Here is a 72,089-nt window from a genome sequence, read left to right as displayed (position 1 = left end):
AAATTCAAGAAGAAGTCTCTAAGCAGCTAGAGGCCGGGTTTATTCGAGAAGCCAAGTATCCAGAATGGATTGCAAATGTCTTCCCAGTTCCAAAGAAAGACGACAAAGTAAGAATGTGCATTGATTACAGGGATCTTAACAGGGCTAGCCCTAAAGAAGATTTTCCACTGCATCACATCATCTTGGTCGACAAACACAGCAAACCATGCCTTACTCTCTTTTATTGACGGGTACGCAGGCTACAATCAGATTCACATGGCAGAGGAGGGTATGTAGAAGACAACCTTCATCACTCAGTGGGGTATATATTGCTATACAGTTATGCCGTTCGGACTGAAGAACGCGGGGGCTACATATCAAAGAACAACCACATCCATTATGAGAGGCATGATTCACAGAGAAATCGAGGTATATGTCGACGATATGATCGTCAAATCCAGAGAGCGACATGAGCATACAATAGTACTTCGAAAATTCTTCAACAGGTTCATGCAATACAATATGAGGCTTAATCCTCAAAAATGTGCATTCGGGGTAACGCCAGGCAAGTTACTCGGGTATGTCATCAGTTCTCGGGGCATCGAGGCTGATCCTTCAAAAATCAAGGCCATCTTAGATATGAAACCGCCAGCGAATGAGAAAGAAATTCGGGGGTTCCTTGGGAAGTTACAATACATCAGTAGATTTATTCCAAAACTCATCATGATTTGTGAGCCAGTATTTCGAAAACTCCGTAAGAGTGAGCCCAAGGTATGGGACGAAGACTGTCAACATGCATTTGACACCATGAAGGACTATCTTTCAAATCCGCCAATGTTAAAGCCAGTAATACCGGGGGCTCCCCTCAGGCTTTACCTTACAACAACTGACTCGGCAGTAGGGGCCATGCTCGCCCAAGAGACCGAAGGCAAAGAAAATGTCGTATACTATCTAAGCAAGAAGCTACTCGAGTACGAAACCAGATATACTCAACTCGAAAGACTTAGTATCGCCTTGGTTTGGGCCACAAAGAAACTCCGCCATTACATGCTCTCCCACACAGTACATGTAGTTTGCAAAGCAGATCCTCTCAAGTACCTATTCGAAAAGCCGGCTCTCAACGGACAGTTGTCCAGATGGTTGGTTATGTTAGCAGAATTCGATCTCAAGTACATCCCTCAAAACTCTATCAAGGGTTCAGCGGTCTCAAACATCCTGCCGACTGTCCCATCGAGGCAGAAGCGGAGGATTACGACCTACCCGATGAGTGAATTCTAATGACAAGCGCTGATAGTTGGTCGCTGCACTTTGACGGTGCCTCAAATAAAAACGGATGTGGTATCATGGTGATCCTGGTAGCTCCAGACGACACTCACATTTCAATATCAACAAATTTACAATTCAATGTTACCAACAATGCGGCCGAATATGAAGCATGCATTATGGGTCTGGAAGCCGCCTTAGCATTGGGTGTCCAGAAACTTCGAGTATACTGGGATTCCTCCCTAATCATCAATAAGATTTCCGGCAAATGGAAAGTGTAGACACCTAAAACGTGTCTCCCCATTGAGATGATGACGATACCATTATCCTTGCTAGGTGGTTGGAATAACTCCGTGCGGAAGTCCCAATTGCTAGAATATATTCCAAAATCCAAGAGCCAAAGTCCAATCCCCGAGACCGTTCCCATTCCGGAACTCGGTACAAAATTCAATTTCCGAAAACCAATTTCAAAAACCAAGTACAATCTCACCCAATGGACCACTCCGTTGGTTTTACAAGGCCATTTCCAGTCAATATGACACTAAGCAATCCAAATTCGGGCGCCGCCCCACAAAACCGAGCAAGCCGGGCCTCGTCCAGTAAAACTGAATTCAAAAACCGGAAACGGCTAGTTTTTAGTCGCAAACTTCCTTAATCCCCAAGCAAGACTACGTGTTAAAAAACGTATAATTCGTACAAAGGTACGCCCACTACAAGCCAAGCACAAGGACGACATCTTCGTCCTTGTTTGGTAGCTTCTGTGCCACGTTAGCTGCGCTGGACGCTGGTGTCAGCTGGCGTTTAGCCCTTCATTTTCCTATTTAAACCCCTAATTTTCAGCATTTTAGGGGAGGCAATAGACAATCAGAACTCCGTAATACAAAAATTTCTTCTCAAAATCCAAACTACAAACTCGTCAAAAACTTCATACAAATGTCAAATTTCTAAGCAATTGGGAGCTCCAAGAGGAATTTTAGCCTAAACCTAACTAGTTATTTCCGAATCCTAATCCTAATCTACAATGTTTCTATAATTTCTATTTCAAAATGATTAGTAGGGTTGGCATTTTTATTCTTAAATGTGTCACTTACAACAATCACATACTCTTACAAAATCAACACTTTCTATGATACAAATACAAAGTTTCAAGATTCAATGATGTTTAAGGTTGTTTGTAATCACTTCCTTAAACTAGAATCATTTTCAAACCATGGAGTAATCAAAGGTGAGGCCTTTTCAATGTTAAAAGGTCTAATCTTTGAGATTCAAGACTCCATTTTTCAATATACAAGTTCAAGTTTCCAAATTTCAAGGTTCAATGATGTTTAAGGTTGTTTGTAATCACTTCCTTAAACTAGAATTATTTCAATACATGGAGCATATCAAAGATGAAATCTTTTCAACATTAAAAGATCTAATCTTTGAGATTCAAGACTCCTTATTTCAATATACAAGTTCAATGTTCAAGATTCAATATTTCAAATTCAATTTCTATGTTCAAAATCTAAGACACTTTGGGTTGAGCAAGTTGACCTAAAGTCGAGATTTTTAGACTTGAATCCGTGTAGTACGCACTTATTCTTAAGAAGTTGTTTGGCGTTCGGATCTCAAATTCAATAGTACAATTTCAATATCGCATCTTTCGATTATGCACTTTAATATTGCAATTTCAATAATTCCTTTAAATATTGCACCTTTCAACTCCGCACTTTCTGTTCATGCAATTTTACTTGCCTAGTCCCTCTAGGCAATGTGGTTTCCCACCTAGTCCCTTTCTAGGTGGTGATGTATTTTACTAATTACGCATCTATTTTCCATTGTGATGTTGCTTTACTTGTTTATCGCTTTCATCACCTCGCATGCTAAATACAAAATACAAGTTACACCACGCTTAACAAAGATAATCTTTGGACAAACCGACCTTAGGTTCTCTTGAATTAACTGTAAAGTGAAGTGGTCACAATGCAAAAGTAGAAATTCTATTTGTGCAAGTTCTAAATTCAAACCCACATAGTGTCATGACTAGGGTATTTTCGAAAAGGTTTTATGCCATGCATTTGAATATATTTCTAAGGTTCGCGGAATAAGCATCTCTTTCCCTTGCCCGGATCTCACCCATCCGTTTCTAAGATTCAATGCCTTATCCAAATAGAGTCATATTTGGTCTTTCCAAACGGGACCCTTAAAAATGTTTGGTGGCGACTCCTTTGAAATCTTAAATTACAAAAGCCTTCCGTAGGGGAAATACCAAAGCGGAAGGAAAACCCCCCTACAATTCTGGAGACTCCACTGGGGAGTTCCTGATTTCAACTACGAAAATACGAGCATACTTTGAGCAGCAAGCCACTGATCTGCTTAAGTTTTGGATGCCAGCTATTGCGCCAGGCGCAGACCCCTGCGCCAAACGCCACCATCTGCATCCATCACAATGGCTCACAGTGGCTCGTTTCCCATGTTGCTCAAGTTTTCAAGTGGGAGGCAGTCTGTTTTTGAATTTCGAAGGACACTCCGAAACCTTGAGAACGAATATCGAAAAACGAGCCCTTCAAATACAATATTCAAATGCGATTTTCAATTTTCAATTTCTACGCATTTCATGCATATTTCGAAAACCATATTTGTGCAAAACGAATTTCTACCTTGCCCAATACGGATGTGTTCTACATTCGGGCTAGCCCCGGGGGCAACGAAATGGTGATTCTCCATACGGTTCCTAACCAAAGTGTGTGGCCATTTCCGCGCCTACCGAAACTTGGCATTTTCTTGACATTCCCGATGTCAAGTATGGAGGTTGTCTTCCGACACACACATCCCTTAGGTGGATGTGCAAGTTGTTGCCGGATCCACCTCTTAGTCAAGTACCCTTTTGACACCTAAAGTCGACCACTTGCATCATACAAAACTTAGACCGACCTTAGGTTGAGAACTTTTCATGTCGCATTTCATATCCATGCTAGTGTGACAATGTGCTATTTGTTCATTGTGTGGGTGTCTTTGCACGCGTTAATGGCTAACCTCGAGTTCTAGCTTTGCCAAAACCATTAGTCTCCAACTAGGAAACCAAACCCCTAGGATCATCATTCAAACCTCATGCATCCAAATTCCCCGATTTAAGGTCTTTTAGGAGTGCCACTCCATTTGATTCAAACCCCTTAAACACTCCTCACGCACAAATGCCAAATTCAAAATTCAAATCCAACGGCGTCATAATGCCGAATTTTCTAGTCCGGTTTTCAAACTCCAAATTAAAAATTCAAATCCAACGGCGTCATAATGCTGGATTTTTTAGTCCAAATTTCAAATGCCAAATTCAAATTTCAAATCCAACGGTGTCATACTGCCGGATTTTCTAGTCCAAATTTCTAATTCCAAATTCAAAATTCAATCCAACGGCGTCATAATGCCGGATTTTCTAGTCCAAATTTCATATGCCAAATTCAAAATTCAAATCCAACGACGTCATAATGCCGGACTTTCTAGTCCAAATTTCAAATTCCAGATTCAAAATTCAATCCACCGACGTCATAATGCCGGATTTTCTAGTCCAAATTTCAAATTCCAAATTCAAAATTCAAATCCAACGGCGTCATAATGCCGAATTTTCTAGTCCAAATTTCAAATTCCAAATTCAAAACTTAATTCAACGGTATCGTGCCGGATTTTCTAGTTCAAGCATTCAAATATTCAATTCCATCCTTCAAACCTCAAATTCAAGTTACCAATTTCAATCTTAAATCCTCAAGTTCAAATGTCCAAACTCATGCCGTCGTAATGCCGACTTTTCCATTCCATATTTCAAACCTCAAGTGCGAAGTTCTAAATTCAATCTTTCAAATTTCAAATCCTATATTCGAAAACTTCAAATTCCAAATCCCATGATGGCGTAATGCCGAATCTTCCTCATTCAACTTCAAATTCAAAATTCCATGACCAAACACTTCAAAATTCCAAGTCCACAGCGACGTGATGCCGGGCTTTCAAAATTCCAAATCCAATGCCTCAAATCCATGGCGGCGTAATGCCAGATTTTCAAGTTCACATTTCAAAATTCAAAGCCTCATATTCTATACAAAAATGCATCTTTTCCACTTCCGAGTTCAAATTCCGACTCAAATTTCAAATTTATTCTCAAACTGCAAGAATTCTTGCTTTCCATCGCTCCCAAATACAAAATTCGAAAATATTTCTAATGGGTTGAAAATCCCTTGAAATAGTACAAATTCAAATTCCACATTCTATAATGGGTTGAAAATCCCTAGAAATAATACAAAATCCGACGGGTTGAAATCCCCCTAAAATACTTCGAAATTCAACGGGTTGAAATACCCCTAAAATAATTTGAAATTCAACGGTTGAAACTCCCCTAAAATACTCCAAACTCTACTTCGGGTTGAAATTCCCTTGAAACATTCCAAAATCCAATGGGTTGAAATCCCCCTAAAATATTGACGGGTTGAAATCCTCTTGAAATAATACAAAATTCAATTCCCTTCCGATCACGTTGAAACTCCCTTGAAATACTACAAAGTCCAATCTCCTAAAATATTTCCAATGGGTTGAGAATCCCTTGAAATAATACAAGCCCAATTTCCAAATGGTGTGAAATTCCCCTAAAATATTCCAAGTTCCAATAGGTCGAAATCTTCTCTTTCGATATTTCAAGTTCTAGTACAAGGAGAAAACCTCCACAAATGAATGAAGTTCCTCTCAAATATTTTCAATGTGTCGTAAATCCCGAATACAAATACAAAATCCAAAATCCCGAATCCTCGGAGTGGCACTTAGAGTCAAGTCTAGGTCTAATTCATTGCATGCATATCATATCATGTGTCGGAAAGTCCAATTTCTAAATTCAAATCATGTGGTAACTAGGTGCTCGGACTCATTCTCTCAGAATCCTATTCAAGATGACTTCACTAGCAACGGCTGTAGCAGAGCTCTATGAATGTGTTGAAGAAGACGAGGCTCGCATAAGGGCTCTCGAAGAATCATTTGATCAAGCAATTGAAGTGCACAAAGGCAGAGGTTAACATTTGGACACTCATGGCTTCCTCCGTGGAACATCGCACTTCTCTAATCAATGCTCTTGTCAAGTTGAATGTCACCCCAGAAGTCACTCCCGACGAGCTAATCAGGTTACTAACAAATCTGGAAGAAGGAATTACCTTTACAAATGAAGACCTCCGATCTGAGGGGGCAAGCCATCACAAGGATCTCTATCTGACCGTTGAATACAAAGACAAAATCATCCCCATGACGCTAGTGGATAATGGGCCAGCCATCAATGTGTATCCTCTTCGCACTGCTGAAAATTTGGGTTTTTCTCCTAGTGACTTTTCTAGTTCCTCCCAAGGTGTTCGTGCCTTTGACAACACTCGTCGGGAAGCAATGGGAACTCTCACCCTACTACTCTGAACAGGCCCAATTGAGCGCAAAGTGAGCTTTCAAGTGCTCAATAGCAAAGCAAGTTTCAATCTCCTTCTGGAGAGACCTTCAATCCATGACCTCAAAGCTGTGCCATCTCACTCCACCAGAAAGTCCGAATGGAGGTCCAAGGAAATGTCATTACTCTGAATGCATCCCATCCAAGAACCAAGATAGCTGACAAGTGTAGAGGGGGTTTTTGAGTTCGCATCGCAAGTATGTTCTTTCCCTAAAAGGGCCGGTTTTTTAGAAAACCATTGTATTTTTGTACCTCGAAGGAGTCGCCACCAAACGTTATTTAAAGTCTCGTTTGGAAAGACCGCAAGTGACTCTATTTTGGATAAGGCTTTGAATCCTCGAAACGGATGGGTGAGATCCGGGCACGGGAATGAGATGCTTATTCCGCGAGCTTTAGAAATTATTCGAGTACGTGACATAGGATTTTCGAAAATATACCCTAGATTAGACTATGTGGGTTTGAAATTTACAGCAAATAGAATTTCTAATTGTATGGTGGTCACTTTGCTTTAAAGGCAATTTAAAGGAACCTAAGGCCGGTTTGTCCAAGAAATTATCTTTGTTAAGAGTGATGTAACCTTGCATTTTGTTGTATTTAGCATGTATGGTGATGAAAGCAAATAAAGCAACATCACAATTGTAAATGAGTGCGGAATTAGTAAATTCAAGACCCCTAGAAAAGGAATAGGGAGTAGGTCCACATTGCCTAGAAGGACTAGGCAAGTAAAGATGCGGAATTGAAAGTAAGATATTGAAATTGCGGAACTGAAAGTGCGATATTGAAATTGCGGTATTGAAAGGTGCATAATTGAAATTGCAATATTGAAAGGTGCATAATCAAAATTGCGATATTGAAATTTGTACTTGGGCACATGAGATTCGAACGCCAAGCGGCTCCTTAAAAATAAGTGCGCCAGACACGTATGCAAAGCCAAAAATCTCAACTTGGGAGAAGTTGCTCATCCCAAAGTATCTTAGATTTTGCATATAGAACTTGAACTTGAAAGTTTGAATCTTGAAATATTGGACTTGAAATAATTGAACTTGAACTTGAAATATTGAACTTGTACTTGAAATATTGAAACTTAAGAGACTTGAATCTCAAAGATCGGGCCTTTTAATGTTGAAAAGGTTAGATCTTTGATGTGCTCTTACTTTGAAGGGATCCTAGTTTAGGGAAGTAGTCATGAGCAACCCCAAACATTGTGGGATCTTAAAATTTGAAAACTTGAACTTGTATATTGAAAAATGGAGTCTTGAATCTCAAAACACTAAACTTTTAAAAGCTAGAAAGGTGTCATCTTTGATTACTCCATACTTGAAAGTGATTCTAGTTCAAAGAATTAGTGATTCCAAACAACTTTGAACATCCTTGAATCTTGAAAGTTTGCATTTTTGTATTTTGAAAAGTTTGGGTTTTGAAAAGATGTATGATTGTTGCAAGTGACATTTTTAGTAATAAAAATGCCAACTTGCTAATCATTTTTGAAATAGGAAAATCAAAGAAAAATGATTGGATATTGTGGGATTCGGAATTACTTATTTAGGTTTCGGCAAGAATTCCTTTTAGAGCTCCCAATTGCTTAGAACTTGAAGTTTGTATGTGTTTTTGAAGGATTTTTGGACTTGAATTTGAGGCGTAATTTTTTTATTACGACGTTTTATATTGAAGATGCCTCCGATAATGCTGGGAATTAGGGGATTTTTATAGGAAAAGAGGCTTCTAAACGCCATCCATCGCCAGCGCAGCACGCAGATGGCGGCGCTGGTGACGTGGCATGAATGCCGCCAAAAAGGACGGAAAGATGCCGTCCTTGATTATTTTTGTATGGGTGTACCTTCGTACGAATAGTACGATGCCTGGCATGTAGTTCTTTCTTGTAGGTTAAGACTTGATTTTGCGTAAAAAAACAAGCCGTTGCGGGTTTTGAATTCCGGTTGTACGGGACGGGGCCCGACTTGCTCGGTTTTGTGGGTCGGCGCCCGAATTTGACTTGCCTTATATGATTTTGAGTGGAAAAGGCCTAGTAAGACTAATGGAATGGTATACTAGATGAGATTATACTTGGATTTTGAAATTGGTTTTTTGAGAATTGTATTTTGTACCGAGTTCCGGGAGGGGAACGGTCTCGGGGATTGGATTTTGGACCTTGTATTTTGGAGATGTTCTTAGCAATTGGGATTTCCGCACGGAGTTATTCCAACCGCCTAGCAAGGATAATGGTATCGTCATCATCCAGAGGGGAGACACGAATTAGGTGTCTACAGGAGGCCCCACTTTGACTGAGTGTTCAGTTAGGAAAGAGCAAGTCAAAGTATTTCGAAAGGGACGGAGAATGGTCAAGATGTTTTGCAATCAAGACCATTCTTTGTACGCCGGTACCTGCACAAAACAGGCGTTAGAAAAAAAGGATAGAGTCTACCTCTGTTCGGCTGTGACGACTCCGGTTTGTACTTGTACTATTCTTCCGCCATCGGTTCGGACGGAGCTTGGCATCGAAAATTTTGAATCTTGAATTTTGAATTTTTGAATCTTGAATTTTTTGAATTTTGAATACCCGGAGTTGATCCGTTGGGGATGTGCTTTGCTGGGGATAAGAGCTTTTTACTGGCTCTTGAGATTTTGAAATTTCGGCTGACTTTCCTGGAGCTTGGGTCCGTTGGGAGTCGAACCCCTGAGTCGTTGTATTTTTTGGACTTTGTATTCTTGAAATATTCATCTGTTTGTACTGGGATATACGGGTGTATACCCGTATTTTCGATGGATGGCCTGATGCGACGTTTGATGCTTGGTGCGGAAGACCGTAGCAGTAAAGGACGTGCAATCAGCACGGGAGATCGCGCGCGGCAGAATCTGCGCATGCAGCAGGCTGCGCCCAGCGTGGGCCTCGGCGCCTGGCGCAAGGCTGTGCTATAAAAGCACCCCTCGTCGTGCCTATTTTGAGGCACATTCACTTGAAATTCTTTACTTTTCTCTCTCAAAGGTCAATTAGCCTCTCCCCTTGATCTTGTTCTTGCCTTGTCCATGTAAGTATTTCATGTTTTTTGCTTATGAAATAACTCTAGGATTGCATGTAGTTTTGATTTTCTTGTACTTTGAAATGATGATTGCATGATAGTAGGCTTCTTGAATCTTGTAGAAAATTGTTTGATAGCCATTCGAGCTTGAACTGTTGGAACTTGTAGACTTGAACTTTTTTGAAAAATTTCTTGATTGTTGTACCTGGTGTTTGTAGATAGTGGTCTCACAGGTGACCTTGCGAGGTCTTAGGTAGAGAATAGGCTAGGATACCTGAATATTGTTTGTAGAGTTTTGGAACGCGGGCTTCGGCATGAGTAGCCTAGGCGTTGATGTTGAACTTGTATACCTGCTTCGGCGTGGATAGCCTAGGAGTTGGTGTAGAACTTATATACCTGCTTCGGCGTGGGGAGCCTAACCGTTGGTGTAGAACTCGTATTTTGAACTAGAGGTCCCTGCCTGGATTAGCGCTGGGGATTTTTGAATTTTTGACTTTCTATAGGGTAGTATAGGATAGCCTTTTGAATTTCGATTCTGCATGGGCTAGTATAGGATAGCCCCCAGTTTAGAATTTTGACACTTTGTACTCCACTTGATTTAGTATGCCTCGTCACACTCGGAGGAAGCTTGCCGAATGTTCGGTGGTTCGAGCTGCTGAGGAGGATGCTTCGGATGATGAAGCGGCTGCGATAAATGCGCCGGACGGGGGTATGATTCCCCGGGGAACACCTGTTTTTGTTGGTATTGGGTGGAGTCCTTCCGACCTGGTATTTCGACCGGAGTTCCACTTGTCTCAGCGGCCTCGCGCTGGCTTGGTGAGTCTTGTACATATGTTTTGAATTTGTATTTTGTACTTGTATAGGTTTTGAGCTGACTTGTTCACCTGTAGGACGATTGAAAGTCGTTTCACACTTTCTGGTCCTTGACGGAGGTTCAGAAGGCCTTTAAACCCTTCGTGCTGATGAGGAGGCCATGGAGATTTGGTCACAGACGGGCCTGGCTGATTTCTGGCGTGCAATGGGAGGCACTTCGAGGAGAACGAGGATCAAACCCCGGCTGTGGGCTTTGTTGGAGCGGTGGTGGGATACCACCAACACCTTCCACATGACCTGGGGGGAGTTCACCATTACCCCCTTTGAGTTTGCTATGATTACGGGTCTTCCTTTTTCTGAAAGGAATGTGACCTTTGATTCGGAGCTGACGTGGCGCTCGGCCGCTGCCAGGGCCTTGCGTGGCCCTGTTGTTGACTTGTCAGAAAACGACACCCATGCTTCCGTGACGGTGATTGTGGATGCTATTTGTGGTGGGGGTGTGTCCACAGAGCAGAGGGTTAGGCTCTTCCTTCTAGCTTTGGTGAGCAAAGTTGTGGCTCCGAGCAGGAATAGTCGGGTGCATATTAGATTCCTGTCAGTTCTGCAGGACTTGAGGGTTGTATCGAGCTACAACTGGGGTGGTTTGGCATATGGCCACCTCTTGTACGAAATAAAGTGGGCTTCCCGGACTGCGCCGGAGTGTGAGCCGAGCATGGCTGCCCTGTGGAGTGTGCTGGAGGTATTGAAAACTCCTTGTACTTTGTGTCTTGTACTTGTATGTTTGTATCTTGAACTTGACTGATGCTTTGCATGTTTTTGAAAGATTTGGATATACGAGCACTTACCGACTTTGGCGCCGGATCGTATTGGAGTTGCGGCTTACCCGTATGCTGCCTCTTGGATAGGAGCGGTGCGCAGGAGGATGCCTCTGGCGGCCTCCCGCAGAGCTTGGAGAGTTCTACCTGCGGATGAGGTAATCTTTTTGTACTGTTTTGCTCTCTTGTATTTGTATTTGTATAGTTGCCTGAGTTGTCTGCTTTGCATGTGGTGTGGCGTCCTTTTGCCAACGCGCCTGTACCTGCCTCGGCTGCTCGTGCCCATTTCTTGTCTAGACGGCGGGTTTTGCTTCCAGGGGTGTACCGCCATATGTGGTATTTGGGGGAGCGAGTGTCCCTTCAGCACCATTCGGGGGACAGGCTTGTCCCCAAGGACCCACCGGAGTCCATGTTGGCGCCGGATGAAGATGTTACCCGACCCTATGTGAACGCTAGGGGCGATGCGGTTTGCCGCTCTTGGAGGGATTTGTACAGAAGAAGGGTAGCTATGATGACTTCCTGAGGAGGCTGGCTCCACCAGTACGCTTTGTACTGCCGGTGAGCTTTGCACTTTGTATCTTGTATTCTTGTATCCTTGTATGATTGTATTCTTGTATTCTTGTATGATTGTATTCTTGTATGATTGTATGTAGAAGGAGGAGGTTGATCCTAAGGATATTCCCCATGCTGATAGGATCCTCCGCTATGAGAACTCGGACGGGGAACAGGTGGAGGTGACCATTCCTGTAGCTTCTCCTCCGCACCGGAGATCGTATGATGCTGTACCTGAGCATTATGCTGCGGTAAGTACTGTTGCATTTTCTTAAAACTGATTGTAATCGTGTATCTGGAAATCTGATCTTGAATTTTGTATGCAGGCGCCTCGGGCGAGAGTGCATCGCTGGATGCTCTTGATTGATTCGTGGAAGAGGCATTGTGCCAAGCTGACCCGGAAGCTTTCTGGCCGGGACAGAGAGGTGCTTTACTTGATCTCAAAATTTGTATTTTGGAAATTTGAACTTTGGATGTTGATTCTTGAAATTGTATTTTGTATAGGAGCGTCGTCGCGATCGCAGAGGTTTCGTTGATAGGGAGCCCCAGGCGGAGACGTCCTTGAGGCAGGAGGGACCGAGCTTGGACCTAGGACAGGGGTCCGGTGCTGGAGCTCATCAGAGGCATTCGGATGCTGATCAGAGGGCTGCCTCTTTTGTACATGTTGATCCTACCAGGCATTCGTTTGGAGGTGCAAGCAGTTCGAGGCCCTTTGTTTCTCCTCTCGGTTACTACTTCGGAGGGAGTGGTCCTCAGCATTGGGGTGCAGATTCATGGGCTTATCATGCGAAGATGGAGAGGATGCGTCAGGCTCAGATGTTTGGGTCATACCAGTACATGGAGATGCCGCCGCCTTATCAGTATCCCTCTCCTCAGCAGGGAGTTCATCCCTCTCCTGGCACACTTTGTATCTCGGAGCAGGATTCTAGTACCCCTGGGACGGAGCTGGATACGGATCTGGAGCGACTTAGGAGGCGAAGCAGGGACAAAGCGCCTGTGGTTGACGTCACCGCAGATGATGACTCAGACTGACCCTGCATGGTAGCGAGTTCCAGCTTGCCTGGGTTGATTTTGTATAGGCTGGGTTGTATCTGTATGGATTTGTATGGTTTGGAACTTGAATTTTTGTATGGTTGTATGGTTTTGAACTTGAATTGGTTTTGAAATTTTTTAAAGATTGACTTTTGTATGTTTGAATGTTTGGAATTGTATGCGTTGTGTGTGCCATGAAATTTGTAGCTTATATGCATGCATGATAATTTTGCAAAAAATTTGAAAAATATTTGCCCATTTTTCGGGTGTATATACCCACTATAAGCCCCCACTATGACAAAAGCGCGAGTCAAAGTATATTCAACTTTTGCTATGCATATGCAGACTCGACTTAGGATGCCGAACTAGGACTAGAATGCTCGAATTTTGAATAGTTGACCCGAAATCTGCCAGAAGCGTTGATCCGGACTGCTTGAACTTTGCGCGGCTTGCGGCTTTGGAATTTTGAATAATGGAGATTTGTACTTTGCTGTCCGAAACACTAAAGAGTGTGTACTCGGAGTCATGAAAGAGGATGGTGGCCTCGTCCTTTGTTGCAGGCCACTGCGCCTAGCGCAGGACATGGCGCCTGGTGCCAGTAAGTTGTCGTGCAAGCCGACTCTTGTATAAATAGGTAGTATTTCGGATCATTTCTTGCATCAATCCTTCCCTGCTGTTCCTTGTATACTGTGTCCTCACGAAAAAGACGAGAGAACATGGCTATGTCCTTTGAAAATGCCTTGAACTCGTGGCTTGGTTCGCTAGGCAAATTGGAGAAAAGGGAGCTTGATGGCATGCATCTTGGGGTGCTCGCCTCCCTCCGGTTTGTAAAGATGGATGTGCACTTCATTCTTGCTGCTTTGGAGGCTTGGGATCCGAATCATCATGTCTTCCGCTTTGGGAATAATGAGGTATATCCCCTCCTTGAAGAGTTTAGTGCCATATTGGGGTGGCCCATTATGCCGGAGCCATGCATGCCTAGTGTTAAAGAACACTTTTTCTTGAGTTTTGGAATATATTTGGGCTTGAAGCCCCCACTTTTGAGCGCTGTTGTATATGGCAGAGGGGTGGATTTGTCCCTCCTTGTCACCTACTTTGCTAGGCTTGATGTTCCCAAAGTTTTCCGCTTGAGGGCCTTGAGTTTTTGTATCTTTGCTCGCTTCCTCTTTTCGAAACAGGGGTTTGGCAATGGTGATGCCTCCCTAATAGAAATTGTATAGCCGTTTGCTAATGGTCGGGACCCAATGCCACTTGTGATTGGCGAAACATTGTTGGGCCTTGACTTGCTGAAGTACTTCAGCAATTCAAGGCCCAACAATGTTTCGCCAATCACAGTCGAATCCCTCTTCTTTGCCATCGGGAAGTCCGGTGTTACTCCAAGTAAGGATCTGGAGTCTTCTTGTATGTTGAATTTGTACTTGTATTTGAATTTTGAATGTTGAATTTTGAAATGTGTTTCTTGTATACTCCCCAAGGTTTGGCTTATGGAGAGGCTCATGCTGGTGGCACCACCGGAGAACATGGAGAGCTATAATAGGAAAGGGTTCACTGTGCGGCCCATGATGTATGGCCGGCTTTCATTGGATGAGTGGCGAAGCGCACTCTCTGGAATTGAATCTTGTATAATGTGGGTAGTTCCTTGGTGGGGAATTGCTGCCATGAGACATGCCCCTGATTCTACTGCTCTGAGGGTGTCAAGCCTCACAACACTGGTCTTCTACTCGCCTGCTAGAGTGATGAGACAATATGGCTTGAAACAACAGATCCCGGACTGTGCTGAAGAGAACCCGAAACCTGTTGCGCTGAATGCCAATCGACTTGAAGTTTGGAGGCGGTATTGGGTCGCCAAGCCATTCTTGAGTATCCAGTTCCCACCTGAGTCAGTTACTCTGTCTACAGGGTACATTGTATGGATGAGAGTCCTAAGTCAAAGGGACATTTCTTTCTCCGGACCAGCTAGAGTCCGAGGTTCTAGAGCTAGACGTCCTGCATCAACTAACTATGAGGAAGGTGACGGGAGTGTGGCCCATCCGGTGCTTGACCGTTCGGAGTCCAAAGGAGGTTCGTCGTCCTCCCGTCTTGGAAGGCTAGCAAGTTCCTTCTCCCGCCGCTTGGGCAAGGGGAAGATTGATGATTGACTCGAGAGCATAGTCGCCCGACCCTAGATCTTTGTAGGCTAAATGTGTTTGAAATTGTATTGGAAAGAATTGTGTTTAGAATGTGTTTTGAACATGTGTTTAGAAAGTGTGTTTAGGAAGTGAAAAGGCTTTGAACTTTACTTCACTTGACCCTGACTTTGTATTAGCTTTGAAGGCCTTAGAGCCTAATAAAGAGTTATTGTGTTACATTCCGCTTGAACATGCTTTGCTTTGAATTGGCACATCTGGAATAAAGACAACAACAATTGAGTTTTGAAATTTGATTTGATATTTAGGATGCCCTTAATTGAGGAAATTTTGTATTAAAGTGGCCGGGCCTCGAAATGAGGTTGCATAGGTGTCCCGTTAGGGAATCAGGCCGGACATAGTTCTGACTACCTTACAGGACTTTGAATTGGATTCTTGAATTTGAACATGGAACTTAAGCATAGAACTTCTTGAGTTGATCGAGGTTGGTCAGGGATCTGAATTCTGTTCCATCGACGTCTGTTAGTTCGACTGCTCCCCCGGAGAGGATCTTCTTGACAATGTATGGGCCTGCCCAGTTGGGTTTGAATTTTCCCCTTGGGTCCATGGTGCTTTTGCGAAGGGCTTTCAGGACAAGCTCGCCTTCTTTGATGTTTCGGGTTCTGACCTTTTTGTTGAAATGTCTGGCCACTCGGCGCTGATAGACTTGTACATGGTGAGCGGCTTGAAGCCGACGCTCATCGATCATGACTAGCTCTTCATATCTTGCTTGTACCCATGCAGCTTCTGGGATTTTGCTTTCGAGGACTATCCTTAGAGAAGGTATCTCCAGCTCGATAGGTTGTACTGCTTCCATTCCATAGACCAATGAAAATGGAGTTGCACCAGTTGAAGTGCGAATTGAAGTTCGATACCCCCACAATGCGAAATGCAGCTTCTGGGGCCAGTCCTTGTAATTGGTAGTCATTTTCATGATGATGGTCTTGACATTCTTGTTGGCTGCTTCGACTGCCCCATTGGTTTGTGGGCGATAAGGCGAAGAGCGATGATGTTGGATTTTGTACTCGGTGAATAGGTCTTCACACTCTCCTTGAAAATGGGTTCCCTGGTCACTTATGAACTCGTGAGGAACAACGTATCTGCATACGATGTTTTCTTGTATGAACTGGGCCACTTGCTGGGAACCCAACACTTTGAATGATCTGGCCTCGACCCATTTGGTGAAGTAATCGATAGCAACTAGTATGAACTCATGACCCCCGGTGCCCGTTGGAGTGACTTTGCCGATGACGTCGATACCCCAAGCTGAGAATGGCCAGGGTGATGATTGAGTTTATAGCAATGATGAAGGAATGTGCTTCAGATTCGTACACCTTTGGCAGGTAGGACATTTCGTGACAAAGAAGTAACAATCCCGTTCGAGGGTAGTCCAGTAGTATTGAGCCCTGATGATCTTGAGGGCTTACATCTTCCCGTTCATGTGGGTGCCACAGACTCCAGCATGTATGTTGTCCATGACTCTTTGAGCTTCGTGCTTGTCAACACATCGGAGGTTTGGACCGCCAAGGGACCTTTTGTATAGAATGCCGCCTTCTATGACTGACTGTAGTCGTAGAGCCATTTGATTTTTGCTTGAAAAGTGCGGGGGATACTCTGAATTTTGTAGATACCTTTGAATGTCTGTAAACCAAGGTTCATCCCCGTCTTGCTCGACGTTGTCAATAGCATGGACATATGCTGCTTCATGACGTGTTTCAATTGTAAGTGGCATTTCAGCCATGCCATTTGGGATGTTGATCATTGAGGCCAGCTTTTCCAGTGCATCGGCGAATTGGTTTTCCTCTCTCGGGAGGTACGTATAGCGAAGCTCTTCTATTTGCTCAGATAGCTGCTCAAGGTGGGACTGGTATGGAGCCAAGCTCTCGCTCCTTACTTTCAATTTTCCGGAAATTTGATTGATGGTTAGGGAAGAATCCCTTTACACTCGAAGTTTCTGAACACCAAATGCTAAGGCGGCTTCCAGGCCCATGATGCATGCTTCATATTCCGCCACATTGTTTGTGACGTTGAATTGCAGTTTTGCTGATATAGGAATGTGAGTGCCGTCTGGGCTACTAGAATTACTTCAACACCACACCCGTTCTGATTCGAAGCACCGTCGAAATGCATTGACCAACTGTCATCACCGGTCATTAGGATTTGCTCGTCGGGTAAGTCGTAATCCTCCTCTTCTGCCTCGACAGGACAGTCGGCTAGGAAGTATGAGACTGCTGAACCCTTGATAGACTTCTGCGGGATGTATTTGAGATCCAATTCTGCTAACATGACCAACCACCTGGACAACCGTCCGTTGAGAGCTGGTTTTTCGAATAGATACTTGAGAGGATCCGCTTTGCTGATCACATGTACTGTATGGGAGAGCATGTAGTGCCGTATTTTCTTTGTGGCCCAAACCAAGGCGATGCTGAGTTTCTCGAGCTGAGTGTACTTTGTCTCGTACTCGATCAGGTTTTTGCTTATGTACTATACGGCGTTCTCCTTGCCTTCAACTTCTTGGGCGAGCATGGCCCCAATTGCTGATTCTGTCGTTGTAAGGTAAAGCCTGAGGGGAATCCCTGGCATGCCTGGCTTTAGTACTGGTGCGTTGGAAAGGTAGATCTTGATAGTGTCGAACACATGGTGACAATCGTCATCCCACACTTTGGGTTCGCTTTTTCGGAGCTTTCGAAATACTGGTTCACAGATCATCGTGAGTCTAGAAATGAACCTACTGATATATTGTAGTCTGCCGAGAAAACCCTGAATTTCCTTTTCATTCATTGGTGGTTGCATCTCGAGAATTGCCTTGATTTTCGAAGGGTCAGCCTCTTATGCCCCGAGAGATGATAACATATCCGAGTAACTTGCCTGATGTTACCCCAAATGCACACTTTTGCGGATTGAGCCTCATGTTGTATTGCCTGAGCCTGTTGAAAAACTTTCGAAGTACTGAGGTATGCTCGCGTTGTTCTTTGGATTTGACGATCATGTCGTCGACATATACCTCAATTTCCCTTTGAATCATATCGCTCATAATGGCGGTGGCTGTTTTTTGATAGGTTGCTCCTACGTTCTTCAGTCCGAACGGCATAAGTGTATAACAGTATGTACTCCACTTAGTGATGAAGGTTTTCTTCTCCATGTCCTCCTCTGCCATGGGAATTTGATTGTAGCCTGCATACCCGTCCATAAAAGAGAGTAAGGCATGATTTGCTGTGTTGTCGACCAGGATGTCGATGTGGGGTAATGGAAAACCGTCTTTAGGGCTGGCCCTGTTAAGATCTATGTAGTCCACACAAATTCGTACTTTGCCATCCTTCTTTGGAACTGGGACGACATTTGCAATCCATTCTGGATACTTTGCTTCTCGAATAAACCCGGCCTCCAGCTGCTTGGAGACCTCTTCTTGAATTTTGAGGGAAACGTCCGGTTTTATGCGACGGAGTTTCCGCTTGATGGGCATTGAACCTGGAATAAGGGGAATTGTATGCTGACCGATGCTTGGATCAACCCCTGGCATATCATGATAGGACCATGCGAAGACGTCTATGTACTCTGAAAGTAGCTTGATAAGATCATCCCGCTCTGCTTGAGATAGAGTCAAACCAATCTTAACTAGTTTGAATCACCGTTGTTAGAAAGGTTGATTTTTTTCTGTTTCCTCAATTATGGGCGTCCTGTTTTCATGATTTTCGATAGCTTTTAGAATTTCAAAGTCAGTTTCTTGTGAAGAAAAGTTGTTTGGATTAGGATTGTGTTTTGAATTAGAACTCGAAGAGTAAGTAGAAATTGAAGTGTTATTGAAATCAGCAATCATTACATCGACTGTTTTGACTTGAAGCTCGGCCTTTAGAGGCTCTTGATTGATGCAAGACTCTAGTTCTAGACTCTTAGACTCATTGCTAGACTCAAAAATTGAAAGACAGACTCTGGACTTGGACAAAGGCACTAATCGTAAAGATAGTTCTCGGGGTATTCCCAGATATCCACATCATTGTCATACTCATCGTAGACGGGGCTACATGTACAGATCTTCAAGGCTTGATCCCAGACCTGGTCCCACGTGCTGTAAGGAAATGCGGCGAAGCTGCCCTTGCATGAAGTTTTGAGCCCTAGAAAGAACATTCTCGCCATCTTTCCCTCTGGCAGCTCGGGCTTGATTGAACGAGAGAAGGTTGTCCATCTGTAGTAGTATTCTTGAATGCACTCATCTTTTTCCTGGCGTATAGCCGAATTTTGTTTGATTAAAGTGTCTCGGAAGCTGGAACCTTTGAGGGTGAGGCAGGCAGGGTCATCCAATATTTCCTCGAACCACGGTTCTCCAAATAGTAGGCCGAAGTTGGCAGATACATCGACAACTAGGAATTCAGCATTGCTATGATAAGTGTCGATGGAGAAGACTATTTCTAGGACTCCAAGGACGTTGTATGTGACCTCTTGGAGTTTGACAGTTTGTTGAGCACTCAGCATGAGATCGTACTCGGAGAACCCCAAAGCCTCCAAGGTGGCGAGAGGGCAGATGATCTCTTGAATGCCGGTGGTTACCCTAGGTTCGGGGATCACCTAGTTTTGAGCACTTGGAAGGAGATGGAAAAAGCTTGGGACCATCAATTCGTAACCTAGCTTGTATATTGTAGAGATCAAATGGCATGGAAATTCCTCCTCTTCATCTTCAAAGTCACAGGAGATGGCTTGGACCGAAGGAGTTTGTTTGGCTCCGGGAGGTAGGGGTAAGGTCTTGTTGTCGACCATGTTCTGGATCAAATGCTTGAGCTTGTAGCAGTCTTCGATGTCATGACCCTTTCCTTGATGGTACTTGCAATGGGCTGCCGGATCCCAGCTCTTGGACCTCTTGTCGACTGGAGGATCGGGTGTTGGGCCGATTGGTGTTATGACTTGTTTCTCAACCAACCGATCGAATGCCTCGCTGTAGGACATCCCGAGGTTTGTAAAGACTCTTTGTGGTCTGCCTTGATAGTTGCGTTGATTAGAATTGCTCTTGAAGTTGTTTGACTTTGGACCTTGAGGAGCCTCTAGGGCGTTGACCTCATGAACTTTGTGTGTTGCTTCAGGTCTCTTGCCCTTCCACTTTTCAGCTTGTGGAACCGGGGCTGCTGGTGTTTTCATCAGGTCATCTTCTATGTCGACCCCGAAGTCGTAAGTTCTCTTGAAGCTTTCCAAGCCCAGGTACTTCATGTGAGTATTGTATTTTGGAAGAAGACCAGCTATAAAGACCTTGACTAGCTCTCTCTCGGAAGGTCGAGTCACCATCTGGGATGCCATTTCTCTCCACCGGTTGAGGTAAGTAGTGAAGCCTTCCTGAGGCCTTTGCCTGAGAACCTCTAACACCCTTAGAGTGGTTTGAAGTTGAATGTTGGGTTGATATTGCTCCAAGAATGCTCGAGCGACTGCTTCCCATGTGCATGTTTGATGTTCCTTGAGTGAATAGTACCAATTTTGGCAGACTGGTTACAGAGACATGGGAATACCACTGGGTATAGATCAAGTTCGACCCCCTTGATGGCCATTGTAGCTCTGAAGTTCTTGAGGTGGTATTTAGGATTGTCGATGGACTTGAACTTTGGAATATCATTGGCGGAGAATTTGTCTGGCAGATTCACCCTCTCCTTGAGATTGTCTTCCATTGAGGTGTCAAAGTAGTTCTCTTGATTAGTGACCTTACTGACCAGACTCTCGATCTTCTTGGTTAAGTCATCAGTAGGCGCGTCCTGCTCCACAACACCCAGTCGGTTGCTTATGTTTTCCACATTGGCGCTGAGGCTAGTTGTAACACCCTAATAATTCCTTGCTTTTTATAAAACATTTTACGACTTAAAACACAGGAATTACAAAGATATTACCGCCACCGTGATAACGGCTAAGGCTATTTACCAGAATTACGCAGCGGAATTAACTAACTTTCAAAACATAATAAATAAATAGTTAATGGTCATTAAAACAAATTGGAACCGTTGAGGCCCAAATCCAAAGTATTAAACCATTTGAAATCCATTAACTGAAAATAGTAGTCATGACTTTAAATAAAAAAATAGATTTTATAAATTACGGAAGAATAAAACTCTCAACTCGAATCCCATGATAACTTCTCCCGCAAGTTATCTCTACAAACCTGCTTTATTGAAAATCTACTCCCCAACAACGCAAATGCAATTGATGGATCATCATAGGGTCATTAAGGCAAAGGCCATGACCAGAAGACATGAAGCACGAAGTCAGCAAAAGCTGAGTACGAACAAGCTAGAATAACGTTCTATCCTAACATGCTTCACTCGACGAATAAATAATCCACATGCAAAAGCCATATAATAAACAGATAAACATGGAGACAAGACTCGACACTTGAATCATAGTTTAATAAAAAGTAGCTTCGAACGGGTAAAGTAAAGTATCCTCAAAAGGAAAGAAATAGGTGATGGGAGCCAACCATACACCAAAATAATAAGTCGGGCTACTACCGACAGTCGGGCCATACCGACAGGAATTCCAATGCACAACGGTATAAAAGAAGAATGAAACAACGTCTTGTATCATTGTAGGAGTACAAGTTTTCTGGCAAGACTCCCCCATTGTTCATACTCAAAGTATATACGTCCCAAGAGTTTTGAAGCTCTTTGGGTTACACTTTACGTTAATTAATATGTTATGTTCAAGGCGGCTCAAGACTCTACTCAAGACACAACATACAAACAATTGAACAATTAAACAATTCAACAATGACACTTCATTATTTTAATTCTTTAGGACTTGTGATCAAACCTAGACTCAAGTGAAATTACTCCCATTGTTCCTTCTCAAAAACACTGTTTGAGATAACCCGACATTGCCTATTAACAAGCGGGGTGTGCCCTTAGCACGAATTGTCCTTAATTCAATTCACATAGCCTCTCTAACATATTCTACCCCTTTGGCAGAATATATATTGCTCACTGGCAATATTCGACTTAGCTCAATAATTATGCTAGACATCCTGTACTATAGCATAATAATAATAATAATAATAATAATAATAATAATAATAATAATAACAACCTGCATGCGCACTACTCATACATGCAAACCAACTTGAACAACATGCGTGACATAATTCAACGATTATAAAAGTCCATAACATGATAGTTCAATAGAATCTATGAAGCGTAATTGCATTCATAACATGCTCGTTCACATAGATTCAATAATAATAATAACATGCTCGTTTTCAATATCAAACATGAATTAACAATAACATATTCATTCCCAATCATCAAACATGAATTCATAACAACATATAAGTTCACATGATTCGCATTCAATACACTTCACAAAGTCCTCAAGGGATGGGTGGTCGCCCTAGTCTTGTACGTACCTGGAATACCTAAGTACGGGTGCCACTGTGCGAATCACGATTCACTAGAAATCAACTCCTATAAACAAAACAAGAGAACTAAATTATTATCCATGTTTACTAAATTTCCAGCAACTATTTAGGATTCTAAAACTCTTAGTTTAATTAGAAATCAATCATTAATCATTGATTTAATAGTCTCAAATAGTCAACTCAAGTCCTAACATTAAAACATCGACTTTTTAGCTTTAAAACCCTTAAAAATCGACTTTTTAAAGCTTATAAACAATCTAAAAATTTAATTTGATTCCCATAACTTAAATTGTCATTAAATTATGTGAATCAATTACTTAATTAATTTGAAATCAAAACCCTAACAATAGTTTATTCCAAAACATGTTTTGACTCCAAAAATCAACACTTTATAACCTTATAAAATCTGGAAATTTTAAACTCAATCATCAAAACCAATCTCTTTAATTAAAACATAATACTAACCCAATACGGTGTTCATAACCGTTTTAATTAATTTAAACAACCCAAAATTTTAAACTAATTACAATCATTAAATCAATTTAAAACTAAAATCTAATATTTTTAAAACAAAAATTTGATTTAAACAATTGATCAACACACACACACACACAACGATTAATTGATCGTGTGTGTGTGTGCGGACCAACGCAACACAGCAACACAAGCAGCAGCGCAACGCACCACAGCAGGGCGCGCGCGCGCAAGGGATAGGCGACGAGGGCGCTGGCTCGGGCGAGACACACACGCGCGACACAGCGTGCGCACAAAGGGACAGGGGCGCTGGACGCACGACACAGCAACGAGCGGCACGAGGCTCGCGAGGCTGCTGGACGGGACGCGACACTCGCGACACAGCAGCAGCGATGGGGCTGCGCTGCGGGGCGAGGCATGAAGAGAGAGAGGGGAAGCGAGGGGTGCAAGCAAGGCTGGGCACGAGTGTCTTGGGCTGCAAGCAAGGGCGCACGAAGAAGAGAGGGGCGTGGGTGGAGTGTGCCGCAAGGAGAAGAAAAAGAGGAGAGAGAGAGATTTCTGAATTTTTTATTTTGGGGGTTTGATATGAGGTCTATTTATAGGTTTTCTCTCCCTTGTGGGCTAGGTTAGGGTAATTTTGCGTTGGGCTCATTATCGGGCTCATTTAAGTTTACTCCTTGCAGGCTTTGTTGGGTTTGATTAAGAAAAAAAGACCGGGCTTTAAGTTTATTAAATTCGTTTTCGAAATACAACCCAACAATTCCCGATTTAAATAAATTCGGTTTTAATTAAAAATAAAAGCGCATTTAATTCTCATTAAATGAAATTAACTTGTAAAAATACTTTATAAATACGACGAAATGCTTTATAAATATAATAAAATATATTTATAATTATAGAAAAATACGAGGTATTACACTAGTGAAAGCTGCTAGGAGTTGAGTGAGTTGATTGGAGGCAGACATTTGGGCTGATTCTTGAAAGGGACTGGAAGTTTGATTTGTAGGAGATGAACTGGCTGCTCGTTCGATGCCGGCTATGAGGGAGGCTAGGGCTGATGGAGTTCTTTTCAACCTCTCTCCTCTTCGGTGAACCCACAGGATCCTGGGACTCTTATTTAGGACACACCACATGATTTAGAACTTGGACTTCCCGACAAATGATATGATATGCATGCAATGAATGAGACCTAGACTTGACTCTAAGTTCCACTCCGAAGATTTGGGATTTTGGATTTTTGTACTTGTACTCGGGATTTGCAACCCGTTGGAAGTGTTTGATAGGAGCCTTCATTCTTTTGTGGAAGTTGACTCTTTGTACTAGAATTTGGAATGTCGAAAGAATATTTCGACCTATTGGACCTTGGACTATTTTAGGGGAATTTCAACCCATTGAGAATTTCAAAATTGGACTTGTACTAGGAGATTGAATTTTGTATTATTTCAAGGGAATTTCAACCCGTCAATATTTTAGGGGAATTTCAACCCGTCGGACTCGGAATATTTGAAGGGAATTTCAACCCAATTGAAAGGGAATTCTTTTTGTATTATTTCAAGGGAATTTTAACCCGTCAATATTTTAGGGGAATTTCAATCCGTTGATAGGACTTGTACTATTTCAGGGGATTTTCAACCCATTGGAGAATTGGAACTTGTATTATTTCAGGAGATTTTTAACCCAATTGACAATGGGACTTGTATTATTTCAGGGGATTTTCAACCCATTTGACAATTGGACTTGTATTATTTCAGGGGATTTTCCACCCATTGGAAGTATTTTGAGGGATCAAATTTGTATTATTTCAGGGGAGTTTCAACCCATTGGAATAGGAATTTTGAACTTGTATTATTTCCGGGGAATTTCAACCCATTGGAAATGTTTGGAATTTTGAATTTGAGGGCAATGGAAGGCAAAGATTTGCAGCTCGAAAATGAGTTTGAAGTTGGAATTTGATTCGAAGTTTGAACTTTGAACTGGAAAGGACGCACTTTTTTATATAGAATGTGAAGCTTTGAATATGGAAAATCCGGCATTATGCCGCCATGAATTTGAGACATTGAATTTGGCAATTTGAAAATCCGGCATTATGTCGCCATGGACTTGGAATTTTGAAGTGTTTGAAAATGAGATTGAATGAGGGAGATTATGCCATCATGGATTTGGAATCGGAAAGTTTCGAACATAGGACTAGAGATTTGAGGGTTTGGAATTTTTGAACTTCGGACTTGAGGTTTGAAATCGGCATTACGGCGGTATGAATTTGGAACTTGAACTTGTGGTTTTGAGATTGGCATTGGCAACTCGAACTTGAGGTTTGAAGACTTGAATGTTTGGACTAGAAAATCTGGCATGACGCCGTTGGATTTGGGCTTTGAACTTGGAATTTGAAATTTTGAAATTTGAATTGGAAAATCCGGCATTATGACGCTGTTGGATTTGAGTTTTGAACTTGAAATAGGAGATTTGACTAGAAAATCCGGCATTATGGCTCCGTTGGATTGAGTCTTGACTTGAAATTTGAATTGGAAAACCCGGCATTATGGCGCCGTTGGATTGAATTTGAAATTTGGACTAGAAGGTCCGGCATTACGACACCGTTGGATTTGAACTTTGAACTTGAAAATAGAAGTTTGGGCTAGAAAAATCCGGCATTATGGCGCCGTTGGATTGAATCTTGACTTGAAACTCGAAATTTGAATTGGAAAATCCGGCATTATGACGCCGTTGGATTTGGATTTGAATTTGCAACTTGAGGTTTTGAAATGGAAAATCCGGCATTATGACGTCGTTGGATTCGAGTTTTGAACTTGAAATTTGAGGTTTGGAATGGAAAATCCGGCATTATGACGCCGTTGGATTTGAACTTGAATTTGAAACTTGAGATTTGAATTGGAAAATCCGGCATTATGACGCCGTTGGATTTGAACTTGAATTTGAAACTTGAGATTTGAAATGGAAAATCCGGCATTATGACGCCGTTGGATTGCATTTTGAATTTGGAACTTGGAATTTGGACTCGAAAATCCGGTATTATGACGCCGTTGGATTGAATTTTGAATTTGGCATTTGTGCGTGAGGCGTGTTTAATGGTTTTGAATCAAATGGAGTGGCACTCCTTAAAGACCTTAAATCGGCGATTTTAGATGCATGGGGTTTGAATGATACTCTTAGGGGTTTGGTTTCCTAGTTGGAGGCTAGTTGGTTTTGGCAAGCTTGAACTCGAGGTTAGCCATTCACACGTGCAAAGACGCCCACACAATGCACAAATAGCACGTTGTCACACTAACATGTATATGAATGCGACATGCAAAGTTCTCAACCTAAGGTCGGTCCAAGTTTTGTATGATGCAAGTGGTCGGCTTAAGGTGTCAAAAGGGTACTTGAATAAGAGACGAATCCGTCGACAACTTGCACATCCTCCTAAGGGACGTGTGTGTCGGCAGACGGCCTCCATACTTGACATTGGGAATGTCAAGCAAATGTCAAGTTTCGGTAGGCGCGGAAATGGTCACACACTTTGGTCGGGAACCGTATGGAGAGTCACCATTTCGTTGCCCCCGGGGCTAGCCCGAATGTATAACACATCCGTTTGGGCAAGGTAGAAATTCATTTTTCACAATATGGTTTTCGAAAAATGCATGAAATGCCTAGAAATTGAAATTTGAAATCGTACTCGAATTTGTATTTGTAAAGCTCGTTTTTCGACATTCATTCACGAGGTTTGGGAGCGTCCTTCCAGATTCAAAAATAGACTAACTCCCAACACGAAAAGTTGAGAAAAAGTGGGCGACAAGCCACTGTGAGCCAGTGTCCTGGATGCAGGCAGTGGCGTTGGGCACATGTGGCTGCGCCTGGCACCAGTGCTGGCATCCAGTACTTAAGCATATCAGTGGCTTGCTGCTCGAAATCTGCTCGCTTTTCGAAATTGAAATTAGTAACATCCCCAGCAGAGTCGCCAGAATTGTAGGGGGTGTTTTTGAGTCCGCATCGCAAGTATGCTCTTTCCCTACAAGGGGCGGTTTTTTAGAAAACCATTGTATTTTTGTACCTCGAAGGAGTCGCCACCAAACGTTATTTAAAGTCTCGTTTGGAAAGACCGCAAGTGACTCTATTTTGGATAAGGCTTTGAATCCTCGAAACGGATGGGTGAGATCCGGGCACGGGAACGAGATGCTTAATCTGCGAGCTTTAGAAATTATTCGAGTACGTGACATAGCATTTTCGAAAATATACCCTAGATTAGACTATGTGGGTTTGAAATTTAGAGCAAATAGAATTTCTAATTGTATGGTGGTCACTTTGATTTAAAGGTAATTTAAAGGAACCTAAGGCCGGTTTGTCCAAGAAATTATCTTTGTTAAGCGTGATGTAACCTTGGATTTTGTTGTATTTAGCATGTATGGTGATGAAAGTAATAAAGAAAATAAAGCAACATCTCAATTCTAAATGAGTGCGGAATTAGTAAATACAAGACCCCCTAGAAAAGGACTAGGGAGTAGGTCCACATTGCCTAGAAGGACTAGGCAATTAAAGATGCGGAATTGAAAGTGCGATAATGAAATAGCGGAATTGTAAGTGCGGAATTGTAAGTGCAATATTGAAATTGCGGTATTAAAAGGTGCATAATGTAAATTGCAACATTGAAAGGTGTATAATAGAAATTGCGATATTGAAATTTGTATTTGGGCACATGAGATTCGAACGCCAAGCGGCTCCTTAAAAATAAGTGCGCCCGACACGAATTCAAATGCTCATCCCAAAGTATCCTAGATTTTGCATATAGAACTTGAACTTGAAAGTTTGAATCTTGAAATATTGGACTTGAAATAATTGAACTTGAGATTGAAATATTGAACTTGTACTTGAAATATTGAAACTTAAGAGACTTGAATCTCAAAGATTGGGCCTTTTAATGTTGAAAAGGTTAGATCTTTGATGTGCTCTTACTTTGAAGGGATCCTAGTTTATGGAAGTAGTCATGAGCAACCCTAAACATTGTGGGATCTTGAAATTTGAAAACTTGAACTTGTATATTGAAAAATGGAGTCTTGAATCTCAAAAGACTAAACCTTTAAAATCTAGAAAGGTGTCATCTTTGATTACTCCATACTTGAAAGTGATTCTAGTTCAAAGAAGTGATTGCAAACAACTTTGAACATCCTTGAATCTTGAAAGTTTGCATTTTTGTATTTTGAAAAGTTTGGGTTTTGAAAAGATGTATGATTGTTGCAAGTGACATTTTTAGTAATAAAAATGCCAACTTGCTAATCATTTTTGAAATAGGAAAATCAAAGAAACATGATTGGATATTGTGGGATTCGGAATTACCTATTTAGGTTTAGGCAAGAATTCCTTTTAGAGCTCCCAATTGCTTAGAACTTGAAATTTGTATGTGTTTTTGAAGGATTTTTGGACTTGAATTTGAGGCGTAATTTTTGTATTATGACGTTGTATATTGAAGTTACCTCCCATAATGCTGGGAATTAGGGGGTTTTTATGGGAAAAGAGGCTGCTAAACGCCAGCCATCGCCAGCGCAACATGCAGCTGGCAGTGTTCGGCGCTGGTGACGTGGCATGAATGCCACCAAAAAGGACGGAAAGATGTCGTCCTTGATTTGTCTTGTATGGGTGTACCTTCGTACGAATAGTACGATGCTTGGCACGTAGTGCTTTCTTGGAGGTTAAGACTTGTTTTTGCGTAAAAAAACAAGCCGTTGCGGGTTTTGAATTCCAGTTGTGCGGGACGGGGCCCGGCTTGCTCGGTTTTGTGGGTCGGCACCCGAATTTATCTTGCCTTATATGATTTTGAGTAGAAAAGGCCTAGTAAGACCAATGGAATGGTCTACTAAATGAAATTGTACTTGGATTTGATATTGGGTTTTTGAGAATTGTATTTTGTACCGAGTTCCGGGAGGGGAACGGTCTCGGGGATTGGATTTTGGACCTTGTATTTTGGAGATGTTCTTAGCAATTGGGATTTCCGCACGGAGTTATTCCAACCGCCTAGCAAGGATAATGGTATCGACATCATCCCAGAGGGGAGACACAAATTAGGTGTCTACAACAAGGCTCTGATATTAATAGAACATAATGACAATGATGAACACCTTTGGGGGTTCAGTGCTGAAGTAGGAGCCATAGAGTCAAAAATGAATCCCATGGCGAGGCACATAATATTTAAGCGTGGGCGCTTCTTAGGCACTACCCTGCCACCGCCTACCGAGTCTCCTTTCAAGACCCATGGTCAGACTAACTGTTGTGGTCTGGGATACAAACCGACTAAGCACGACAACAAGCAGCAAGAGGCTAAGCTAAGAGCCCGTCGAGCGGGTAATGATCAATTCAAAATACCTCCCTATCAACGTACACTCAATGGACAATTAATAAAAGAAGGAGAGGATGACCTGTACTTTGACTTCCCAAAGCCTTTCTATGATACTAAAAAAGGGGTTCTCTATCCGAAGTTCGAGATCTTTCAAGATTGTCACTTCCTCGAGGATGCCCCTCCGATACAAGACAAGGCTACCCCTGAATGCCTTGATTCATCAACTTTTGGTGTCTTGTTCGGCCAAGAAGTAACACCGATCATTCGTGAAGATACTATGGTTCAATTGATCACTCAAATCGACGATTTTGACCCATCTAACATGATTACTCCATGTAAGAAGATGGTAAATGGCTGGAGGAAATCCCTCAAGATCTCTGCTCCAAATGGCAAAATGTTCAAGATTACTGTGGGCGAAGGATCTATGATGAGCGAGTCCGAGTCAGAGGATGAGTCTGGATCTGAGTCTAGTGATGAGTCTAAGAGTCTAGGGCTAGAGTCTTGCATCAATCAAGAGCCTCTAAAGGTCGACCTTCAAGTTAACGCTGTCGATGTAATGATTGCCAATTTCAATAATACTTCAATTTCCTCCTACTCTTCAAATCCAATTTCAAAACACACCTCTAACCCAAACAACTTTGCTTCACAAGAAACTGACCTTGAAATACTGAAAGCTACAGAAAATCATGAAAATAGGACGCCCGTAATTGAGGAAACAGAAAAAGTTAACCTTTCTAACAACAGTGATCCAAAACTAGTTCAGATTGGTCTAACTCTATCTCAAGCAGAGTGAGATGATCTTATCAAGCTACTTTCAGAGTACATAGACGTCTTCGCATGGTCCTATCATGATATGCCTGGGGTTGATCCAAGCATCAGTCAGCATACAATTCCCCTCATCTCAGGTTCAAAGCCCATCAAGCAGAAACTCCATCGCATGAAACCGGATGTTTCCCTCAAAATTCAAGAAGAAGTCTCTAAGCAGCTAGAGGCTTGGTTTATTCGAGAAGCCAAATATCCGTAATGGATTGTAAATGTCATCCCAGTTCCAAAGAAAGACGGCAAGGTACGAATGTGTGTTGATTACAGAGATCTTAACAGGGCCAGGCCTAAAGACAGTTTTCCATTGCCTCACATCGACATCTTGGTCGACAACGCCACAAATCATGCCTTACTCTCTTTTATGGACGGGTATGCAGGCTACAATCAGATTCCCATGGCAGAGGAGGATATATAGAAGACAACCTTCATCGCTCAGTGGGGTACATATTGCTACACAGTTATGCCGTTCGGACTGAAGAACGCGAGGGCTACATATCAAAGAACAGCCACAACAATTATGAGCGACATGATTCACAGGGAAATTGAGGTATATGTCGACGACATGATCGTCAAATCCAAAGAGCGACATGAGCATACCTTGGTACTTCGAAAATTCTTCAACAGGCTCAGGAAATACAATATGAGGCTCAATCCTCAAAAATGTGCATTCGGGGTAACGTCAGGCAAGTTGCTCGCATATGTCATCAGTTCTCGGGGAATCGAGGCTGGTCCTTCGAAAATCAAGGCCATTTGATTAAACCGCCAATGAATGAGAAAGAAATTCGGGGGTTCCTTGGAAAACTACAATACATCAGCAGGTTCATTTCAAAGCTCACTATAATCTGTGAACCGGTATTTCGAAAGTTCCGCAAGAGTGAGCCCAAAGTTTGGGACGAAGGCTGTCAACATGCGTTTGACACTATCAAAGAATACCTCTCCAACCTGCCAATCCTAAAGCCAGCCATGCCAGGGATTCCCCTTAGGCTTTACCTTACAACGACAGATTCAGCAGTAGGGGGGCCATGCTCGCCCAAGAGATTGAAAGCAAAGAGAATGCCGTATACTACATAAGCAAAAAGTTGATCAAGTACGAAACAAAGATACACTCAGCTCGAGAAACTCAGCATCGCCTTGGTTTGGGCCACAAAGAAACTACGGCACTACATGCTCTCCCATAAAGTGTATGTAATTAGCAAAGCGGATCCTCTCAAGTAGTTATTTGAAAAACCAGCTCTCATTGGACGGTTGTCCAGATGGTTGGTCATGCTAGTAGAATTTGATCTCAAGTACACCCCTCAAAAATCTATCAAGGGTTCATCAGTCTCAGACTTCCTAGCCGACTGCCCCATCGAGGCAGAAGAGGAGGATTATGACTTACCCGATGAGCAAATCCTAATGACAAGCGACGATAGTTGGTCGCTGAACTTTGACGGTGCCTCAAATCAAAACGGATGTGGTGTTGGAGTAATTCTAGTAGCCCCAAACAGCACCCACATTCCTATGTCAGCAAAACTGCAATTCAACGTCACAAACAATGCGGCAGAATATGAAGCATGCATTATGGGCCTGGAAGCCGCCTTAGCAATGGGTGTCCAGAAACTTCGAGTGTACGGGGATTCCTCCCTAATCATCAATCAAATTTCCGGAAAATGGAAAGTAAGGAGCGAAAGCTTGGCCCCTTACCAATCCTACCTTGAAAAGCTGTCTAAGTAAGTAGAAGAGCTTCGCTACACACACCTCCCGAGAGAGGAGAATCAATTCGCCGACGCACTAGCAAAGCTGGCTTCAATGATTAACATTCCAAATGGCAAGGCTGAAATGCCACTTACAATTGAAACGCGTCAAGAAGCAGCTATGTCCATGCTATTGACGACATCGAGTCTGACAGAGATGAGCCTTGGTTTACAGACATTCAAAGGTACTTACAAAACTCTGAGTATCCCCCGCACTTTTCAAGCAAGAGTCAAAGGGCTTTACGACTACAATCAGCCAATTTCGTCGTAGAAGGCGGCGTTTTATACAAGAGGTCCCCTAGCGGCCCCAATCTCCGATGTTCAACATGCACGAAGCACAAAGAGTAATGGACAACGTACATGCCGGAGTCTGTGGTACCCACATGAATGGGAAGATGTTGGCCCTCAAAGTTGTCAGGGCTCGATATTATTGGACCTCCCTAGAACGGGATTGCTACTTCTTTGTCAAGAAATGTCCTACCTGCCAAAAGTGTGCGAATCTAAAGCATATTCCCTCGTCCTTGCTATATTCTCAGTCATCACCATGGCCATTCTCAGCTTGGGGTATCGACGTCATCGGCAAAATCACTCCAATAGGAACCGGGGGTCATGAGTTCATACTGGTCGCCATCGACTATTTCACTAAGTGGGTCGAAGCCAGGTCATTCAAAGTGTTGGGTTCCAAGCAAGTGGCCCAGTTCGTACAAGAAAACATCATATGCAGATATGGAGTTCCTCACGAGTTCATTAGTGACCAGGGAACCCATTTTCAAAGAGAGTGTGAAGATCTATTCACCGAGTACAAGATTCAACATCACCGTTCTTCGCCTTACCGCCCGCAAACTAATGGGGCAGTCGAAGCAGCCAACAAGAATGTCAAAACCATCATCATAAAAATCACAACCAATTACAAGGACTGGCCCCAGAAGTTGCACTTTGCATTGTGGTGGTATCGAACTTCAATCCGCACCTCAACAGGAGCAACCCCATTTTCATTGGTCTATGGAATGGAAGCAGTACAACCTATCGAGCTGGAGATACCCTCTCTAAGGATAGTCCTCGAAAGAAAAATCCCAGAAGCTGCATGGGTACAAGCAAGATAAGATGAGCTAATCATGCTCGATGAACGTCGACTTCAAGTCGCTCACCATGTATAAGTCTATCAGCGCCGAGTTGCTAGACATTTCAACAAGAGGATCAGAACCCGGAACATCAAGTAAGGCGAGCTTGTCCTGAAAGCCCTTCGCAAAAGCGTCATGGACCCAAGGGGAAAATTCAAACCCAACTGGGCAGGACCATACATTGTCAAGAAAATCCTCTCAGGGGGAGAAGTCGAATTAACGAATGTCGATGGGACTGAGTTCCGTTCTTTGACGAACCTCGATCAGCTCAAGAAGTTCTATGTCTAATTCCTAGATTCAAAATTCAAAGTCAAGTTCAAAAAGTTATGTAAGTTAGAACTACGTTCGGCCTGATTCCTTAACGGGACACGTAGGCAACCTCATTCTGAGGCCCGACCACTTTAATACATAAAAATTTCAAAATTTCCTCAATTAAGGGAATCCTAAAAATCAAATCAAAATTCAAAATTCAATTGTTGTTGTCTTTATTCCAAATGTGCAATTTCAAAGCAAAGCATGTTCAAGCGGAATTTAGCACAATAACTTTTAACTTGGCTCTAAAGCCTTCAAAGTTAATTCAAATACAAGGTTGGGATCAAGTGAAGCAAAGTTCAAAGCCTTTTCACTTCCACTAAACACAATTTCTAAACACATCTTCTAAACACACTCCGAAACACAATTCTTGCTAACGCAACTTCAAACACATTTAGCCTACAAAGATCTAGGGTCGGGCGACTATGCTCTTGTGTCTTGGCAGCTCTTCCCGCAATCAATCATCAATCTTCCCCTTGCCCAAGCGGCGGGAGAAGGAACTTGCTAGTCTTCCAAGACGGGAGGATGACGAACCTCTTTTGGACTCAGATCGGTCAAGCACCGGACGGGCCACACTCCCGTCACCTTCCTCATGATCAGTTAATGCAGGGCGTCTAGCTCTAGAACCTCGGACTCTTGCTGGTCCGGAGAGAGAAATGTCCCTTTGGCTTGGTGACAGGCTTAAGTCGTATCACCTAATCAAAGATAAACCTAAATCCACTAACAAGATAGTAAGGGTAGTAGGGATCGTATCCACAAGGAAACATGCGTTCTTTCTACTATTATAACTAAGGTCTAGACTATTGGGAACAGGAAAAGGGGTTGATTTTTATAATTAAAACTACGACAATAATTGAATAAGAAGAACTTCAGATATTAAAAGGTCTAGGGCATAGGTTCACCAATGAACAACAATCCAGGATGATAAACAATCAATAAAAAATAATAAATAAGTTAATTAGACTAGCATTCTCTCTCGAATTGATACTAATCATAGACTTGGAATTAACGGGCTCTCGCTACGTTTTAACCCCAATTCTACCTATTGACACAAGCCTAAACATCAAATTGCATCTCTGGAATCTTAACTTGATATTGCTAGACTAATACAATTAGACCTGCGCAAATCCAATCGTATAGTAATTGAAAACAATCAATAGGAATTGACCAACAATACCAACAATCAACAATATTCAATCATCCCTTCATATTAATTCATGGATTCCCAAAACCCTAGAATGAAACTACTCACGCATAATTGAAATAACTAATGCAAACATATTCATTGAAAACATAATTGAAATTGAATAATAAGAAACAGACTAATACCGAATTGAAGAACGAAGGGTGAAATTTAAAGCTTGAAACTTGAATTAAATAATAAAAGTAATAACTGAAGGAAATAATGCCCTTGGTCCAAGTATGCATTCAATGTTAAGTCTAATAAATGCGGTTCAGTATTAATTAACAAGTTAATAATTCAGTGAGATCAAGTGAGCTGAATGCCTAGCTAGAGGCCGCTTCAGTTCAAGTGGAATTAATGATATTAATCCACAGCTTACTCTTGACTGAACCCGTAGGGTCACACAAATAGCACGTAAACGGATCAAGTATTTAATGGCATTAAATACTCCATCTATGGATATTCGGAATCGACGGATCTTGGTTTCAGTGGGAGCTGAGATCGTCACATGCAAGAAATGAATACTCCGGAAACGATGATATTGCCGGAAACGGAAATATGGATCGTATCGGAAATATAAATACTATCCAAGTCGTAGATGTTGCCGGAAACGGAAACATGGTACGTATCGGAAAATATTATCGGAAATGGAAATATTGGCGGAATCGGAAATATTGCCGGAAACGGAAATATTGTCAGAAACGGAAATATTATCGGAATCAAAAAATAATTCCGGAAACGGAAATATTAAATATTTGTTCGAAACGGAAATTAATTCCGGAATCGGAAATATTAAATATTGTTCGTATCGGAAATAAATTCCGGAATCGGGAATTTAATCGAAAGCGTATCGTACGAATTAGCATCGGACGAGGCTCGCTAGACGAAGGCCCAGCACGAAGCCAGGCCATCGCCCAGCAAGCCACACGCATCACCAACACACGCCAAAGCCTCGACCAGGCCCAGCGCAAGCCAGGCCCAGCCGAAGCCATGGGCGCGCGCGGACAGTAGCATGGGCCGAGCGCTGTGCGCTCAGCGTGGGCCGCAAGGCCTGCGCGGGTGTACGGTGCTCGTGCGATGCTCGTATGCGAATCCTAAAGCTATCGGGATTCAATAAAAGATTAAAACCTAAACCTATTAGATAAAGTTTATTTAAATAGAGTCCTAGCAGGATTCTAATTAAATAAATTAGTATCCTAATAGGATTCCAATTCTTTTTCCATACCTCTATAAATAAGGGCCTAGGGTAATTGTTTAAACATAAGTTTTCAAGTATTCAAAGCTAGGATTTTTAAGCACAAAAATCAGCCATAACTCTTGCCCATTTAGCCGAAAATAAGTAGCACCTTAAGTGCGATTCTAGTTGGTCAATCTTAAGGCGGATCCGGACGTGTTGTGGACTATCTACGGAGGGACGACATTTGGAGTCCTAAAGACTTGTTCTTGTTCGGTTCGGGCGCAGCTAGGGAAGGCACGCAACAAAGATTATGCATCTAAACTATGCTAAATGATTATGTGTAAATAATATGTTTTCCTGGCTTTATGGTTTTTCCGCATGATTTATGAATTATCATATGTATCATAACCTAACAGTGGTATCACGAGCCTCTTATTATTTTCATAATCTAAATTGCATGAACATGGTTAAATATTACAAATTTGCAAGAATTAAAAGGGGTGATTAATTTTCGTAATTGTTAATTAATTGCAAATTGCGTTTATTTAATTATACGTACGCAGTTTTTCGGCAGTTTCTTCGTTACTCATCCAAATCGAGTGATTTTTGTGTCAATTCCGCATGTAAAAGGCATTCTAAAATTTTGACAAAAATTCAATTTTTCGGCCGAACCCAGAATTCTCAAATTCGAAGCCTAACTATGACTTTTCGGAGGTTTTAGTTTTTCGAATGCAAAATTTCGTAAATTTAAGATGTTAAATTAAATATTTGCGATTCTTGTTGATAAATCTTGAATTTTTGATTGACCTACTGTATATGTTTAACAAGTTTGAATGCCTAGCCTTGTTAATTATGCAATCTAATTTGTAATTATGATTAATTTGTTGAAAATTAGAATAATTTAGAATTAATTTGATTTTCATAATTAATTATAATTTAATTAGATACCTATGATTAAAAATCACCATAAAAGTTGTAAATATATGTTAAATTTTAAATTTTTATGACCTAGACTTGAATCCATGTTAATCGGAAATCAATTGAATAATAAATTTTCGATTTTTCGCCCTAAAATTATGAAATTAATATTATTTATTAATTTGTCATTAATTTTGAATATAAATTTTAAATTTTTATGCGATTCGCTCATATAACTTGCACGCACAAAGCAATGGACGCTGCGCGTTACCCTTAAGGGGTGTTGTATAGTGCGGGCATGTGACGACGAGCAAGGGAGCTCGTCGCCCATGCGGTACGAATGCAATGAGCAAGGCCATGGTGCACGAGCACAAGGCAGCAGCCCTGCCTTGTTTCGTGGGCTGTGTGCAATGGGCGAATGGGCGAGGGCGAGAGCAAGGCACGAGCAGTCGCGTGTGGGCAGCAAGCGAGCTGCGCCACAGCGCGCACTGCCTCGCGCAAGCGTGCGGAGCCTCGCGCAAGCGTGCGGAGCCTCGCGCGCAGCGAGCGTAAGCTCGCGTGCCACGAGTGCTGCGCCAAGCATCGATCGCTCGCGCGCAGAGAGCGCTATTGTGCGTGCGACGAGCGCTGCGCCCAGCGATGGCGTGCGAGCGCTATTGTGCGTGCAACGAGCGCTGCGCCCAGCGATGGCGTGCGAGTGCTTGTTGTGCGTGCGACGAGCGCTGCGCCCAGCGATGGCGTGCGGGTGCGTGTTGCGACGTGCGACGAGCGCTGCGCCCAGCGATGGGCTGCGGCAGCATGCTCGTGCGTCGAGCGCTGGCGCGCGCAGCGAGCACCATGTGTGATGCCTTGCGATGGTGAGCAGCAGCGATGCAAGGCAGCGCATGGGCTGCGCGCACATGGCCAGCGATGGCTGTGTGCGTGTGGCCCATGGGCGTGCGTTGCGTGGGATTGTTGCGTTGCGATTAGATCGTTTTGAAATTTTAATTTGAAATTTTCAGTTTGCGTAATTTTAATTAATTTTAAAATTAATAATTTAAATTATTTTCTTGGATTTTAATTTTGAATATTGTAATTATAATAAATTTTATTTATTCTAATTATTTTACTAAAATTAAAATCATGAATTAATTTAAATACGACTGAAATTAAATTAAACTTTGTGGATTCAATTATAAATTTATATGAGCTTTAAATTTTAATTAAATTTGTATGTTTCCGGTTAGACTAGAAATACATTTTTATGTTTAAAATTAGTAAAGCATATGAATTTATTGGTTTAAGTGGGAGCCCCTTTTAGTCATAAACTCTTGATTAGGTCTACAAAACCTTAAGGTTAAAACAACTTGATTAGAATTAATAAGGACTGAATAATTTGTAGATTATTGGTGCCCTTGATTAATTGATGCAAATGTTTACGTGATGCATAATGTGTTTTACTAACTAGCTATGTGGGCCATTCATGATAATGAATGGGTGAATGGTATATATTGTATATGTACTGTTTTGCAGGTTATGAAGTGACTAGTATGGCCCAAATAGGATAGAAAATATGGTATGCGTACCATTAATTTGAATGTAATTGGTCTAAAGTACCAAAGTTGTTTTTCAATTCAAATATGGTCTGCGTACCATCAAATAGTTGTAATTAGTTTTAATTATAGCTTATCCTATTTGAAGAAAATGGTGCCTCCCACGGAGATTTTCAAGACGGACTTTGAAGTTAAAGCTTCAAGATGAAGTCGGGCCATACTAGATCACATTTATCTTATGCATGTTTTAAGTTATTTATTGCTTTTAAATATGTCTTAAAATGCATGAGATCAAAAGCTTGATTATGTTGCATGATTAAGGATTTTAGTTCACTTAAAATCTAACCAACATAGTAAGAGCCTTAAGTTCCAAACTTAAAAATTGAGTTAAAAGGTGCCATGCCAAAATATACACTTGCTTGGATATCCTTTACATCAATCTAGTAATAGTTTTCGCTCAGCGAGGTGTTACTTATTGGTCCTAAAGGGGCAAGGTACACAAATAATTGTGAGTACATGTTAGTTTTGGTGAAACTCAACGATATAAGTAAGGAGTCCTTTTATGTCGTGGCAAAATCGATAGGTTTACCTAATAAGTTCTTAGACGTACCTATCAACCAAGAATAGTTTCTAGACTATTAGCAAAAGGCTTTTGCTTACCTAAGATGTTTTAGGATTAAGTCGACAAACTGTGCTTAGTTCTTCAATGATTTTAGGATCTTGGAATCATTTTATTCACACCTGCCGGAACACATAACTTGAATAAAATGCTTAATGAACATTGAATTATGCATGTATGCTAGAATTTAAGTTTATTAAGAGAAACTGTGAATGGTTATTTATTTGTTTATTCTTTTCAATTGTAGTTTTAAATATGGCAAACAACAATTCATTCAACATTCGTTCAATTATCGAAAAGGAGAAGTTGAACGGGAAAAACTTCCTTGACTGGCAAAGGAACTTGCAAATAGTTCTTATGCAGGAAGAAAAGGAGTATGTCCTAGAAGAGGCGATGCCCGAAGCCGCAGGCGACGGGGTCACTCAGGCAGCCCTCAATCGTTGGATTGATGCCAACAAGGATGTGAAATGTCTAATGCTCGCCACCATGAGTGCAGATCTGCAGAAAACGTTCATCAACTCAGATGCTTTCACAATCATCAGTGAGTTGAAGAACATGTTCCAAGATCTGGCTCGAGTCGAAAGATTCGAGACTCATAGGCAAATTCTTGAGACCAAGCTTAAGAAAGGCGAGCCCGTAAATCCACATGTTCTCAAAATGATTGGACTCATTGAGAATATGAGTCGGCTGGATCAGCAATTTTCTCAGGAAATGGCTATAGACACCATCCTCCATTCTCTTCATAACGGGTATGATCAGTTCAAACTGAACTACAGTATGAATATTCTGGACAAAACGCTCACTGAGCTTCACGGTATGCTGAAGACCGCTGAAAAGACGCTCAAAAGTGATAAGCAGGATGTGCTTATGGTGCGTGGGGGCAAGTTCAAGAAATCTGGAAAGAAGAGGAATGCTAAGAAAGGTGGCAACAAGGCCAGCCCAACTAAGCAAACTGGCGCCAAATCTGTAAAGAGGAAGGTCAGTCAACCCACTTCTGAATCCGAATGCTTCTACTGCAAGAAGAAGGGGCATTGGAAGAGAGATTGCTTGAAGCTAAAGGAAGATCAGAAGAATGGAACAGTCGTTCCATCTTCAGGTATTTTCGTTATAGACTGTATACTTGCTAATTCAACTTCTTGGGTATTAGATACAGGTTGTGGCTCACACTTATGTTCCAATCCACAGGGACTAAGAAGAAGTAGAAAGTTAAACAAGGGTGAAGTCGACCTACGAGTGGGAAATGGAGCACGGATTGCTGCATTAGCTGTAGGAACTTACTATTTGTCGTTGCCCTCCGGGCTAGTTTTGGAACTGGAAGAGTGTTTCCATGTTCCAAGTCTTACTAAAAACATCATTTCAGTTTCTTGCTTAGATGCTAAGGGATTTTCCTTTTTAATAAAAGACAATAGTTGTTCGTTTTATTTTAAAGAGATGTTTTATGGATCTGCTAGATTAGTCAATGGACTTTATTTATTAGATCACGACAAACAAGTATATAACATAAATACCAAAAAAGCCAAAAAGGATGATTCAAATCTCACCTATCTGTGGCATTGTCGATTAGGCCATATAAACTTGAAACGCTTAGAAAGACTTCAAAAGGAAGGAATTCTAGAACCATTTGACTTAGAGGATTATGGTAAATGCGAATCATGTTTACTTGGCAAAATGACAAAGCAACCTTTCTCTAAAGTTGGAGAAAGAGCAAATGAACTATTGGGTTTAATCCATACAGATGTATGTGGACCAATGAGTACAAATGCTAGAGGTGGTTTCAGCTACTTTATCACTTTCACTGATGACTTCAGTAGATATGGTTATGTCTACCTAATGAAGCATAAGTCTGAATCCTTTGAAAAATTCAAGGAATTTCAGAGTGAAGTAGAGAATCAATTAGGCAAGAAGATTAAGGCACTGCGGTCTGATAGAGGCGGTGAATATCTAAGCTATGAATTTGATGACCATCTAAAAGAATGTGGAATTCTATCAGAATTGACTCCTCCTGGAACACCACAATGGAACGGTGTGTCGGAACGGAGGAACAGAACCTTGCTAGACATGGTCAGGTTAATGATGGGTCAGGCCAAACTTCCATTAGAATTTTGGGGACATGCACTAAATACAGCTGCACTCACTATAAATAGAGCTCCGTCTAAAGCTGTCGAAAAGACTCCATACGAATTATGGTTTGGAAAGCCTCCAAATGTGTCTTTTCTTAAGATTTGGGGATGTGAAGTATACGTCAAACGATTAATTTCAGACAAACTTCATCCAAAATCTGACAAATGTATCCTTGTGGGCTATCCAAAGGAAACAAAGGGGTATTACTTCTACAATACATCTGAGAACAAGGTGTTTGTTGCTCGAGATGGTGTCTTTTTGGAGAAAGATCACATTTCCAAAATGACAAGTGGGAGAAAAGTAGACCTCGAAGAAATTCGAGTCAAACAACAAACTCTAGAGAATTCTCAAGATGACATTCAAGATGAAACTCAGAGATCTTTAGAAGAATCTGGTGAGAATCATGGTCAATCTAGAAATGTTACCCCGCGTAGATCGCAAAGATATAGATCTCAACCGGAAAGGTACTTAGGTATTTTGACGAACGAGAGCTATGACGTTCTATTGCTTGAAAGTGATGAACCTGCGACTTACAAACAAGCTATGACGAGCCCTAGCTCCAAGCAATGGCAAGAAGCCATGGGATTTGGTCGATTTGCCAGATGGCTACCAAGCCATTGGAAGCAAATGGGTTTTCAAACTGAAAAAGGACAAGGATGGGAAACTTGAAGTTTTCAAAGCTAGATTGGTTGCAAAAGGTTACAGGCAAGTCCACGGTGTGGATTACGATGAAACCTTTTCACCAGTTGCAATGCTAAAGTCTATTCGGATAATGTTAGCAATCGCTGCATATTACGATTACGAAATATGGCAGATGGATGTCAAAACTGCTTTCTTAAACGGTGTTTTAACAGAAACTGTGTTTATGACACAGCCTGAAGGTTTTGAGGATCCAAAGAATGCTAAAAAGGTATGCAAGCTAAAGAAGTTAATCTACGGATTGAAGCAGGCATCCAGGAGCTGGAATATACGTTTTGATGAAGCAGTCAGTGACTTTGGTTTCATCAAGAACGCAGACGAATCTTGTGTATACAAGAAGGTCAGTGGGAGCAAAATTGCTTTCCTAGTATTATATGTCGATGACATATTACTTATCGGAAATGACATTCCTATGTTGAACTCTGTCAAGATTTGGCTTGGGAAATGTTTTTCGATGAAAGATCTAGGAGAAGCACAGTACATATTGGGCATCAAGATTTACAGAGATAGATCTAAAAGGATGATTGGACTTAGTCAAAGCACTTATATCAATAAGGTGCTTGATAGGTTCAAGATGGCAGACTCCAAGCGAGGTTACCTACCCATGTCTCATGGAATAACTCTAAGCAAGACTCAGTGCCCAAAAACACTTGATGAGCGTAGACGAATGAATGGGATTCCATATGCATCATTGATTGGTTCAATAATGTATGCTATGATATGTACACGCCCGGATGTTGCGTACGCACTCAGTGCTACGAGCAGATACCAGTCAGACCCAGGAGAGGCACATTGGACTGCTGCCAAGAATATTCTGAAGTACCTGAAAAGGCACAAAGATGACTTCCTGGTCTATGGTGGAGATGATGAATTAATTGTTAAAGGCTATACGGACGCAAGTTTCCAAACCGACAAAGATGATTTCAGATCACAGTCTGGGTTTGTCTTCTGCCTCAACGGGGGTGCAGTAAGCTGGAAAAGTGCTAAGCAAAGCACCATTGCGGATTCTACAACTGAAGCGGAGTACATTGCTGCACATGAAGCAGCAAAGGAAGCTATATGGCTAAGGAAGTTCATAGGTGAACTTGGTGTAGTCCCCTCCATTAAAGGACCAATAGCCCTGTATTGTGATAATAACGGAGCTATTGCACAGGCAAAGGAGCCTAGACACCACCAGAGAGTCAAGCATGTACTTCGTAGATTTCACCTTCTACGAGAGTTCGTTGAAAGAAAAGAAGTCGAGATAAACAAGATTGGAACTGATGACAACATATCAGATCCATTGACTAAACATCTGCCGCAGGCGAAGCACAACTCGCACACTACAGCTATGGGAATCAAGCATATTGGAGAATGGCTTTGATATTCCTGTTTAATGTTTTAAAGCTTTAGAGTTTAAATCTTTGTAAAACATTATTGGTTAATCATTCACAATAAATGAAAAGAATTCATTTTTCCATTTAATTTGTGGTTTATTAAATGATGAGTCCCTTCAATTTGACAATATATTCAAGATAGACTGTCAGGACCAGTCCTGTAACTAAGAAATGTCTATCAAGTGAACTTGAATGTCAAAGGTTGAAAATGGTCCCTAATCGGAGTTTTCTATAAAATTGGACGCATAGAAAACGTTAGACGATTAGAATGCAAGATGACTAGTAGTTCTGTTTCTTGAACTATGTGGACATGGCAATGTCATAATCATTTGCATAGATACTTACTTTGGGAAGACTAGTATCGGACAAGACCTATGAAACTTTACTGTAAGAGATGAAAATCTGTCATAAGTAAATTTCATTAAAATTATTAGACACTAAATCCTCAATACCTGAGTGATTTGAGATTACTTGTTTGAGAACTGGTTGCTTTGACGTTGACCAACCGTCGCACCGTAAAAGGAGGCTATAAAGGCAACGCTCAGGTAATCACCTATCAAACGAAGTCTAATCTCAAGATCGCAAGATTGGGATTGTCCTCCCATAAATCGGGATGAGATGCTTAAAAGTTGTACAAGGCCACTCGGAGAGCTAGAAACTGTGAAATGCATGGCCGTGCTCGGATAAATCATAGGCTATGATTATCTGTTTATTTGATCAGTTGAACTCTGAAACCGAGGAACACCTCTGGACATAATAAGGATGACAACTCTTACCTTATGTTCAAGAGCAAGCATCGAGCGACAAAGGAATTAGGAAATGCACACTTGTCCCTAAGGACAAGTGGGAGACTGAAGGAAATAATGCCCTTGGTCCAAGTATGCATTCAATGTTAAGTCTAATAAATGCGGTTCAGTATTAATTAACAAGTTAATAATTCAGTGAGATCAAGTGAGCTGAATGCCTAGCTAGAGGCCGCTTCAGTTCAAGTGGAATTAATGATATTAATCCACAGCTTACTCTTGACTGAACCCTTAGGGTCACACAAATAGCACGTAAATGGATCAAGTATTTAATGGCATTAAATACTCCATCTATGGATATTCGGAATCGACGGATCTTGGTTTCAGTGGGAGCTGAGATCGTCACAGGCAAGAAATGAATACTCCGGAAACGATGATATTGCCGGAAACGGAAATATGGATCGTATCGGAAATATAAATATTATCCAAGTCGTAGATGTTGCCGGAAACGGAAACATGGTACGTATCGGAAAATATTATCGGAAATGGAAATATTGGCGGAATCGGAAATATAGCCGGAAACGGAAATATTGTCAGAAACGGAAATATTATCGGAACCGGAAAATAATTCCGGAAACGGAAATATTAAATATTTGTTCGAAACGGAAATTAATTCCGGAATCGGAAATATTAAATATTGTTCGTATCGGAAATAAATTCCGGAATCGGGAATTTAATCGAAAGCGTATCGTACGAATTAGCATCGGACGAGGCTCGCTAGACGAAGGCCCAGCACGAAGCCAGGCCATCGCCCAGCAAGCCACACGCATCACCAACCCACGCCAAAGCCTCGACCAGGCCCAGCGCAAGCTAGGCCCAGCCGAAGCCATGGGCGCGCGCGGACAGTAGCATGGGCCGAGCGCTGTGCGCTCAGCGTGGGCCGCAAGGCCTGCGCGGGTGTACGGTGCTCGTGCGATGCTCGTGTGCGAATCCTAAAGCTATCGGGATTCAATAAAAGATTAAAACCTAAACCTATTAGATAAAGTTTATTTAAATAGAGTCCTAGCAGGATTCTAATTAAATAAATTAGTATCCTAATAGGATTCCAATTCTTTTTCCATACCTCTATAAATAAGGGCCTAGGGTCATTGTTTATACATAAGTTTTCAAGTATTCAAAGCTAGGATTTTTAAGAACAAAAATCATCCATAACTCTTGCCCATTTAGCCGAAAATAAGTAGCACCTTAAGTGCGATTCTAGTTGGTCAATCTTAAGGCGGATCCGGATGTGCTGTGGACTATCTACGGAGGGACGACATTTGGAGTCCTAAAGACTTGTTCTTGTTCGGTTCGGGCGCAGCTAGGGAAGGCACGCAACAAAGAGTATGCATCTAAACTATGCTAAATGATTATGTGTAAATAATATGTTTTCCTGGCTTTATGGTTTTTCCGCATGATTTATGAATTATCATATGTATCATAACCTAACAATAACCAAAGTTTAGAAAGAGAGTCTAAAACTAGGAAAATAAGATTGTTTAAACAAAATGACTAAGGGCTATATTTATAGTCTTTCCCAAAAGTAGAAGAAAAAACTGGAAACATAAGCTAAAAACCGCGCCCAGGGGTTGTCGTAGCCCGATCGGGCAAATGGCCGCCCGATCGGGCGATCTGCTCGTCGAACTCCACGATCCCGTATCTTAAAAACACCACATCTCCTTTATTATAATTGGGAATTAGGCGAGTGACCACTTGTTGGAAAGATCTTGAAGTCTAGAATCCAACCCAATTTGAATCTCTGCATTTGGAGTTGTATAACTTGCGTTATGGTCAAAAGAGTAGACGAGTTGATTTTCTACATTCTTTCACTATTCGCTTTGCTCTAAAACTCTTCCAACTCAATGTTTGTGCTCTCGAAAGTACATAATCTCTTGTATTGATTCAAATGAGTAGGAAAAGCAAAAAAATATGCTAATTCCTACAATGATGAACATGAAACTACAAACACACTGCAAGGAGCACATTAGTACTAAAAATCGCTCTGAAGAGCTCATTTGAGATCAAAAAGTACTAAGGAACGGGGGTAAAAACACTATAAAATATGAGCATATCACTTGGGCCTTTCGTCCATACAATATACCCTACAGACAGAGTAACTGGCTCAGGTGGGGACTGAATATTCAAGAATGGTTTGGCAACCCAATACCGCCTCCAAACTTCAAGTCGATCAGCATTTAGCACAACAGGTTTCAGATTCTCTTCAGCACAGTCCCGAATTTCTTATTTCAAGCCGTACTGTCTCATCACTCGAGCAGGCGAGTAGAAGACCAACTTTGTGAGGCTCGGCACCCTCAAAGCAGTAGAGCCAGGTGCATATCTCATAGCAGTAATTCCCCACCAAGGAACTACCCACCTTATACAAGATTCAACCCCAGAGAGTGTGCAGCGCCACTCATCCAATGAAAGCCGACCATACATCACAGGCCGCACGGTGAACCCTTTTCTATTATAGCTTTCTATGTTCTCCAGTGGTGCCACCAGCATGAGCCTCTCCATAAGCTAGACCTTGGGGAGTATACAAGAAAAGCAATTCAAAATTCAACATTCAAAATACAAATACAATTTCAATATACAAGAAAGCTCTAGATCCTTACTTGGAGTAATACCAGACTTCCCGACGGCAAAGAAGAGGGGTCCGATTTCAGCATATCAAGGCCCATCAATGTTTCGCCAATCATGAGCGGCATTGGGTCCCGACCCCTAGCAAATTGCTCTACAATCTCTATTAGGGAGGCATCGCCATTGCCAAACCCATGTTTCGAAAATAGGAAGCGAGCAAAGATTCAAAAACTCAAGGCCCTCAAGCGGAAAACCTTGGGGACGTCAAGCCCAACAAAGTAAGTAGCAAGAAGGGACAAATCACCCCTCTTCCATATACAACAGAACTCAAAAGTGGGGGCTTCAAGCCAAAATATATTTCAAAGCCCAAGAAAAACTGTTCTTCAACACTAGGCATGCATGGCTCTGTCATAATGGGCCACCCCAATATAGCACTAAACTCTTCAGGGAGGGGACATACCTCATTATTCCCAAAGCGGAAGACATGATGATTTGGATCCCAAGCCTCCAGAGCAGCAAGAATGAAGTGCACGTCAAGTTTTACAAACTGGAAGGAGGCGAGCACCCCAAGATGCATGCCATCAAGCTCCCCTTTCTCCATCTTGCCTAGCGAACCAAGCCAAGAGTTCAAGGCATTTTCAAAAGACACGGCCATTTTCCTTCTTTTTTTTCGTGAGGAAACAGTATGTAAAGAAAAGCAGGGAACACTAGTACAAAAGTGACCTTATGTAACATAAAATGGTAACACTTTTAAAGTTGCAAAATTAATGGATATATACGTAACACTTTAGTAACACTTTCATATTAGGTAACACTTGTTTGTAACACTTGATATTAAATAACACTAATTTGTAACACTTTGGTAACACTTTAAAATTTCAATTTTAGCTTAAGCGTTAATCCCGAAATTTATCAATTCATCGAAAAAGTCAAAATGCCGCCAAAGAAAAAAAAAAATAGAATTTGAGCCAAAATAAATTAGGAATTCGCCGACAATAAGAAAACGAAAAAGAAAAAGGTCAATTTCTCAAAGGTTTCCTTTTCCCAGCCACGATAGTCCCTTAGGTTTAAACCAGTTCCGTCTCGCGCAATTTCATCACAAAATCAGTCGTCGTCTCGATCGGGATTTTGGGTTTCATCGAATACGTGCTTTCGAATTTCAGGCATTTTCCGATTTATGGTGGATGTTTTTAATTTATTTGGTTATTTAATCATTAAATTTTCAATAATCTATGAAGTATTATAATCTAGATTATAGCCTTTAATATTTCGATTGGGTTCTGAACGGGATATTGGCTTTGCGTTTGAATTAGTGTTTTTTTTTTTGATTTCTTGATTCAGTATTTCGAGTTTGGTTTGTTGATTCTGAATTTTCTTGTGTGTTATTGGTTTTTGGTGGTGATAAAGTGTTTGGTATTTCGAGTTTGCATTGAGTGATGGATATTGAATGTTTTCCCAAATGAAAAATTAAAATTTTAGAAGAACAATTGACATGACTCATGAAGTTTCTTTTTATAATTTGTTTTTATATATCAGAGTGATAAATGGAATTACAAATTAATAATAGAAAGCTGTTGTGTTCTGTAATATCCTGTGAACTTATGACTTTACTAAACATATTGACGAGGCAATTTCTTAATACAACACCCATTAGAAAGTAGCAACCTGGAGTAGAATCTGTTTAAAACACAAAGTATGTCCATCGGAACATTATTGTAATGCAGAAAAGTTCTGACCAAATTGCAGAATCTGATATTAATCTTCGCGTGAGTAGAATTCTTGTTTTACCCAAAATTAACTTGGATTGTCCCTTGGAGACCTTAAGTATTTACATTTTAGATTCAGGGAGTGAAGCAGTTGTATAAAAACTAAATGACATGTCTTGTGACTTTTGACTAGAAACAAGGTTGTCGAGAAGTATTAAAAGATATGTGTGAAGCTAGATTGAATGTCAGTAACTAGAAGATGAACAAATTAAAGATGTGATGAGGTAAAGCAGTACAAAGATTTTCAAGTGGGTGACTCATGAGTAATGAAGAATGGTGTTCGTAGACTCTAGGCACTTTAAGTTTTTGGGTGGCCGTCTTCAAACTGAAATCCTCCCTGGTGAGTCATCTTTGGGCATACTTTTTTGGTGTGAGGGTCGTACACTTGTAATGTACTAGTAGTTGTTTAAAGCTTCTGTTATATGTTGTCGTGGTCTAAGTGTCACCTTCCTCGAGTGTTTCTATTCCTTCCAGTGAGAGACGGCAGGAAACCAGGGGCTGCTGTAGCAATGGGGCTTGCTGTGAGAGTCAAAGAAAATATTCTATGGGGAAATTCGCTTGAGTCTTGATCTCTTCAATATTTCAGATGGCTAGCAATTGAGTTTTTCCTGTTTTGTAAATGTAAGGAAGAATATTGGGTAAAGAGTCTAAACTATTCGAGATGTCAATGGATCTGTGCTGCTGCAATTGTGTAAGAACAGGAGAAACAAGTTCATTAACCTCTCTGGTGTGGTTGTCTTGGATGCTCTAAGATGGTTATTTTACCGATGTGCTGATAGCAGACAGTTGGTTTTCCATCCTCAAGGTGTTAGAAAGAGGTGTTTATCATTTAATCAGTTGGTGGTCATCATTGCATTTCTGGTTTCCATTTTCATACTAGGAACGCTGTCAGCTTTTCTGATGCTTCATGCTGTGAGGGAGCTCAGAAGCTCAAACTTGTCTGTGGATTGCATTCTTCTTTCACTACACCTCCCTCATTTACTGTTGGGAATCATCTTAAGGTGAACAAGCTGAAAATATCAGCCCAAGAAGTATTTTCGAATGATCATAGGGTGGATAACCTAGATAGGGGCTGCCTACTTGCCTTTAAGTTTTCTTGTAAAAAGACAGAGTTATCCGATGAAGATCGCAGGGCTGATGTAATTACTTTTCTGCCTGGAAAAAAAGGGTTGTCAGCACTCAAAGTAATTATGGAGCTTATGATCTGGTAGGGGATATGCTGTAAATGGGTAGTTTGAAGTTATTTCATTGAATTTAAAGGGGTCCAATTTGCCAGATAATCGAGGCAAACGTAAAATGGGTTTTCAAAAAGTATTTTTGTGTTGTCACTATTCTTTAGTCTAAATAGGAAGTAGCTCGCATTGTACTATTGTTTATGAATTGGCTCTTTTCACTTTCGATAGGAGTATTCATGCATGGTGGGTGTGTGGAGATCAATGCCTTTGGGATTCCAAGTCTTTAAGCTCTTTGTATTCCAAAGTAGGGTAATATTCTGCGTGCTCCATGTTCAACTCTCTTCCATTCGTTTGGGGTTTTATCTATGTATAGGCATAATGATTATAACCTTTTGTATGTTATCTGGAACGAGTTTTTATGCGTCTTTGGTAATATCAGTATCCTTGATTCGTCTGCCATTTCTGAGTTTTCTTCTTTATCAACCACAATTATTACAATGACCCTTCTTTAGAAGGATGTCGCTTATTTCCTTGTCACCTCATTTTCCCGGTTCTCTTCTTCCTCGAGAGGGAAGAACATTTTGCAATTTTCCAACAAACCATCCTTCCTAAAATAATTCCGGTTTTTTATATGTTGTCGGTGAGGTGTTCCTATTGAACATCAAACAGTGGAACAATTTGGCTTTGTGATCTTAGATAGGAGAATGGACAATTTGGTAACCCTGACTGACTTTTGGATGACTGATCGAGAGCAGCAGAATTATTAGGTTACTCCAATAGAATCACCAGGTGGGTTGATACTACAGACAGAGGGCTAATCAGCTTTTGGATTGAAGAAGGGGGTTGTAAACTTGTAACACAATTTTCCTTTTATGGTAACATAAGAGGTATTCTTTGTCATTAACAGCATCCAAGTGGAAGGGAGGTCTACTTTGAGGTATAGTGGATGTGAGGTAATTCGGTTAGAGCTTCTAATTCTTATTTTGAAGAATTTTGTCTGGGTGATCCCTGCTGCTGTTATTGTGAAGACGGAAACTCCTCTAAAGCTTTATATTTTGCATCAGTGTTTCTGTATCACTTTTTTATTATGTGTATACTTTTTTCCCTTGCACGGCTGAAAATGGTATGAAGTGAAAGTAAAACAACACAACAGAAGATGAGCCACTCTTACATAATCACTTTTACATAATCTGGAAAACAGTTTAGAAGAACTCTTAATAACAGTTCTCTGTGATAAATCAACATTGTATGAGAGTAAATTAGTTTTTTTCTTTACAAAATTACGACATTCTATACTGCCAATTAACATGTGTTGCGAGACAATTAAGTTATAAGAAAAAGAAGAAACTATAAGAAAGAAAGCGGAATACAAGAGTGGAACTTCTAAAGCAAAAGAGTTATGTTAATAAAGATACAGGGAAAGGTTACTTCTTTCTGTGTTTATGAGCTTGTACTTGTGCTGCATCATCTTGAACAAGCTCAACAATCAAGTCTTTAAATATCAATAGTTCGATGTCTAGTACTTCATACTACGTGTTTTATAAGACTTGCTTGCTTTTTTTCTGCCACCTTCACTGTTACTAGTACTCTGACATGATTTCTGCTGCAGAGTTACATGCCATGACTGGTTCCAACAGAGCCTAAAGGAAGGACTAACTATCTTCCGTGATCAAGTACTATCCTTTATGAATCTGTAATAGTTGTCTTAAAAAAACACAGGACTCTCCTAAGTGGTAACACGATGTATAGAGTATAAGACGTGGTTCTTTCTTCTCACTCAGAACAGAAGTTCAAGGTTTAAACCCCCGGACTCAATCACCAAAGGTGCCTGATGCTGAATGCGGTAGATCTTGCTGTTGTTAGTCTCAAAGTCGGCAAAATGTTAATGCTATTAAGCTTTTGGTGAGGTCTGATGGTTCTAGTTGCTTAGGATAACACTATTATTTATTTAATTTATCATAAAATAAATTTCATCATTTAAGAATTTCATCTAGCATGGGAAGCCACCCTGTAAAGAGGATTGCTGATGTCTCAAAGCTTCAGAGTTATCAATTTCCCCAGGTTACTTAACTTGATGAGACCTTTAACTCATATACTTGGCTAATGTCATGCTTGAACGTATTTTAGTCACCTCCATTAGTAACCATCCTACTTTTATTATATTTGTTTTTGATAGATGTAGTTAACACCATCTAAAAGTGTTTTATCTTTCGTGTCTTAGGATTTAGGTCCCATGGCTCATCCAGTGCGACCACATTCCCACATTAAGGTAGGCATTATTTCACCTTCTCTCTTGGTATTTAATTTCTTATTGGAGTACTCTGATGTTTATTTTGATTTCAAGCTATTTCTCCTATATCGCAAGCCAATTGCTTTCTGATGTCTACTTGGGGCATTGTTGCAGTGTTTGTGTTGTAGACTTCCTTACTTGCTGGCAAAGCTACTGCTGGAGGTTGGTGAGATTTCTGAGATGGGGTAAAGGGCGGCTATATAAATATTCAATAAATAAAATTAATTTTATGGGAAAGGAAAGGGGTTAGCCATCTTTTACTTTGTATTATTCAAACCTCGATATTCTTCAAACCCCGAAGGCCTGAAGGGATGAAGTCTTTAAAGAGAATGGGAAGTTAGGCACTGTCACCGCTTCAGAACGCCGCCCTAATCGCCGCCGCAGTTCAATTTACGAATGAGCTCCACTCTCTCTGTCTGGTTTCCGTTTGTCTCTTCTCTTTATTAATTGATGTATTATTCATTCTTGTAAGATTGTATTTCGTGAAATTATCACCCGGTATTTTTCAATTATCATGATAATATATACTCCCTCCGTCCCTTAATACTCCACCTGTTTTGACTTTTTGCACTATTCACATAATTCACTTTGACCCTATTTTATTTATAGTACATGAAAACAAATGTTAGTATATAATATATTGTTGGCTTCATCTTAATATATATACTTTCAAAATATTAATATGTTTATAAGTTTTTATAATATGTAGTTAAAGAAATTAATGGTCAAAGTTGTGCATTGGCAAGCGTGTCCGATCAAAACAGGTCGAGTATTAAGGGACAGGCGGAGTATTGAGTTTATAGCATATCATTATTTTGATTAATTGTAATTTTAAATTCTGATTAGGTTCTGATTGCCGGATAATTTTGGTATTTGCGGAGATCTCGAGTTATAGAGAATAAGTGAAATTCTTTGAAATCTTTGTTAAATTTCGACATTCTAAGTCAGTGTTTTCTTCGAATAAATACATAGATACTAAAATAGGTATCGTTGTTAAATGAACTGCTATATTGTTGCAATTAGGTTTTGATTTTCTTGAATTCTTGGTTGGTTGAGGAACAATTGGATTAATTGGATTGATTCTTGTTTGTTTGTGTGTGATTAAGCTCTCTTTTTTATAAACTGGTAGTTATCAATATTTTATGTCAGAGCGGTATCAGTCATAATAATGTGGTCTGTAACAATATTTCAGACACAAGAATCTTAAAAAAAGAAGTTTAAGGTTTTATAGTGTTCTGAGTTAAGATGTTTTATTGATATTATTACTCCTCTCCCTTTCCCAAATTTAACTAGTATTTCCTAGCTTAAAGTTGATTAAATTTTACCCAGTTTTAGATGAGGCTTGGTTCAGTGACTTTTGAGTTCAGTTTCTATTCGCATGTAATAAGTTGATTTCTATAATGGATTTTTGTAATTATTTTCCCATGTTATCAGTTACTTTCTTCTTGTTTTAGCTGGTGCATTATTTCTGTTGTTTTTTAATTTAGAGCATTTATTCATCACAGGGAATCATTGTTGTTGGTTGTTATTTCCTTTCCTTTTACTCGTATTTATACCAATCTTGATGATGAAATTTGCGATCAGATGGGTGTAGTTTCTAGAGAAGCGTCAGAAGGATCCACGGGGAATTCCTGCAAATAAGAGGGCAAGCGCTCAGTGTTGATGACCATGTGTTGGGAGCTTTCATGGATCAAGAGCTAGATTGTGGACGGCTATTTCAACTTGTTTTAGCAGTATTCTATTTCAAGAAATTAAAGCTTTGACCTGGTGTTGTAAGTATTCTGCTTTGATATGCTTTGAACAAGAAAGCTTTGAATTTAGTTATTTCAACCATTGTTAGCAGTAGGCTAATCTAATTTTGGGTAGTTTGTGTCACTTAATGTGTACACTCTCTGATTTATCATATGTGAGGCATCACTTCTTCCTCTAGAATCAGTTCTGTGTTTTTATGCGGATTGTTGTGCTGATTGATTGATTAGTTTGATATTTTTATTAGGGTTTGTTGGGGTTATGAATTCTATTCATTCTTTTGATGTTATGTAGTGTGAATTGTGCTATTCAAATGTGAGGGAGGGTCTTAGAACTTAATTCTATCCATTTTATGATCTCCTGCTCGTAACTTAAGCTCCTATTTACACAAGCAACTTACTTTTAATTTGATCTTATATGAAGGCTAGTTTGCCATTAGTCTCAATTTGTTTGTAGATATCTAAATATAGTTGTTGTCCGAACTTGGTGCAACTAAATTTTTTTTGGCAGAATTGTTGCAGTTGATGTGTTGCTGCAATTGGTAGTTTATGGTTCTGCAGATTCTTGGATGCTTGGTGAGCTACTGCAGTAGGTTGGTGTGATTGCTGATAAGTAAAGGGGATGTTACTGTTGAAAATCAAATGGTATCGAACATGTCGCTGCAACTACCTTGCACTGAAATTAGGTTCAACATCAGGTCTCGGTTGGGATCTTCTCGTATATATGAGCAGCAAACCCTCTGAAGAAAGGCCCGGTACTTTCAAATCCCTGCATTATTCATAAAACTTACTTAAAAGGTTACGGTTGGGATCTTCTCGTATATATGAGCAACAAACCCTCTGAAGAAAGGCCCGGTACTTTCAAATCCCTGCATTATTCAGAAAACTTACTTAAAAGGTTATTTACAACAAGATCCTAAGCTTGTTGCATGCATCTATCATTTACTTTTTCATTGAACTCTGTTAGATTGAAGATTCCCTTAAGGATTTTACTTGAATATCTGGATAGTCCTTTTCAAAACAGCCATTCTATACAAATTATGTGGAACAAAATAATTGTTATGCTGCTCTACCAACTGCACTTCAAAATACCAAGCCCCATTAATTCTCTGATAACTCATCCAATGTAAGATAGTACTCCAAACCTCATTAGAGAACTCACACGAGAAAAACAGTCAGCAAAATTTTGCAGTAACTAAAGGAGAAGAGTTTTTTTTTTTTTTTTTTTTTTAATACAAACCAATACAAAACAAATTCTGAGACTGTTTGTCTTGTTTTCTGCGATGATGTCCTCCAGGTCTGAGACTGTTTGCAGCCTGAAATTTCTTCTAATCCCCCTTTATAAAGGCCTGGCTATTATACTTCCTGTAATTCAGATTTACTTCCCAGGCTTTACTTGCTCCGCCTAATGAGCTTTATGATAGAGCATCTGTTTTCTAGACCACTTGCTTTAACAAATTTTTAGACAGGTACTGCAACAAGTGACACTGCTAATCAGTAAGGCAACTAGTAGCTTGCATCTTAGTTTTTTATAAGAAGTCATCACTAGTAGATAATGGAAGGATTATACACCATGTACAATTTTGCAGTTGTACATATCATATTACTTTCCTTTAGGTTATTTCCATATTATATGGTACATTTTTTCTACACTCAAATACAGGATGTATCTCATGCATCTTCAAAGTTTTACTCAGGCAAGAACACTGTAAGAATCTTAAGTAGTAGTTAAGTTACAATCTCTTTAGACATATACAACTATACAACCGGTTATCCTTTCCCTTTTTTCTGCTTCCACGTACCATTGATGAAGACATACATTATTGTAGGCTCTCCTAGCCTCTCTTCGTGTACCTGCATACCATAAAATATTAGAAATCGCAATATCATTAGTAGAGGTGTCTCTGATAATATCCTTGTAGTTGTGCTTTTCTTGATTATGGATATTGGATCTTATTAATTTTATACTTCTTATAGGATCAAGATGATGGATTGGATCCGATAGCAAATGAAGATTAAGTTGACATTGAGAATCATGCACACGTAAGGGAAAGCAATTGAAGAAGAAAAGATAGAAGACATTCAAATTAGTTTTGGATTATACATTTTAGGTTTAGATATGATCAATTGGTTTTTATTTTGAACATAATAATGTAATTTTCATAGATCGTACATGAAATACATTAGAGAGTTGTTTATTAGGTTAACCTTCAAAATGACATGTGCACATTCGTGCAATAACTATTTCGGATTCATATTATTATTATTACTATTCTTCTTTTTATTATGTTTAATATTAGTGTTCTTATAATAACTTTTTCATATATTGTTATTATACAATTATAGTTATTTAATTTAATGTAGTATAATTATTTATGATAAATATTATTTTTATTATTTATGAACCAATTTTGTAATATTTGTTAAATTATTATATTTAATGAAAAGCATTACTTTGCAAGTGTTACAATAGATATTAAAAAGTGTTAAATATGTAATGTTACCTAAGATTAGAAAAGTGTTCCTAAATACTGAACAAGGTGTTACGTTATATGGTGAAAGGTGATACCTACGATTCAATAAAGTGTTACTGTAAATCAAAAGATGATATAAAAAAGTGATACCAATGGTTAAAAAGTGTTACCTAAGATATTACGAGTAACACTTTTAAAGTGCTACAATAGGAACGGAAAAGTGTTACATAAAATTATTTTTGGTAACACTAGTAAAAGTGTTATCATATGTTATTCAAAGTGTTACCTAATAGAATAGGTAGCAAGAGCAGATGTATCACCCACAAAGTGTTACTTATGATCTATGGTAACACTTTACCCCCTTTATGTAACAGTTTTTCGGTGTTACCTAAAGTTAATTATGTACTAGTGATGCAAAGTATGATCCAGAAAGCTCCCTATTTATACAAAAAATCAGCCCTCATGGTAGTACGCCGACGCCGGACGCTGAAGCCTACGCCAGACGCAGGGGTCTGCAAAAAGGACGAGGTCACCGTCCCCTTTATTATTCCGAGTACGCACTCTTTAAAGCTTTGGACAGCTAAGTGCAGCCCCAATAATTCAAGATTCCAAAGCCGTAAGCCGCGCAATTTCAAGCAGTCCGAGTCAGTGCATCGGGCCGATTTCGGGTCAATCTGTTCAAAATTCAAGCATTCTAGTCCTAGATCGGCTTCCTAAGTCGAGTCTGCATATGCATAAGAAAAAGTTGGGGGCTTATAGTGGGTATATACACTCGAAAAAATGGGAAAAATTTTGCAAATTTTTCATGCATATATATAGCTACAAATTTCAAAAGCACACACAAAGCATACAAAATTCAAATTTTCAACCATACAAAATTCAAATTGTCATCCATACAAGATCCAAAAATTCCAAACCTTACAAAATTCAAGTTCAAAACCATACAACCATACAAAATTCAAGCTCCAAATATAAACCTACAAAATCCATACAAAAACAATCCATACAAAATCCAACCAAGGCAAGATGGAACTCGCTACCATGCAGGATCAGTCCGAGTCATCATCAGCCGTAATGTCAACCACAAGCTCCTTGTTCCTTTTTCGGCTCCTATAGCGCTCCAGATCCTGATCTAGCTCCGTCCCAGGGGTAGCAGGCTCCTGCTCCGAAATACGAAGAGTACCGGGAGGACGATAGGTTCCCTGCGGAGGGGAAGGATACTGATAAGGCAGCGACCATGAACTGGCGCTGCATCTCAAAAGCCTGGGCCTGACGCACTGATATATGCGTTTTATATAGAGTTTTCACCCCCGTCCCTTAGTACTTTTATGTATCAAACGTGCTCTTAGGAGCCGTTTCTAGTACTAATGTGTGCTATTGAGTGTGCCTTGAGTTTCAGGTTTGATTATGAGAAATTGGTCGTTTTAGACCCGTTTCATTGTTGATCAAGGCCACTAGATGAGTCCGAGAAGTTCGGGACTTCCATCGTCGACTTTCGGGAGCCTTAGATGCTTATGGTTGAGCCCCGGGAGTTAGACTTGGCGATACGGGCGAGATACATTGAAGATTGCAAATCGCCCTGGAAGCTGAGGGCGAAATGCAACCATCGGGCGGAATTATAAGCAAGCCAAGTTCATCAACGCGCGCCCGCAGCTCGCCCGATGCGGATCGGGCAGTCAATCTGGAGGCTTTGTGGAGATTTCGCAATCCGCCCGATCGGGCGGATTTTGGCCCGATCGGGCCGACTATCGAGTGATTCGCCCGATCGGGCGACGCCAACCTCCAGCAGTTTTTCGCGTTTTTAATTCCGTTTTTAGGCCTTATTTTGGCAAAACTATATAAGCAAACTTGTTTTATTTTTTAGGGATATCTTATTTTCCAGCACTAAACCCTTAGTTTATTTTTCCAAGTTTAATTTTCTCTCTCTAATTTGTTCTAAACACTTAGTTTATTTTCAATCAAAGAAAAATCGAAGCTTTCATTTGCCATTGTTCTTCAATTAGGTATTATTCCTTATTTCAATTCTTTGTTTAAGCTTTAATTATGTTTTCAATCATGCCAATTGCTTTGCTTATTGTTAATATGTGTGAGTAGTTGATTTTCTAGGGTTTTGGGAATCCATGAACGAATGTGAAAGGATGATTAATTGTTGTTGATTGTTGGTTTAGCTGTTAATTCCTATTGATTGCCCTTATCTACTTTGCAATTAGATTTGCGCAGGTTTGATTGTATTAGTTTCGCAATATCAAATTAAGATTCGAGAGATGCAATTTGATGTTTAGGCTTGTTTCAATAGGTAGAATTGGGATTAATACGTAGCGAGAGCCCGTTAATTCTAAGTCTATGATTAGTATCGATTCGAGAGAGCATGCTAGTCTAATTAACTGTTTTATTGATTATTATCGATTGTTGTCATCCTGGAATGTTGTTCATCGGTGAACCTGTGCCCTAGACCTTTTAATATCTGATTTTTCCCTATTTTATTATCATCCTAGTTTCATTATACAAATCAACCTATATTCTTGTTTCCCAATAGTCTAGAATTGCCGATTAATAGTAGAAAGAACATTGTTTCCCTGTGGATACGATCCTTGCTTCCCTTGCTATATTTTTAGTTGGTGAACGTTAGGTTTATCTTTGATAGGATTGCGATTTAGCCTGTCAAATTTTGGCGCCGTTGCCGGGGAAACGGTTTTATTTTCTGTTATTAATTGTTTTTCTGGATTATTGTTTGTCACTTCTCAAGGGACTCCTGTTCCTTGAGACCGGATCTCACGACTGTTTTCTAGTTCTTGCTTGTTTATGCCCAGGACTGTCCATACCAGCGACCTGACTTCGTTCGATCCTGAACCTGAACGGACCTTTCGTAGACGGCGCAGATTCGTTGAACAGTTGAGAGACTATTCCGACTCTGAATCCGACTATCTGATTAGCAATCTATTCCATACAGATTCAGAGATGGGTGACCAAGCACCACCACCCCCACTTGTGCCAAGGCTTACAGACTATTCTAAACCAAGTCTGTCTATGCTTCCCAAGGCAATCATGCCTTCCATTGCGGTCGAGAATTTCAAGATTGAACCCCAGCTGATAAACATGATCGAGAGACACCAATTCGGTGGGGAAAAGGGTGAAGATCCCAATCTCCACATTCAGTCTTTCATTCAGTATTGTGCCACCATTAAGCAGAAGAATTTAACACCGGAGCAGACTATGGAGATACTCTTTCCATTTTCATTGAGTGGGAAGGCCAAGCTATGGATTAACAGTCTCAACCGCGCAGCTATGAAAATCACCGATTGGAATTCTTTGGCCCTTGCATTCTATGTTAAATATTTCCCACCTGAGAAGACAGCTCGTCTGAGGGGTCAGATATTAGGTATCTCTCAACAAGTAGATGAGAGTTTGTTCGAAGTTTGGGAGAGATTCAAGGAATTGCAAAGAGAGTGCCCACACCATGGTTTGGATGACTGGTTCCTGGTTCAGCAGTTTTACAATGGTCTGGGTAATGAGTCTAGGTGTCTTTTGGATTCAGCTGCCAGTGGGAGATTTATGCAACTGGAAGTGCCTAGAGCTTTGGAGGTGATTGAGGAGATGGCCATCCATAGTGCCCAATATGGGAATCCTAGAGGTTTTGCCGACCGAGGTGTTAAGCATGAGATGAATTCTATTGAACAGCTTACTGCTCAGCTAACTGCCCTACATCACAAGCTCGACAATATACAGATCGCATCTTCCCAATCCACCCAACATGCTAGTGTCGCTGCAATGAGTGCCCAATCTGCTAATGTCTGTAATAGTTGTGGGATGCAAGGCCATTATGCACAGGTATGCCGGAGCTCCATCGAACAATGCAATGCATTCCAGTCCTACAAGCAGAACAATCCGTATTCCAACTCATACAATGAGGGGTATAAAAACAACCCCCTATTATCATATAGGAGTACTAATGTTCAGAACCCCCACCAGATTCAACACCCTCCACCACCACAACAACCCTACCAACCGCGGAGTAACTACAACTCGCAACCTAGTGGATCACCTGGCTTACCACCACAACCTCAACCCACACAACCTGATCCCATGCTTGTAGAGATGAGGAATATGATGTTGGAATTGCAGAGATCTCTAAGCGAAAAGGATGCCAAAATCGATGCCCTCACTGCTCATAACAAGATCATGGATAAACAGTTGGCACAAATGGCTACCGCTCTTGCAGAGAGACCCAAAGGTCAACTCCCTTCACAGCCTGTGACCAGAGAGTCTGTAAATGCTGTCACTCTGCGGAGTGGATATGAGTATGATGGGCCACCTATGACTATAGAGGAAGGGGTTGAAGTATCTGTTAGTGGTGCTGTGCCAGGAGAAAGTGAGAAGGTGGTCAAGGATAAGGAAGCTGACACAGGGGTTGAGAAGAAAGTTGAGATACAAGTTCCACCTATCAAACTTCCCTTCCCTCATCGTCAGCTAAAGAACAAGCTAGACAAGCAGTTTGGTAAGTTCTTAGAAGTGGTAAAGAATCTGCAGGTAACAGTCCCTTTCACTGAATTAATTACTCAAGTACCTGCATATGCTAAATACATGAAAGACATCTTGACTAGGAAGAGAGCATTTAGTGAGGTGGAGACTGTTGCATTTACTGAGGAGTGCAGTGCCTTACTACAAAATAAGTCTCCACCCAAGTTGAAGGACCCCGGGAGTTTCTCTATCCCGTGTAATATTGGCAACCTTTTTATTGACAAAGCCTTATGTGATTTAGGTGCCAGTGTTAGTGTCATGCCCCTGTCTGTATGTACTAAGTTGAACATGGGTGATTTAAAAGTTACCAACATAACTCTGCAAATGGCCGATAGATCTGTAAAATACCCCCTAGGTGTCTTAGAAGATGTGCCTGTTAGAGTAGGTAAATTCTTTATTCCTGTTGATTTTGTTGTTTTAGACATGGAAGAGGATAGGCAAATTCCTATTATTTTAGGTCGGCCTTTCCTACACACTGCGGGGGCAATCATAGATGTCAAGAATGGCAAGCTGACCTTAAATGTGGGGGATGATAAGGTTACTTTCAATTTAACCCATGTTGCTAAGAACCCTATGGTAGAGGAGTCATGTTTTGGAGTCAATGTTTCTAATGATTATTTTAATACCGAATTGACTTATACTAACTCTAATAACTCCTCGGAAAAAGCACATGTTTCAAATTGTCTTGCAGGTGGAGGTGATCGGAGTATACACTCTTCGGCATGGGTTCGAAAGAAGGGACGGATTGATGATGCCACGACCCAAGGGGCCGAAAGTTCTGTAAACGGTGGACATCGTATTCACGATCGGGGTCGTGATCTGTCACTTCCCGCACCACACAGCCCATCCAAGGTAATCGATGTGACACCAGGTGGCACCATCTTTGGTGCCCCCATTCGATGAGCTGTCGTGGCTCTCATCCCTTTCATGTCTATTGTCTGCGCATAAACGGAGATTGTGTAATGGGGACATTACATCAATCTCATAGGGGATGAGTATTTCATTATCCATTTATTGCCTTAGTAGTATAAGCTTGATTGTTGATTCTAATTTTTGTGTGTTTAGTTAGTATTCTCCATTACCTACGTGTGTTTAAGTATTTCTATTACCTACGTGTGTTTAAGTATTGTTTTTGGTGTTAGTGAGGCGAGAAGAGGGCATTACGCTGTTTGGGTGTTTCTTAATGTGCAGGCCTAAAGCCCCAAGTTCGAGAAAGTGAAATTAAGCGCAAGGCCAAGCACACTGCAAATCGCCCGATGCGGATCGGGCGAGCTGCGCCCGATCGGGCGCGCACGGATGATTTTCATAAAGCTTATTCATGCCCGATCGAGCGGACTGGCGAGTGGAATGCTCGATCGGGCGATTTTATATTGCCCGATCGGGCGGTCTAGCGAGTGGAATGCCCGATCGGGCGAAATTATTTTGCCCGATCGGGCGGTTGTGGAAAATTCGTGGAAAAGTCAAGGAGGAATTATGGGCAGAAAAAGTCAAGAAAAGAGGCAATCGCAAATCGCCCGATCCGGATCGGGCGAGCTGCGCCCGATCGGGCGCGTACGGATCAGAAGAAAAGGATCGCAAACCGCCCGATCGGGCGGAATGTCGCCCGATCGGGCGAGATGCGATTTCAGCGACAAGTTCACGGTTTCTTCTTTCTTTCTTCACTTCTTCTTCATCTTCAACCTAACTCTCTCTCTCTTCCTCCATTAAACCCCAACCTCAAAAAAAAAAAAACTTCCAACCACCATATCTCCCTCAATTCTCCACCAAATTCAACAAAATTTTCATCAAAATCATCCCCTCATCATCCTCTACAACCTACACCTAATCGATTTAAGTTTTCACTCATCCCCACAAAATCCCCAAATTCACCCAAAAAAAACTCAAAAATTCAGATTTTTCATCAATGGCAAATAGACCACAAAGAAAATGCACGAGGGTACCAAGAAATCAACATGAGGCTTCCACAAGCCGAGCTCGGGAACCGACACCACCACCTCCACCACCGCAATTCGAGCCCGACACGGATTTTCCGGATGTCATCTTTATTACGGAGGAGCAACGAGCACGATTCATGCACCTCAAATTGAGGGAGGTAATCCCTACTCGCTTTATATGTCAAAAATCATTGCATGAAATGGGAATTGAGCGTGATGTAAAACGTGTTTTTGTTGGTGTTGGTATGAGTAGCATGTATGGTATGCTCCGTCTCACATTTAGGCGGTTGACTCTAGAATTTTTGAGTAGTTTTAATATGCGTAGGGATGGTTATCGAACCGTATCATCGGTTCAATTTCGTGTCATGAACCGAACCTACACCATGAGCTTATCTGATTTTGGTAGGATTTTTGGATTGTCTACCACATATAGTAGGAAACCCAAGGAGACTCACAATAACTGTACCATGTGGGGAAAGCTTACGGGCAATGATAATCCCGGGAGTATGCAACATTTGCATGCTTCCAAGATTCAACACCCGGTACCCATTGTCTTTTACAGGTTCCTAGGATTTACTATCTTTGGTAGGGATGAGACCCAGAACATTAGAAGTACGGAGCTAGAGATTCTAGGTGGCTACGTTTCCGAAGGAGAGGAGAGCTACAAAATGAACCTTGCACATCACATGGCCTCTCAATTTTACTCCATAGCCACCTCCACACATACTACCAAGATTACCATTGGTGGGTTGATCACCCACATAGCCATGGCCACGGCCAATTTTACTGAGGCTAACCAGATCCCAGTTTTGGGTAGCAACTTGCTTGATTTGGCTTATTTTGCTGGACTCCGTAGGCTGCAGGGGGAGCACGGGTTATTTAGGCCGGGAGCCATGTACTGGATGTTCGAGGGAAACAGGCTTTTCACCTTGCCTGACCCTCAGGGCCGCACTAGTTTCAGACCCGGTCAGGCTCATTATCTATTTGTTGGATTTGAGCGAGAGCCTCAGCCTGACCCCCAGCCTCAGCCTGACCCTCAGCCAGAGCCCCATCAGTACCAGCCAGAGCCTCGCACCTACTTCAGGAGGGGGCGTCGAGACACGGGGAGGCCCCAGAGTGGCCCGGTAGTTCATGAGGATCAGGGGTCCATTGATGAGAGGTTGAGCAGACTTGAGCTCGGGTTCCGGGAGTTTGCAGCTGATCACCAGAGGACCATGTTCCCATTTTATGATCAGTGTGCCAGGCAGGGCTATATTGCCCCAGATTACGAGCACCCTACCTGGTTTACCTATCCCGCGGAGGGATATGGAGCTCCGGGTTCTATGGGCACCTTCACACCCACCCAGTACGGAGGGTGGGGAGCGGGTCCTAGTGGGCATGCTGGCCGAGATGATGGTGATGATGATGGTGATGATGGCCAAGGCCATCAGTGATGCCGAGATGATGTTGATGATGAGGTTCGATACCCTTGAGCCAATGAGGACATTGTCTGATTTGGTTTGGGGGGGTTTCACACTACTTGTACATTGTAGGTATGTCTTTCTTTTATTATTGCATTTCTTTATTTTGGTGTGTTTATTTTGGTGTGTTTAATGCTTTCTAGATTAGTTTATTGCTTTGAAAAAAAAAAAAAAATACAAAAATACGTTCCGATGAATACAAAACCATGCTTCCCTGTGCCCCTTGATTGTAAACTGTTTTGAGTCTTGGTTTTTGATGACGAGTATTGTTGATTTGTTAACCATGATTTGAGATCCGATTATTTTGATGCCTTGACATGAGTCAACTCTGACCAACTCCTTGTGGACTTGGTGCTTGACTAGTTGACTTGGTTAGGATGTGTGATAGCTTCCTGGTGTGCCATTGATTTTGAGTATTGGTTTGCAACTATTAGTAATGTTTTATGACTCATATACATGCACATTGTGGAGGACGAAGGCATTTTTTCTGTTTAGGTAGCCTTCAGATGAATCTAGATACATTTGTTCCCTCCTTTTCTACCCATGTTGTTGCTTGTGCCCCTTTATTCGGTGACTAGCCATATTACAAGCCCATGAAAGCCCCATTGGTTACTAGTCCCAAGCCTAGCTTGGGGGAGCTAATAGTAAGTGAGGTGAGGGAGTTGTAGTGTGCTTAGTTTTGAGCACAAAGTGAGTGTTGAAAAGGAAATAAGGGAGTCCTTCTTATCCTGTTGTTGTCTGAAAAAGAGAAAAAAAAAAACGAAGAGTGAAAGAGATGAGAAGAATAGAAAATATGAAGGTTTCCAAAAAAAAAAAAAAAAAAAAAAAAAGGAAATTGAAAAAAAAAAATAAAAAGAAAAAAAAAAAAAAATTTATTACTCTCAGAAAAATTCAAAGCATTGTTACACTCAAGTATTGTAATTTCTTATCTTTATGAGTGATTGATTTTAATTGTGAAAGAAAGGCAATAAAGTATAGTGTGGTTTGTTTGTTGTTTCATCATGTGTTGAGTGGGAAGTTGTGGTTGCGGTCGTCATTTGTGGTTGACCATGGTTTTGCTAGGATTTATGCTCCCCAAAGCCAAGGCTTTAAGCTCACGTTTTACCCAAATTTACCGCACCTCTACCTAAGCCTATCATTACAAGCTTTGAAGACCTTCCGACCTTTGTGCATAGAGTCATATTAATGTGAAAGTGGTTGTTTATCAATGCAAGTTATGACATGACACATTCCGAGTCGACTACTAGGTTGAGTGCATGTTTTTCTAGACACACAAGTGTTGTGAGTTGGGAGGGCATTGTACACATATATGTTGGGAGGGGAGCGAACGGGTACATTTTTTATCCGCCACATAAATGAGTGACGAGTGTGTGAGCACTAGTCTTGAATTCCATTGTACACTTGTGGTTCGCTTTGCGTGACGATCGTTGAGGTGGATTAGCGGTTGGATGGATTTGATTGGTTGACATTGATGCATGCTTGTTGGATTTTGCCTTGAATCGTATCCATTGTTTTAAGATGTGTTTGGGGTGAAGTTGGTTTATGTATTCATCGATGATTTCTTTGCTTTGGGACAAGCAAAGATCTAGCTTGGGGGAGTTTGATATATGCGTTTTATATAGAGTTTTCACCCCCGTCCCTTAGTACTTTTATGTATCAAACGTGCTCTTAGGAGCCGTTTCTAGTACTAATGTGTGCTATTGAGTGTGCCTTGAGTTTCAGGTTTGATTATGAGAAATTGGTCGTTTTAGACCCGTTTCATTGTTGATCAAGGCCACTAGATGAGTCCGAGAAGTTCGGGACTTCCATCGTCGACTTTCGGGAGCCTTAGATGCTTATGGTTGAGCCCCGGGAGTTAGACTTGGCGATACGGGCGAGATACATTGAAGATTGCAAATCGCCCTGGAAGCTGAGGGCGAAATGCAACCATCGGGCGGAATTATAAGCAAGCCAAGTTCATCAACGCGCGCCCGCAGCTCGCCCGATGCGGATCGGGCAGTCAATCTGGAGGCTTTGTGGAGATTTCGCAATCCGCCCGATCGGGCGGATTTTGGCCCGATCGGGCCGACTATCGAGTGATTCGCCCGATCGGGCGAAGCGTCGCCCGATCGGGCGACGCCAACCTCCAGCAGTTTTTCGCGTTTTTAATTCCGTTTTTAGGCCTTATTTTGGCAAAACTATATAAGCAAACTTGTTTTATTTTTTAGGGATATCTTATTTTCCAGCACTAAACCCTTAGTTTATTTTTCCAAGTTTAATTTTCTCTCTCTAATTTGTTCTAAACACTTAGTTTATTTTCAATCAAAGAAAAATCGAAGCTTTCATTTGCCATTGTTCTTCAATTAGGTATTATTCCTTATTTCAATTCTTTGTTTAAGCTTTAATTATGTTTTCAATCATGCCAATTGCTTTGCTTATTGTTAATATGTGTGAGTAGTTGATTTTCTAGGGTTTTGGGAATCCATGAACGAATGTGAAAGGATGATTAATTGTTGTTGATTGTTGGTTTAGCTGTTAATTCCTATTGATTGCCCTTATCTACTTTGCAATTAGATTTGCGCAGGTTTGATTGTATTAGTTTCGCAATATCAAATTAAGATTCGAGAGATGCAATTTGATGTTTAGGCTTGTTTCAATAGGTAGAATTGGGATTAATACGTAGCGAGAGCCCGTTAATTCTAAGTCTATGATTAGTATCGATTCGAGAGAGCATGCTAGTCTAATTAACTGTTTTATTGATTATTATCGATTGTTGTCATCCTGGAATGTTGTTCATCGGTGAACCTGTGCCCTAGACCTTTTAATATCTGATTTTTCCCTATTTTATTATCATCCTAGTTTCATTATACAAATCAACCTATATTCTTGTTTCCCAATAGTCTAGAATTGCCGATTAATAGTAGAAAGAACATTGTTTCCCTGTGGATACGATCCTTGCTTCCCTTGCTATATTTTTAGTTGGTGAACGTTAGGTTTATCTTTGATAGGAGTGCGATTTAGCCTGTCACGCACCCGCTCCATCTCCTGCAAATAAGCCCTAGATTCTGCACTCCAAAGCTGAGAGCTACTCGCTCCGAAGTAAGGACCAAGGGTAGGTGCAAAAGGCATCGAACCGCCCGAACCTCCAAAAGAACGCCTGGTGGGGTCAGCATATACAAAGGGAACAACTCCCCTATCAACATCAAAATGCCTCTGATGAGCTCGGTCCGGCCTGTGCTTCCGAAGTCTCCACCTGGGGCTCCCTGTCAACGGAACCTCTGCGACCTCGACGACGCTCCTATACAAATTTCAAAATTCAAGAATCAGTCATCCATATTCAAGTTTCAAGAATACAAATTTCTCAGTCAATGAATGTACCTCTCTGTCCCGGACAGTAAGCTTCTGGGTCAGCTTGGCACACTGCCTCTTCAAGGAATCAATTACAAGCATCCAACGACGCACTCTCGCCCGAGGCGCCTGCATACAAGATTCAAAATCAATTTCCTGATAAATGATTACAAACAGTTTCAAAAAATACAACGGTACTTACATCTGCATAATGCTCTGGTACAGCATCATACGACCTCCGATGTGGAGGAGAAGCTATAGGAACGGTCACCTCCACCTGCTCCCCATCCGAATTATCATAGCGGATAACCCTGTTAGCATAGGGGATATCCTCGGGGTCGATCTCCTCCTCCTACGAGCACTGATGCAATAATTCAATTATACAAGAATACAAGAATACAAGAATACAAGAGTACAAGATATAAAATTCAAAATCTCACAGGCAGTACGAAGCGTACAGGTGGAGCAAGTCTTGCCAGAAGGCCCTCATGATTGCCTTTCCTGTTTACAAAATTCTCCCAAGGGAGAAAAATAACATTGCCCCAACATCCAAATAGAATTGGGCGACATCTTCAGCCTGCGCTAACATGGTCTCTGGTGGGTCCTTGGGGACAAGCCTGCCCCTCGTACTATGTTGAAGGGACACTCGCTCCCCCAAATACCACATGTGGCGATACACCCCCGGGAGCAAGACCCGTCGCCCAGACAAGAAGTGGGCCTGTGTGGCCGAAACAGGTATAGGCGCACCAGCAAAAGGACACCAAACCACCTACCGAACAGACAACTCAGGCAACTATACAAATACAAATACAAAAGGAAAGAACAGTACAAAAGCATACCTCTTCAACAGGCAAAACCCGCAAAGCTTTGCGGGAGCTCGCCAAAGACATCCTCTTGCGCACCGCTCTTATCGAAGAGGCAGCATACGGGTAAGCCGCAACCCCAGTACGAGCCGGCGCCAAAGTCGGGAAATGCTCGTACATTCAGATCTTCACAAAATACAAGCAAAAGCATCGGTCAAATCCTATGTGTACAAGGTTCAAGAAACAAACATACAAGTACAGAATACAAAGTACAAGGAGACCTAAATACCTCCAGCACGCTCCACAAAACAGCCTTGCTCTCCGGTGAAGTCCGGGAAGCATACTTCATTTCCTACAAAAGGTGGTTGTATGCTAGACCACCCCAATGGAAGTCCGTCAAAGCTTCCAGGAAGCCAACCATCACCCGGCTATTCCTGCTCGGGGTCATCACTCTACTCACAAGAGCCAGGAGGATGAGCCGAACCCTCTGCTCCGCATATATGTCCGCACCGCGGATCCCGGCCATGATCACCGTCACAGGAGCATGTGTGTCATCAGCCATCAAGTCGAGAACAGGGCCGATCAACTCCCTGACACCCACTAGTGGAAAAAGGCTCATTTGCATCGCACATTTAAGTGCATTTGCGTCGCACATTGTGCGTGGAAAAAGCTCTCGACGCAAATGACTTTTCAGGCACCATGCTGGAAAGTCCTTTGCCTCGCACATTTGCTTAATGTGCGACGCAAATGACTTTTGAGGCGCCAAAAAAATAAGTCATTTGCCTCGCACAATAGCTTAATGTACGACGCAAATGACTATTTGAGCGCCAAAAAAGTAAGTCATTTGTGTCGCAGGTTAAGGTAATGTGCGACGCAAATCACTTTTTTGGCGCCAGAAAAATAAGCCTTTTGCGTCGCACATTAAGCTAACGTGCGACGCAAATCACTTATTTTGTGTTTTTTTTAAAAAATTTGTTCCTTAATATTTTAGTTGGAAATTCCGACATGATCGTCTTTGAAATTAGACACTTCCCAATACCGGGAATACATTTATAAATAATACCTGTCACAAAAGTTTACAACGTAATTAATGTTCCCAATAAAAGGCAATTAAATTCGTCATAGATCAACCAACATGTTACAACAAACATAAAATTATTACAACAAAGGTAGCTAGCTAGGGATAGAGTTCATATTACAAATTAAGCTAAATATTCGACATTGTTCACAAAGTACTATGCCCAAAAATCTTTCACCTCATTAATCTCCTCCGGTGAATAAGACAATGTTCTTGAAAAATCCTATAAAAGTGTAAATAATTCAATTTATCAACGATCGATCAATATAATAGTTTTGTGTACTTCAATTTATTATATACAGTACGTAGTTTATGAGAACATACCTTAGTAAGATCTTGACTATTACCATGATTCATTATTATGTCGTACATAAACGCATGACGTAGTAGCCACAATCTAGTGATCCCGGTTGTTGAGCACACTACATGCATTAAAATAAATAACACAAGTAAAATTTCTATCAAATTGTATGTTATAATTTTGAAAAACTTGATTCTTAGGTAAATAATAAACTAATTATACCTGTGCTGGAATCCATGTTAATTTAGTTCCCTTAGATTGTCCACTTAGTCTCTTGTAACTCCGAAAAGCACTACGCATTCGATAAAATATGCAATTATATATACTTTGTTTACACATGTAAATGCAAAGAATATTTTACATGTAAGTGCAATTATATATCACTACTTTACTTGCTTCCTTGGGTCATATTTGGGCAAAAATGGCGTTTTCGAACCCAACTTTGAACTAAAGAACCAAAGGAATATTTTCAAACTTATTACACGTTTAATATGCATATTTACAACTTTCTAATGCTCTTTACAATCTTTTATTTCACATTTAAGGCTAATTGGGTCGTTCTAGGTCATATTTGGGCAAAAATGACGTTTTCAAACCCAACTTTGAACTAAAGGACCTAAGGAATGTTTTCAAACTTATTACACGTTTAATATGCATATTTACAACTTTCTAAGGCTCTTTAAAATCTATTATTTCACATTTAAGGCTAATTGGGTCGTTCTAGGACATATTTGGGCAAAAATGGTGTTTTCGAACCCAACTTTGAACTAAAGAACCTAAGGAATGTTTTCAAACTTATTACACGTTTAATATGCATATTTACAACTTTCTAAGGCTCTTTACAATCTATTATTTCACATTTAAGGCTAATTACATCGTTCTAGGACATATTTGGGCAAAAATGGTGTTTTCGAACCCAACTTTGAACTAAAGAACCCAAGGAATGTTTTCAAACTTATTACACGTTTAATATGCATATTTACAACCTTCTAAGGCTCTTTACAATCTATTTTTTCACATTTAAGGTTAATTGGGTCGTTCCAGGTCATATTTGGGCAAAAATGACGTTTTCGAACCCAACTTTGAACTAAAGGAACTAAGGAATGTTTTCAAACTTATTACACGTTTAATATGCATATTTACAACTTTCTAAGGCTCATTACAATCTATTATTTTACATTTAAGGCTAATTAAGTCGTTCTAGGACATATTTAGGCAAAAATGGTGTTTTCGAACCCAACTTTGAACTAAAGAACCTAAGGAATGTTTTCAAACTTATTACACGTTTAATATGCATATTTACAACTTTCTAAGGCTCTTTACAATCTATTATTTCACATTTAAGGCTAATTACGTCATTCTAGGACATATTTGGGCAAAAATGGTGTTTTCGAACCCAACTTTGAACTAAAGAACCAAAGGAATGTTTTCAAACTTATTACACGTTTAATATGCATATTTACAACTTTCTAATGCTCTTTACAATCTATTATTTCACATTTAAGGCTAATTGGGTCGTTCTAGGACATATTTGGGCAAAAATGGTGTTTTCGAACCCAACTTTGAACTAAAGAACCTAAGGAATGTTTTCAAACTTATTACACGTTTAATATGCATATTTACAACTTTCTAAGGCTCTTTACAATCTATTTTTTCACATTTAAGGCTAATTGAGTCGTTCTAGGTCATATTTGGGCAAAAATGACGTTTTCGAACCCAACTTTGAACTAAAGGACCTAAGGAATGTTTTCAAACTTATTACACGTTTAATATGCATATTTACAACTTTCTAAGGCTCTATACAATCTATTATTTCACATTTAAGGCGATTTGGGTCGTTATTTAGGCAAAAATGAAGATTTCCAACCCAACTTTTAACTAAAGAATCTAAGGAATGTTTTCAAAATTATTACACGTTTAAAATGCATATTTCATCTTTCTAAGGCTCTTTACAATCTATTATTTCACATTTAAGGCTAATTGGGTCGTTCTAGGACATATTTGGGCAAAAATGGTGTTTTCGATCCCAACTTTGAACTAAAGAACCTAACGAATGTTTTCAAACTTATTACACGTTTAATATGCATATTTACAACTTTCTAAGGATCTTTAAAATCTATTATTTCACATTTAAGGCTAATTGGGTCGTTCTAGTTCATATTTCGGCAAAAATGACGTTTTCAAACCCAACTTTTAACTAAAGGGCCTAAGGAATGTTTTCAAACTTATTACACGTTTAATATGCATATTTACAACTTTCTAAAGCACTTTACAATCTATTATTTCACATTTAAGGCTACTTAGAACTAAGTGCACTCATGGACCTCGTCATGTACGATAGAATTCGATCTGCATCGGTCTTTAACATGGTGGCCGAGATCATCTCCGGGCACATGAATCCAATAGTGTTGGTGTGACAATCATCGTGATAACACAAATAACTCAAAGCCCTATAATATATAGTGTAAGAACGTTAAGACAATCATAAAAATCAAATTTAGGGGCAAAATATTAATTTAGGTAACTCACATAATTAAAACTTGTATTATCGATATATTGAGCCATGCTCCCGAGAGAAGTTGATCGGTGTCTTCAACGGTGACATTAATTTCAAAGTCCTTTTCCATATTGAATGTCCTTTTAGTGCCTTGCACCTTAACATTCTCCCCTTGTTTTAATCCCAACATCATAGTTTTCATCACATTGCACTTATTACTCAAATTTTGCACTTTATAATTTTCAAGGAAATATGCTTTTGATTTAGTGTTGGACGCTTTTGTTTCGTATCCACTTCCCCCAAGAGCTATCTCTTTCCCTTTGTTCCCTTTGCCTTTAGGCTCTTTACTTGTAGGCTTGTTTACCTGAGGTATGATTTTCAAATAACGATATACATATTAGTGAGCATACATGGTATAATAGTTCTACTTCAAATTATCATGCATATGTTAGTTACCTCCTCATTCGTAAGAGACACCAAATACTTT

At 40.8% G+C, this 72,089-nt stretch overlaps 1 long non-coding RNA gene and 1 other non-coding gene across 6 annotated transcripts; one reads left to right on the top strand and one right to left on the bottom strand.

The window, feature by feature from the left end:
* The first annotated feature begins 47,189 nt into the window (after positions 1-47,189).
* LOC110801316 (uncharacterized) lies at positions 47,190-55,492 on the top strand. 5 transcript variants are annotated; one of them, XR_008918882.1, is made up of 4 exons: positions 47,190-51,441; positions 51,577-53,234; positions 53,733-54,108; positions 55,188-55,492. It is a non-coding gene; the product is annotated as an uncharacterized lncRNA (long non-coding RNA). The 5 variants fall into 5 exon arrangements; XR_008918881.1 differs by having other exon boundaries at positions 53,722-53,965; XR_008918878.1 differs by having other exon boundaries at positions 47,191-51,441; positions 53,722-54,065.
* A 3,549-nt stretch (positions 55,493-59,041) lies between these two features.
* Positions 59,042-59,148, bottom strand: LOC130460193 (small nucleolar RNA R71). Its single transcript, XR_008920136.1, has one exon. It is a non-coding gene; the product is annotated as a small nucleolar RNA R71 (small nucleolar RNA).
* Positions 59,149-72,089: the final 12,941 nt, after the last annotated feature.

This window comes from Spinacia oleracea, chromosome 4 (genome assembly GCF_020520425.1).
Source record: "Spinacia oleracea cultivar Varoflay chromosome 4, BTI_SOV_V1, whole genome shotgun sequence".
Lineage (NCBI taxonomy): Eukaryota > Viridiplantae > Streptophyta > Magnoliopsida > Caryophyllales > Amaranthaceae > Spinacia > Spinacia oleracea.
Note: the sequence above shows the minus strand (reverse complement) of the source record. Positions and strands in the feature narration are given on the sequence as shown.